Source organism: Cucumis melo, chromosome 1 (assembly GCF_025177605.1).
Source record: "Cucumis melo cultivar AY chromosome 1, USDA_Cmelo_AY_1.0, whole genome shotgun sequence".
Taxonomy (NCBI): Eukaryota; Viridiplantae; Streptophyta; class Magnoliopsida; order Cucurbitales; family Cucurbitaceae; genus Cucumis; species Cucumis melo.
The window spans coordinates 13,136,882-13,208,970 of NC_066857.1; the positions used below are offsets into that span (position 1 = coordinate 13,136,882).

The following is a 72,089-nucleotide window of genomic DNA, read 5'->3' on the forward strand; positions in this document are numbered from 1 at the left end:
AAAAAACTTAAGAATGGAAACATATGTACTGCAAGGGATCATGTTCCTTTTTATGCCCAACTCATGTCTTCTATGAGCTTCCGCATTTGTTCCACTTGTGAAGTTAACATCTCTAATGTCTTTCTTTATTCTTCAATCGCTCTTCATCAAGCTCGACCCATAATTGGAGCTCTGTCATAGATTGCGAACATGAGGTCGAGGAACTACTAGCACTGGTCGTCTTGCGGGACTTGGGCTTGGGTCCCCAACCAAGACCTTTTGAGTAGCTCGATCATCTACCCAAAACAGTCTCACATATCTCATCCTAGAGAGTGGCTGAGAACCCTCTAGGGTAAGCTGGGACAGAAGTTCCAGCATTTGATTCTGCAACAAATTTCATAATTAAGTTAATAAGACAAATAAAAATTAGGATATAATAAAAACAGAGTATTGCTTGAATAACTTATATGTGCATCCTTAGCAGCCTGCGATACGAACGTGCCAGCTCGAATGTGTATTTGCCTGAATAACTTCACATGGTCGACCGGCTCACCTCATTGCTCAGTGAGCTCGTGTTATCGTTGTAGAAACAACTTCGATCCATTGCAATGATTGTAAGGATGTTTTTGTCTAGCAACCTTGTTTGTTCGTGATTGCTCCTGCATGAAAACAATTGTTTATTTCTTACACATATAAAAAATTGAATGAAATAACCATTACAAAATATAAAAGCTCACCTGGAATGCACGACTCATTTAGTGATCGTAGAGGAAGTGTCAATCTTCCATAGGTCCCACCAATATGTGTGGTGGGTTGGCACGTGTCTCTTCAAGGTCATTGTACTTTTTGAAGTGTCTGTAACAGTCGCCCCTGAAATACTTCTTAAAAGAAGTGAGCATTTGATGCTCAACGAATCTATTCATTGCTTGATCGTTAAACTCAAGCAAGAAAAAGCGCTACACATTACAGAAAAACCATACATTAGCTTGGTTAACTTAAATATGTTTCAAATGAAAATAGAATTGTGTATTGCACGTTCCTATAGGTCACCCGTGATGACCTTAATGTATTCTCTTCCAACATCCACCCACCTAAGACATCGGACTGGAAATGTTTTCCTTACACACACGCCAATGGCTTGACTGAACCGAACAACATGTGGCGAAATAGGCTTTTCTGCGCCAAGGGCTATGTACATGGGAATCCTGCCATTGGTGTGGACGTACATCTCCAACTCCAAGAGTCGAGACGCGCACCTCTCCTAGGAGTCGGAGATGGTTAAGTAGTTTTTGTTGAATAAAATAACAAATTCATATAAGAAACAAGTTAAAATAATTATGAGCTAACGTACCGAGAGACTCACCCGAATTGTCGCTCACCGAGGACCCTCCTGTAGTATTATTTAGATCCTTGCTGAAATTGAGGAACATCTGATCTTTCTCCTCGAAACCACTCGAGAATGATGACATAGTACATGTGAACAGAGAAAACAAACATTCATTAAGCAAATACGAGTACCTACTCATCTTGGAAATATAAACTAATTAAGTATGTAGGTACGTGGTTTGTCACTATCATTCGTTGTCGCTTGATCCGCTTTGATGTGACAATTGTTCATCCCCATCGTCTATGAAGTCATTAGCGACATAACGCACAATCAATCTTTCAACGATTGTAGGATCAGTGTTAGTCTTGCATAGAGTGTCATCCTCAATGTGTCCATCCACTCAATGGCCAACTACAACTTCGAGTACATTCAATTGCCTCATTCTCAACATCGTCCACTTCGAGCACGTCCCATATACACTTATTCTGGACCACTTGGACAACTTTTCAATTACTACCACTTTTGGGTCTTCTAAGTAAAATACTTGATGTGTCTGCGTTGCAAGAATGTCTGGTTCCTCAGCGAACAAAAAATAGGACTTGTTAATAGCTTTGTATCCTAATTCCACACGTGTCCTTTGACTTTTGTTGTTGTCTGTCTCATACCACTAACACTTAAATAGTCAAATGCTTCTTCTTATCGGATATTGAACGTGTAACATTTCGTTCATAATACCGTAAAAATTGTTGTCGCCACTTCCATTGACATTGCTTTCACTGATTACCATCACTCCACTATTTTGTGTAGTACATCGGGAATCACGTTCTGACATTTGAAATCTCACTCTACCCATAATGCATCTACTATAACACTAAACGTCAAGTGATGGTCCTATTGCAAGTGAGAAGAAATCGTGAGATAGATTTTCAATCTCACGAAATTCTATAAACTGAAATCCATGTGAAAATGATTGTATAATTCACGTTCAAATACGTTAGTGCATACAAGTAAACTATCAAATGTGTGCACGCTATATATACCTGATTTCAGAACCATTCAGAAAATCTCTGTTGATATCTTTTGTACAAATCAGTGACGTTTTGAGCTTGCCGATGTATTAACCTTAAATATTTCCTGATCGGGATGATTATGAGTTTAATTTGTATAACAACAATGTATAACAAATACTCAACAACTATACCTAAGAAATATAAAGGTAAGAAATTCTTACTTGTGATACTCTGATATTTTGTCTACATTATTGAGGATGTACTAATGGAAAAGGCATTTCTCTTCCTATGATAGAGCTTGAAGACTTGACACACTTAATGGTCGTACTTTTTGCTTGAAAATTTTAAACTCACCAATCACCTCGTCATTTGGAATGGTATCATCATTTTGCTCATCTCTAGTAAATTGAGTCTCAATATCACTTAGGTAACGTGAACAAAAGGTGCCTGATTCGTTCATTACAAATGCTTCTGCAATAGAGCCCTCAGGACGTGCTTTGTTTTGAACATACTGTTTCAAAGTGCATAGACTTCTTTCAATGGGATACATCTAATTGTAAGAAACTGGACCAGCAACCTTGATTTCATATAGTAAGTGAACGACAAGATGTACCATAACACTGAGGAAGGCAGGTGGAAATATTATTTCCAACTTACAAAGTATGATTATGATATTTGCTTGCAATCTGTCCAAATCACTTACTCTTATCGTTCTGGCACACAAGTCAAGAAAAAAACTACATAGTTTCGTTATAATGGTGTATATGTTTTTCGATAAGAATGCTCGAATACCAATACACATTAGTCGATGTAATAAAACATGACAATCGTGCGTTTTGAGACCTAACATTTTCGTCTTTTTCACCCATACATCGTGAAATATTAGAAACAAATCCATCGAAAAACTTAACTGATTTCAGGAACTTGCAAAACTCAACTCGTTCGGTGCTAGTCAACGTGTAGCTCACGTGTGGCTTGATCAATCAGTTACTAACTTCTGTAAGATGTAAATCCTTTCTTGTCTTCAAATTTTGTAGGTTCAATCGAGCATTCATGGTATCCTTGGTTTTTCCTTCGATATTCAACAGGGTACCAACCAAATGGTCATAAACATTCTTCTCAATATGTATTACGTCAAATTTGTGACGTAACAGTAGTCTTGACCAGTAAGAAAGTTTGAAGAAAATACTTCTCTTTGCCCAATTAAGAGCTCTCTTTCTTTCTTATCTTTTACTGAAGGATCTTTACTCATAACTAAAAACTCTAATTGATCTAGTTGTTCCAATATTTCATGCTCATTCATCACCACTGGAAGAGCTCTACGCTCTACCTTTCCATCATGTAGCCTACTTCTACACCACACGTGATTCTCTAGAAGATAGTATCAACGTCCCATAAAAGATATTCTACCTTGTATTTCGAACGACGATCTATCACCCATGCATATGGAAAATGCTTGATACCTCTCCGTACTCTACCCTGATAGGTCACCAAACGCTTGGAAGTCATTAATTGTCCACAACAAGGCTGCATGTAGCTGAAAGAACTGACCAATAAGAGAATCATATGTACGTACCCCAAAATTCTATAACTATTTCAGTTCCTCAATCAATGGTTGGAGATAAACATCGATTTTTCTACTAGGAGATCTAAGACCGGGTATGAGCAATGACATGAATAAATTTGTCTCTTTCATGCATTTCCAAGGTGGAAAATTGTAAGGAATTAACACAACATGTCACATACTGTACGAGGTACTCATATGACCAAATGGATTAAACTCATCTGAAGCTAACCCCAAACGCACATTCCATGGATCGAAAGCAAAATCAGGAAATTCACAATCAAAGTGCTTCCATCCCTTCGCATCAGCTAGATGTATCAACACATCATCTGTTTCAACATGTTTATCCATATGCCCTCTCATGTCAGCGAACCCTTTTTGTGAGATAAACAAGCATTGTAATCTCGGTACCAACGGAAAGTGGTGCAATACCTTATGTGGAATTGTTTTCCTCTGTTATGATTAACTTTGTACCGAGCCTCACCACATGTAGGAAAATGTTACAAATCGACAAACTCTTTCCAGTACAATACACAGTCGTACTTGCACACGTCAATAGTGTTGTATGCTAAGCCCAAGTTACGAAGTTTTTGTTTGGCTTCATAAAATGAACTAGGGATAGTATTACTACACATTGAAAACGTTGCTTATAAGAGTTCTAACAACATGTCGAAGGCCTTGTTACTCCAATCGTTGAGAACCTTGACGTGCATCAACTTAACCAAAAAATTCAAGAAAAAAAATTTGAACAATTGGGGTACAGCTCATTACATGCTCCATTCAATAAGTCATGAAATATATTTGTTGTATCTTATTCTATATCTACCCCAATATTTCTTGGCATTTGATCCTTCAACAACCTTCCTCTGTTTTCTCTTTCTGTTCAATTAGAGCTTGTAAATCATTGAGCATACCAAACATATCATCTTCTTCATGAAAGTGGCTACTACTGGTTCCTTCATCAAAAGGGTTACTAATAGTTCCTTCATTAAAGTTTTCTGTACCTCTATTCAAGCTAATTGGCCCTCCATGATACACTCATTCTGTGTAATAAGAAGATATTCATACAGTAAGTAGATGTCGTTCCACACCCTTTAATGAGTTCTAATTTGAGTTCATACATCTCTTGCATAGACACCTTATTCGTCCATAATCATCGACGTAAAACTTGGTAACATCTAAAAATTGGGTCACTCCCTCTCTACTCAATGAAAAACTTATTCTTAAGTTTCATCCAACCTTTGTCTATCGTTAAAGCCCCTAAAACTTAAATAAGTTTAATTAGAAGTATATTCCTCCTCTCACACCCTAAACTTACTCCCTTGAATAAGCAATAACAATCTCTCAAACTTTTCACTAAAGCTAAGTTTAAACTACAGAGGCTACCATAATTGCAGGATAGCCACCACAAGCTAATTAACCACAAACAACTTCAATCTTCACATACTACCTACCTCTTCTGACAACGCTACTTTACAAGCTATCCTACCACATCTTCATACCCTCAGAAATACTAACATCACAAAAAAGACTATCATAACTGCAGGATAGCCGTCCCAAATCAACAACAAATGATTTCAAAACTACTAAGAAATAAACAATTAAATTTAAACTAAAGGCTACCATAATTGCAAGATAGTCAAAACAAATCTCAACCACAAATTACAGAACTTTTAAAACAATATTAGCCCTCGCCCTTATAAAGATCTTTCCCCTCAAATTTTCAACCCTAACCCCTTCACCCCCTTCTTACACCCAATTAAACCCCCATCACCCGTTCAAATTTTTAATTTGACCCCCTTCAAAATTTCTATTCAACCCCCCACCCACCTTTCATAATTTTCAACCCACCCTCTTCAAATATTCAATTAAACCCACCTCTCCCTCAAACTTTCAAATTTTCAACCCACACGTTCAAATTTTCAATTCCCCAACTCAATTTCTCAAATATCCCCCCCTCCCCTCAAATTTTCAACCTACATTCAAAATTTCAACTTAAAAAACCAAAATCTATTGTTAAACAATATCCTAAAACTAATTCACTATTAAAATCCTAAAACTAATTTTAAAAACAAAAAACTAAACTGATTAAACTAACCTAACCTAACCTAAACTAACATTTAAGAGTTTAGGGTTTTAAACTTACCTCAAATAGGGATAAGCAGCGATAGACGGCAGGGTCATAGCAGCGACGGTAAACTCTTCTCCTTCTCTTCATTTTTGCAAAATGAAGAATCTCTCTTTCTCCTCTCTTTGTTTTGGTTCTGTGTTTCAAAGATGCACATAACTGAAAAATCTTTTTTATAGGAAAACTCCTAACGCACCACGAAAATGTTGAAAGATCCCCCATGTTCCCAATGTCATTAGTGATTCGTCGGGAATAGCTAAAAACATTTTCAACAAATCACTAATGGTGTCTAAAAACCCTAAATATATTCCTGATGTCATGCATAAGGCGTCGAGAATAGTGTTCTGACATAATTAATGTTTGAACATTTTTTACGGCCCATGCACAACGTCGGGAACAAAGGTGACTATTCCCGATGCATGATGAGTGTCGTCGAAAACATGGGTGTCCATTCCCGAGCCATGTAATGGTCGTTGGGAGAAGATATATATTTTATTTAATTGACAACTATTCTCGACGCTCTACACCCATACGTCAGGAATGGGTTATTGTTTTACCGACAATCCATTCATGGCGTTGGGACAAGTTAATAATAAAATAATGTGTTCGTCTTTTCCTGACGTGTGCAAAACGACATCAGAGAAAAGTGTCTATCCCGATGTTTTTTCTTTCGACGTTGTTTTGTGCGTCAGGAACACCCCGATTTCTTATAGTGTACAACTTTCAAATATCTAATGGAATAAATTAATAAAATTTAGAGAAAATACCAATTTGCTATAAACTATAAGGGTTGTATCAATTTAGACTAAAGGTATATATAAGCAGAATTGGATCGGGTGGAGGAAAATTATGGACCAATCTAAAATATTCGTGTTGGCAAAAAATGAACCCATATGCAAGGGTCAACCAAACCCAAAAAAATTGGTTAGGTTTGGCGAGTTGTTTCTTTTTTCATCTCCCATAATTTAGACTAATTTTTATATTGTTTTTCAATATGTAAGGTGACCAAATTATCATTATATTCAAGGTGTAAGGTGTTATACATATGTTATAAATCCAAATTCCAAGTCTACAATATCATTTAAAAGGAGGTTTACTTCTAGGTTTTAGATTATATATATACACACATAATTGGGTTGGATCGGGTCAACCCAGTTCCTTACTTGCATGATCCGACTACTCGGCCTAACTTTTTTTTTTCAATTTTCTAATCCAACCTAACCCAACATAAAATTTAACTAATCCAAACCGTAATCTGGGTTGGTTGGATTATCAATTTTTTTTAACACCCTTAATTTAGACCATGAACTAACAATTATATCAATTTAAACTATGAACTTTATAAGTTGTATCAATTTAAACCTCAAACTAATAAATGCATAAATTTAAACACTGAACTTTTATAAGCGTGTCAATTTAAACTACGAATTTACATGATTGTATCAATTTAAACCATCAATTATGTTTTATTTGGATACACTTTATGAATGCTAAATAATTAAATGGACATATTTATGTAAGTTCAATGTTGTGAAAATTTGGAGTTTGAATTGATACAACTATTAGTTTGAGATTTAAATTGATACAACTGCAAAATTCAAAATTTAAATGGATATAATTATTAGTCCAAGGTCTAAATTCATATTTGCCATAAAATTTAGGGTTTTTTTTTCAAAAATAGAACAAAGCGCGAAAATATTTACACTATATAGAACAATTTTAAAAATCGAAAAAACCTATAAGCCCACTACGTTAAATAACAAAAATACCCTTACAAATAATCAATCACACACACGTGAAATAATGATTTTGTACCCAATTTAAATGATCTCGTACCCAGTCTAAATGATCTTTTAACAACGATCTCGTAGCAAGTCTAAACGATCTTGTACCCTTGTACCAAATTTAAACAATCTTGTACGTATCCTTCTACTTGGTCTAAACGATCTCGTAGCAAGTCTAAACAGTCTTGTACCCTTGTACCTAGTCTAAACGATCTAATCTTATACCAAGAAGAAAAAGAAAAGAAGAAGAAGATAGAAATTCTAGAAGAGGAAATAAAAAATTGGTAAATATTTACATAAATAACCATAATATTGTAAAATGAAGGAGAAGTAATAGTATGAAAAATTAATAATACGAAGAGGAGATGAATAAATAATAAAGAAAAAGAAGTGAAAAAATGGTTAGCATTATTCAAGGCCAAAGCTGTAATGTTTTAAAATATCATGGGTTTTTTTAATTTTATCCCACATACCATAAATAGTTCGGTATTTTGTAATATTTATAAACATTAACAAAAAAAAAAATTTAACTATTACTTAAATAAAATAATTTAAATTAATATCTGTCTGGAACCTTTTTTTTTTTCTTCGGTCAAAAACACCTTTTTCCTGTTTTATTTTAAAATAGACAGAAGATTAGAAACTTTTATTTTATAAAAATAGAAAAAGAAAAAAAAGAAAACAAATTGCATTTTAAATTTTTGTTTAGAATTTATTTTGTACTAATTTTCTTTGTTAATGTTAAATGAACCACAGAGTTGCTTCGTCATTTCAGTAGAACGCCGCTTTCTTCATCGACAAATTGCCAATTCTCCGTCCACACTTCGCCGCTAGAGTTCCCGCCGGCAGTGTAGTTTCACAGATTGTAATGGAAGCATCGCCCTTCTCTATCGCTGTTTCTTCTTCTTCTTCCTCCTCTTCTTCTCAGTCTGTATTTCGATCACTTTCGTCGTTGTCTCATTCCAGCTCTCTCATTTGTCTTCGCAAAAATCGTTGCAAAAGTCATAATCTCAAAGTCAAATCCTCCGGTAAGTTCGCAGTTCGTGCCTCATTTGGTAGCGACTCAGGTACTCCCTCTCTCTCTCTGCTACTGAATTTGCTGCTCATTTTGAATGCTTTCTTTTTCGTAATTTGGTCGTGCTTTTATTCTAGTTGTAACTTTGCTGGATTACGGTGCTGGTAATGTTCGTAGTGTGAGGAATGCAATTCGTTACCTTGGCTTCGAAATCAAAGATGTGAGATTCTTTTTTCATGTCCTGTTTTCTGCCTTTTGGCTTTGTATGGATTTCGCGCTGTAATAGAATACTGAGAGAGCTTTAGTTGAACTTTCTATGATTGTTCTTGTTATCTTAGAGTAGTAGTGACTTGAAGGATTGACGAATGCTTTTTGCCATTTGATCAAGATTTATGATTTTTTGACAACCTTACATTGATTATGTATTTCAGTGTCGTAAGTCCTAGTTTAGTCATTACGTAGTTACTATGCCTCATATGATTTCTTATAATGGTTTTTTTTTTTTTTTTTTTTTTTTTTTGGGTAACCATCTGGCAAAAACTTGACTTATGAAAGCTGTTTTTTAGGTACAAAATCCAGAAGACATTTTAAATGCTAAACGGCTGATATTTCCTGGAGTTGGGGCGTTTGCTCCAGCCATGGACGTGCTAAACAGTAAAGGGTACCTAATTTTTTGCCTTTCTTATTTTTAACGCACCAGCATAAGTAATGGGTTGAATGGTGTCAATCAAAAACTTTAAGCAGTACTTAATGTCTGGATGATGTGTGATATTTTGCAGCATGGCTGAAGCACTGTGCACTTATATTGAGAATGATCGCCCATTTTTAGGCATTTGTCTTGGGCTTCAACTACTCTTTGAGTCAAGCGAGGAAAATGGACCAGGTTTAAAACTGATGTTTTCATGTGTTTCTTGTATTCGTTGTCTCTTTTTCTGAATTGAGGCAGTCAACATTTCATATAAGAGGATAAGAGATTACAAAGAAGAGAGATGGCAATGGGAGTTTACCAAAAAGTACTTCAATTAAGAGAGATGACCATGGGAGTTTGCCGAGAAGTACTTCAATTACCATGAGAGTGGAGGAATAATCTTTGAACTCTTTTGAGAGGCTCCACCAATTTGAAGTAACATAAATGATTAAAACCTTATTAAAAAAAGTAACATAAATGATCAAGTCAAGAACTTCAAAATCCCTTCACACATTACTTGTCCTTCTATTCCACTTCTTTCAAAGTTCCTGTAACCTAATAATGAGGGCATTTTACCAAAGAAACACAAGCAAACCACTCTCTGGAAGGGTCTTTTCTTAATATTGACTTCTAATTACTCTTGTTATGTGTTTCAGTAAAAGGTCTTGGCTTAATACCGGGTGTGGTTGGGCGTTTTGACTCTTCCAATGGTTTTAGGGTACCCCATATTGGGTGGAATGCTTTGGAAATCTCGGAAGATTCTGAGATATTGGATGAAATTTCTAACCGCCACGTCTACTTTGTTCACTCTTACCGTGCTATGCCAGTAAGATATTGTCTTGTTGGAAATACTTCTTTAGATGCTGTCTCATTGGAAATAATTCTTTTTCTACATGATCTTAGATCTTCCCTTTCTCTCAACATTTTGTATATGGGTAAGGATAACCTTATTCTGTTCTCATATTGCAGTCAGATAAGAACAAGGACTGGATTTCTTCTACTTGCAGCTATGGTGACAAATTTATAGCTTCAGTTAGAAGGGGAAACGTTCATGCAGTTCAATTCCACCCAGAAAAAAGTGGAGGTAAGATATGCAGATTTCTGAATGATTTCTGAATTATTCAGAAATGTATGCCGTAAAAACATATCTTCTAACCCCCCTCCCCCACCCACACACACACATGTGCACACAAACAACAGAAAAAAGAAGAACATTAAGGTTGCAGTTGAGTTTAACTGTGTAAGATTAAAGGTTCAAGGTTGGTTTATTCCAATCTCTGTGTGCTCTTTGGACCTATATTATTCTTTGTATAATAAAATTTCAATATTGTTGCCTATATTTTGATGGTTATAACCATATATGTATGATTATCAGATGTAGGTCTGTCTGTCCTGAGAAGATTCTTGTTTCCAAAGTCAACCGTCACCAAGGTATGTTAACTTTCATCCTTGGATGTGAACATTGTATCAACTATCAACTTATGTCATGTTTCTTTCCGATCAACTAACGATTTAAAATGTTCATTTAAGACAGAAGCCTACTGAGGGAAAGGCATCAAGGCTTGCAAAAAGGGTAACAGTCCTAGCATTAACAACATAATTCTATGATTTTAGTATATATATATTTTCATTTCTATATTCTTATCCCTGGGGCAGATTCTGCTAAGTACGATAGTCCTAGCAGAAAGCTCTTGATTTCCTTATATAACTTCTGGTTTTATGTGAGTCCTATTGTCCTCTATAAATGTGATAGAGGAAATCGTCACCAAATTCTTTTAATTCTCTTAGGTAATTGCTTGTCTTGATGTGCGAGCAAATGACCAAGGGGATCTTGTTGTTACCAAAGGGGACCAATATGATGTGAGGGAGCAGACAGAAGAGAATGAGGTATACTAGTTTCTTAAGCTACATTAATCATTTTCATTCGGTTAGTAATTAGAGCTGAGGTAAATGATTAAGTTGGTTTGCATAGTCGCAATTGTAAATATATTATATATATACACATGTTTTTTTTTTTTTTGGATTTTTTTTGGAACAATTGTCCCATCTGGCAGTGTGTTTAATTTTTAAAGTCGTAGGAAGTTTTAAGCTTGCTCTTTTCAGCATATTTGGGTATAGTTGTGGTCTTTAAAGATTGAAGGATGATCTTTTGAGGTATCAAACATTTACAGTTCAGCATTTTCTTATGGGTGTTGATCGCATCTTCGAATAATCACAGGTGGGGTATAATTGCACTTGGTCTTTTTAGGTCAAGGCTTTCATTGAGCAAGTTATCTTCTTGGTTGCATATTAGTATAAAGTTGAAACATGGATCTATTTTCAGCAATGGCTCTCTAACATCTCTTCTATCCAATAAGAGAAATTTTTTGTCACGTCATTTAGATGGGATTTACATCAATTTTTTGTGTAATTTCATTTCATCAATGAAATTAATGTTTTGCCTTGTATTTCTCTTCATTCTAACAAACTATCTTGATTTCATTTCAAAGAAAATGGTAATACCAGCTAAATATCAGGTCATACAAGTTGCAATTTGTGACAGTTTTTTTCTATGTGATAATTCCCTAGTCAATTAAACTTAGTTGTTATTTTTCTTGTTTTTTTAATAATAAATTTGAATATAGAGCCATAGTTCATAACCTTCTTTTCCTTTTTGAAAAAAAGATTAAAGTAGTAGTTTATTTTAGTTCCCGTGGTTAAAATGACAATTTTAATGACTCTGAGGGGCTGATTGGTGTAATGATCCTTGTCCTGTTAACTTGCAAGGAATTATGGAAGTGATTCTATTATTTAATGTTTAGGTGAGGAACCTTGGCAAGCCAGTGGAGCTTGCTGGACAGTACTACAAGGATGGTGCTGATGAGGTATGTCTCACTACCTTTTTTCCTAAAAACTTTCATCCTTCCGGTGGTTATTATTTTAAAAGTGACGTTGTTCAGCTTTTCATCTTCTTGATGCCTTTATGATGATGTCAAATGCAGGTCAGTTTTTTGAATATAACTGGTTTTCGTGACTTCCCTCTTGGCGACTTGCCAATGTTGCAGGTTTGTTAAATCAGTTGCAGTTATTTTCCACTGTAACAATATCGTATGTACTTCCATTCCAGTTCTTTGTCTAATATAAATCCTCTTTGATACCCATCATAGGTGCTGAGATACACATCAGAAAATGTGTTTGTACCGTTAACTGTTGGGGGCGGGATTAGAGATTTTAAGGATGCGAATGGCAGGTGTGTTCTTTATATTACTTGGGTACTTATTGTTTTTAAATACTTTGTTCAACTTTACAGGTGGTATCAAGTATGTTATGCAGCTCTGCTGTTTTGATCTACTTCACGAACAATTTGTTATGCAAATCCTTTTCAGACACTATTCTAGCTTGGAAGTTGCTTCAGAATATTTTAGATCTGGAGCTGATAAAATATCTATTGGAAGTGATGCAGTTTATGCTGCCGAAGAATATTTAAGAACTGGTGTAAGTGCTATATCAATTGGTTGTTTTATTTGGCTTGTGTGCATGGTTGTTTCACTTATCCTTCTTGAACTGTTTGCTATCCAGGTAAAGACAGGAAATAGCAGCTTGGAGCAGATTTCTAAGGTTTATGGAAATCAGGTGACTAAAATCGATTGCACAACCTTAGTTCTCATCATTCATGTATTTCAACCTGGTATTGAATTATGAGGTCCAGATTCCAGAGGACTTGTTTATACTGCAGTGTCTGCGCTTTTCATTGTAACTTGGTTTTTCCAATAACTTTTTCTTTTTCCACTTTAGTAATTAGATAAGGGTCATCATTAGCAGGGTTACTATTACAAGCAATTGGCTTTAAATTTAAAAGCAAGAAAATTTTATCAGATACCAAGATGCAATACACATACAGTATCGTATGATTATCTTATATCCAATACCACAGAATTATTTTCAGCTGGTTAACTTCAATGCTTTGATACTATGTCTGCCCAAACTGTGTGATTGACATTTTCTTTTCCTTCTCATTTTATTTGGATGACGTCTATGTTCTTCATGCTTCTGGTGATGGGAATATGTAATGAATTACTCGTACACTTTTCCTCTCTTCTTTCTTAAAACTCTGTCAATGTTTAATTGACCACATCTATAATTTGTCGTTGTCTGGTTGAACAACTTGCTGAAAATGATCATATAATATGAAACTGTTTATTAATTTATTGTACATGTTTAATAATTGTTCTTAGAAATAAAAATAATTCCAATCTCAGTGAGTTTGTCGTTTTCCAAATTCTATGTTGCAGGCTGTTGTGGTAAGTATTGATCCTCGTAGAGTGTACCTTAAAAGTCCCAATGATGTGGAGTTTAAAGTCATACGAGTAACAAACCCAGGTAAAAAGGCTTCATTTCTATTGTTTCCTCAAAATCCCTCACCCCCGTTGTTGGTTATAGGTGTACACTAAGCGTGACTGTGTGAGTTCTGCCGTTGCAATGTTCTCTTGCTCTCTTGATGACTGCAATATGATATGAATAGGAACAATTAAGCTAGTGTTTATATAGATAGATCTACGTGTCTAATATGGGTGTATGTTTGAGGGTTCTATCCCCCCACCCAATAAGAAATTTTCAGCTGATACAGATGGAATTTATACAAATTAACTTTTTTTCATTTCAGGTCCTAATGGAGAGGAATATGCATGGTACCAGTGTACAGTAAGTACCTTTCCTTCGCTCACTCGTTTAATCTGCTCTAAATTGGTCTCAACGTAAATTTCTTTTCAACAAGCTGCTATTAATGTACTCCTAGTTATAATAATGAATATGATGTTGCCAATTTAATTCAAAATTATTATTTTTAAACCAACTTAAATTAAATCATAATGAATTTGACTAGTGTTACGAAAATCTAAAGTAAACACATAGAAATAGTACAAAAAGTTCTTTATGTGTGGGGTTGGATCAAATGTCTTTCTTTTTACTATTTCTAATAATTATTTTAACCAAACTTGCCTGTTCTCTCAACAGGTTAATGGAGGTCGAGAAGGCCGACCTATTGGAGCTTATGAGCTTGCAAAAGCAGTGGAGGAGCTTGGAGCTGGAGAAATTCTGCTGAACTGCATAGATTGTGATGGTAAGGATGACAATTTCTTCCAATAAAGTTTTATAATCACTTTCTCTAAGCATGGAAATATTATATTAGCCTTTTCCTTCGTGTTTGGTACAATGAAAAACTTCCTACATGTTTCAAGAACTACGGGGGTTGAGTGGATAGAAATTCCTCAAGGACTGTCCAGTGAGGAAGTTAACTAGAGGCCTGCCCTCTATTCGGTTATAGTTATAGAACCTGTATGTATGAACCAGGAGTAAAAAATTTGAAATGCATAAGCTCCCTTTTTCACACAGTATTACTCTCTCTCCCACTGTTCCAAACATTTCTAACCAAAATGAACCACCAGTGAAAAAATGCTTTTCCATATTTTTCCCCATCCTCTGTACACATAATAAACCTGCGAGGATTGAAATCTAGGTTGGGACTTCTTTGAACTCTGTCGGTTGTTTTAATTTTCTCAAAACTGGAGGTGGGGACATGGAATATAATTTTCCTCTTCGGAGTGGAGGCTATTGACTTTCTAATCTTGATCCTGTTAATAGAGATATAACACTCCCTATTGACACTTGCTCTGAACTCTGAAGCGCGAAGCCTCGTGGATTCAAAGCTTGACTTCACGGCTTCCATAATTAGAAGATAAGCCCATTCAAATGGTCAGATTTCCTCAATTGTTTGATGTTGACTAGAAGAAGGAATGACACAACTGCGGAAATTCAATATCTTGGGGGAAAAAAGAACTCCTGTCCATAAAGCAGCTTCACTGCGTATTAAGAGAAGTACGACTGTAATGAGAAAAGAATGGAGTGAATTTACCTTAAGAAGTATATAGGAGATATTTAAAAAGATAGAGAACTCTATCACATTGTCATATGAGCCATAGGTAGGCTTCGATCACAAAGGACCATTGGATGCCCTTTTCCTTCTTGAATGGATGGCTAATTAGCCTTTCTCCTTTTAACTATCAAAGTAGAATGATCAGAGCTTGTATTTTCCTGCATGACTCTAACTTTAATATTCACTTTCGTGCTCCATTTTATCTAAATCAAGATTCCTCTTTTAATTTGTTGCTGCCTTTTGGATGAAGTTGTTAGACCCTTTTGGATGGTATGCGGCCATTCCAGAAGATAGACTCTCCTTTCTTCTTACATCCTCACAAGAGAACACTTGGATCACTTGACAAATTTTTGTAGAAACACTTGGCCATTCAGAGGAACAATAAGATCCTTTAACAAGTTTTCATCAGAGCTTCTCTTTGGAGCATTTGGAAAGAAGAGAACACTTGGATTTTCCCGTAAAAGCACTACTCTATTTTCAACAATTTTAGAGCTTATCGCCTAATTAGCTCCTTTGTAGTGTAACTAATACACTGTAATTACAATCTTTCTTCCCCCTTACATCAGTGTAAGAGCTTTTTGTATTTCTCCTTGTCCTCTTACATAAGGCCTTTTGTAATCGTTTCATACTTTACATTTCCTTTTTTTGCTTTCTTTTTACGGAGATATCAAAGCTAGATAATTTCTGAATTGTTTGAGAAACATTATTATAAATGATTATATAGTTTGTAAGTAATGTATTACAGGTCAGGGAAAAGGATTTGATACAGATCTAGTAAAGTTGATATCAGATTGCGTGAGCATCCCCGTTATTGCGAGCAGTGGTGCTGGATCTCCTCACCATTTCTCTGAGGTGTTTAACAAAACCAATGCGTCTGCTGCCCTTGCTGCTGGCATTTTTCATCGCAAAGAGGTATTTCATTATGTTTCTTACATTTTTTGTGTGAAGGGAGAAAGCTCTTCCAATAAGCTCTGATTCAAATCGAATGATATGGAACTGTCTTTTTTTTTTTTCTTTTATATATATATATATATATACGAACAAAATTTGAATAGTTTTGGGGTTTAAAATGTTGTGGATGGGCAGGTGCCTATTCAGTCCGTAAAAGAGCATTTATTGAAGGAAGGCATAGAAGTCAGAATCTAATGAGACAATTTCAATCTCTTAAAAAGATTCTTCGCCCAGCAGAGCCGAAAAGTCAGTTAGAATGTTTCTTTATTTGCCTATTTAACAATATTCAAAATTAAAGCTTCTGATTTTGTACCAATCAGTTTTGGTTGCCTTTGTTTATTTATTTTTAATAATTCCCCACCTTAAGTTTCTAATCTATTGAATGAATACTTCAATGGACCCGCACGCTGCCTCGTTTTTGTTTTTATTGGGAGAACAAATGATCTGAATAATATTTTAGTTCGACGATGTCAAAAATTAGAACATTCCCTCAATTTTATTTTATTTTTATAATAGAAAAGATATTGTTTCTATTGTAATCTTTTTAAGAGAATGAAGATTAATTTTTGCGATGTCAATCCATTAAACTTCTTTAGCGAAAGTCAATGATGAGATGGATATGATTTGAGTTGGAACTGCTTTCAAATGGACTGATTTATGAAATATAACAATTTTCAAATTCATCAATTATGACACAAGTACTCATCATTTGTAGATTTTAAAATTTTGATATAGTTTTTAAATGCATTCAACAGTTCTACAATAGTTTTTCTTCAAATTACAGGCCTTTTAATTTAGCATATAAATATTTATGTCAAATTGAAGTAAAATAAATTTATTTTCACACTGAGGTTATTTCTTGGTTTTTTCTAGTCGTTAATAACTTTAATTTATTTTTGTGTAAGGGTAGATAAAAACAACGGTGGTTTAGGAGTCATATTGAAACCAAGAAATATGGGAGAAAGAATTACAGATCGGAAGGATTCAAAATTACACTTTTACAATAACTGATGTAATGTTGAGATTCACAATCCAACCGTGAGGAGCTTCAAAACCAAAACAAACATCATTTGAGGAAATTTTTATTATACCTCATGATCTCATAGTTGAATAATGAATACAGTACTTGCTTGGATCCAATAAGTCAGCATTGAACTCATATTTGCAAAATTTCAAACTTGGATCCAAGGCTTCTAGAAAATATGTCCTATCGTATCAGATGTCATAAAATTCATGATCTTTTTATATCCATATTTTTGTCACAAAATAATGAGAGCTATAATCAGTCAGCAAGCAGTCAGTCTTTTTGTTTTCTATTCTTCTCTTTTCTTCCCAAAGGCATAAGATTTTCTTTTGTTTTTTGTTTTTTTTTTTTGTTTTTTGAAACTAAAAGACACTTCAAAGGAAAGAAGAAAGGTTTTCATCTGCATCCTCCATAAGTCTATATAGTCTATATAGGTATGTCAAAAGCCAAATTACAGACCTCCATTGTAAATGTAATATTATTGGAAAAATAAACATATCTCAACAATAATACAAAGACTTATAAAGAAAGGAGATAGCAGGCTTTTAAATCGCAACCTTTGCCAAGGCTGAGTTGGGTCCGAACCATGAGAGGAAACCCCCTGTGAAACTACAAGCTTTAAACAGCACCATAAAAGAAACCAAGGCTTTTGGAAGGCTTTAAATATTTTCCAGTTTGGGTAAAAATAAAATAACTAAAACCCCATTATAATAGAGTATGGAAGGTGACGTGGCAATGGCAATGGCAATTCCCACCGCTTTAGAAAAAACATGCTTTCCCCAACACAACATCTCTCATTTCAGTATCAACAAATTATGAGACAAGCCGCAATTACTTATGCAAATAATATCCTACAAAACTTGAAATCTCAAGAAAAACGTATTTTTTTTTTATTATTTCTGAAATGATTTTTCTTTTTTTTCTTCAAGGATTTTGGAAGTTTTTCTTCATAAAGAGCTTACGGTTTAGGAGGCACACTTTTTATATGTCAAGGAGAAGTCTCCTTGGGTCTTCCACGACATCTTTGATGCGGCGCAAGAAGAATACTGCCTCTCTTCCATCAATGAGTCTATGGTCATATGTTAGAGCAATGTACATCATTGGCCTCGGGACAACATTGCCTCCAACCACCACTGGACGGGAGACGATAGAGTGCATTCCCAAGATTGCCGACTGCAAAGAAATCGAAGAAGAAGCTAACGGGGTCGTCCAGTTTCTAAAATGAATGAACCAGCAAACACATGGATACCAGATACAGAATGTACTAAAATATATGTTCTAGGAAGTAATAATGTGCGAGATTTTTCTCCCGCATAAAGGGCGGTGTTTTCTTGTGGAGGGAGGGAGTGGGGGAGAGGTTTTATTAGGACGAACCTGAGGAGGATTAATAATTGGGGTACTTAAAAGGCTTCCATAAACGCCACCGTTGGATACGGTGAAGGAACCTCCAGCCATCTCGTCAATTGAAATGGTACCATCATTTGCCTTCTTTGCAAGGGTGTTTATCTCCTTCTCTATCTCAGCAAAATTCATCTTATCAGCATTTCGAATGACTGGCACAACAAGACCCTGCAAGCAAAAATGATCAAACATGAGATTGTAACATTGTATCCCCCTTTACGATTTATGATCTACATCGTAAGCAGAAACTTAGGATTCTTAACATGGATTTTGGTCCGAGCTAATTTTATATTGGTATTATTATTGTGACAGCTAAACTCAATCTGATTCTGAAATCATATACTTAGAGACCAGGAATTCCTAAAACGCCCTTGAAACTTCATATGTGACTGACCATTATAAAATATGGGACATCTTAGAATAGGTGTGCTCATAATTTGTAGACCTTTCTTGGGTTGAAGAGAAAGGTCATTTTATGTGTTGGCATAAGAAATCCTAAAATATGGTAAGAAATCTATTAAAAGAACTAGGAGGAATAACGGGGCATTAAACAAGCAGGGACTTAATAAGAGAACTCTGCCCTTTTCCATTTGCAATTAACCAAGAGGTCTCTTTCACAAAAAACACAAAACTGAAAAGCTATAGAAATCTCGAGCAAACCTTAGGAGTGCCGACGGCTATGCTGATGTCTATGTAGTCTCTGTATATGATATCATCCCCATCAATCACAGCATTAATAATAGGTTGATTCTGAAGCCCACTGACAGCAGCCTGCAACATGAACAGAAGAAAATGAATTAGCAATACACTCATAACTTGCAATCGCATCAGGAGAAAAGAAAAAAAAACGTATCCACAAAGTTAATGGATACATACTTTGATAAATCCAGACATAAGACCCAACTTGACTCCGTGCTTTTCTACGAAAGCATCCTTGTAATCAGAACGAAGCTTCATCAAATTAGTCCTGTGTAGAAGCAATTTATAAGTAAAAAATGAAGCAACAAAGAGAGTTGAAAATGCGAGGATTAGATTAACTAATGCAGGGAGATGTGAGGATAAAGCCAACCAATACGCAACTGAGAATCCCCGACATATCCATAAATTCCCTAAAGATAACTCCAGCCTAAGTGAATTGACATATAAAATGGGAGGAATAGATTGATTGACAAATAACAAAATCAGTCTTTCACTTCTATAGAAACCAAAGTAAGTAGTATCCAGGTGTGACATGACAGACTTGAAGTTGAAACCAACAATATTCGAGGAAAAATAGGAGGCTGCAACGCTACTTTCTAGTTTCTACATATGCAGAGGAAAACCAATGCAAAAAAACACCTGCAGGAAGTCAAATAATACAATAGTATAAACCTACATGTCAACTTCATTGAACGTAGTCAACATAGCAAATGTGTTCTGAGAATCTTTCAATCGTGTAGCAACCCTCTTTCGGAGCCTTGTCATTGGAACCTAAAGTCATAACAATTACAAGGAGTAAAAACATGAAGGATAAGTCCACAAAAGTACTTGGTCATTACAAACTTAAAGAAAAAAAGTGAATACATATTAGATCCTTGCAGATTTAAAATAATTATGCTCTTACTCGTCTTTCTCTATCCTTTGGTGGAAGCTGGGGTTCTGTAGCTGACCGTTTTGGAGGTGGTGGAGATGGTGGCTTGGGCTTCTGGCTGACTGTAGTTTCAGCAGGCTTTTCAATTTTTTCAGCTGGGGCAGCCTGAGGTGTAGCTTGCTCTGATGTTTTCTCAGAAGGAGCAACATGAGTTACACCCTCACCAGTTTTTGAAATAATAGCGACCTTGGTACCTGGTTCCACCGTATCTCCTTCCTTGGCAACAAACTGCCAGCATTTTTATTAGTTAGCCTTCAACTTACAAGAAGTCTAGATAAAGAAATTAACTAACAGGGGCCCGGAAATAGTCACCTTCTGAATAATACCAGCTCCTGGACTAGTGACATCAATTGTAACCTGATAGAGAATTAGCAGCACAGATGAAACGTCTATCATTTTCATAGGGAAAGGGAAAGAAAATCAATTTTCAACTATAAATCTATTGATTAACACCTTATCTGTTTCAATTTGAGCAATTGCTTCATCCAATTCTACTCTATCACCCGGATCTGACCTCGACGTATCAGAATAACTTTTAATAAGTAACCAAAAAAGACTTGTGTCATGTAGCAACAATCAATATAGTTAAAAAAAATAAAGGACATACTCTTCAAGAATTTTGCCAGTGTTCCATCAGTAATAGATTCAGCCAATGGAGGGACAACAACATCAAGCAGGTCCCCTTTGATACCAAACATGACAATAAGTTAATTACAAAAGAGAGAAAAAAGGGTAACAAATACAACTAAAGAAAAAAAAATTGTGCAGCTAGTGAGCTTGCAATATACTCTTCATTGAATAAATAAACCCACTAACAACGTGAAAATGAATATTGCTTTAAGCTTCATACAACAGCACGTGGCAAAGAAATTCTAGCAAGTGAACTAAGGGCAAAACTTAATGGATGAGTAAATAAATCATTCCAATTCTTCTAAGTGATATCAGCATACAATGTTAAAAATGCATCAGCAATTTTTACCTTCGTGCAGACATAGATCTACACATTTAAAACTCACAACTGAGATAGACATCCTTATTATTAAAGCATCACAGTTATTAGATTTTACCACGAAATTCTGTTTATCATCCCCCTCCATTTTTTTTATTTTGACAAGAATGTTGATGGAAGAAAGATGGCATTTTTCCACTCTTTTTACGTGACAAGGAACTAAAGTTTTCATTGATGACATTGATTGCAGAAAAGGGAACCAATGGACAATTAGTGTCAGTTTGAGAATCCTATTCTAATGTTGCAAGCATGATAACAGAAAGGAGCTAACAGCACTCCAACTCGAGTTCCGATGATAATTGGGATGATTGATTCAAGTTAAAACACAAGCAAAAATACATTCCAACTAATGCCCAGGAAATGTTCATGTTGAAACACAAGCAAAAATAATTAAGAAAAGACAGCACGCACCACTATCTGAAGAGAAATTCCGACCATTCATTTGTATCATAGGTCTTTGCTGCATACTTGCAAATGCTAACCTGATCACCAAATACAAATTAAAAACCAAAGGGGACAATAGCAAATTAACTAAACTGGGCAACATTAGAAAAGAAAAAAGAAGAGTACATTTTTTTTAACCAAACCGCTTTCATTGAGAAAGAATGAAATGATACAAGGGCATACAAAAAAAATCAGCCTACCAAAACACACCACCTAACAGAAGGGGGACCAACTTAGAAAAATGTACATATGTGAAAAAGAAAAGTACATATGTGCCCCACATTTGGTGAAAAATTGTTTCAATAAGAAATCCAACATTGGAATGATTATTATAACATGTAACAAAAGACTTATCTACGAGTCAAGTGACCAACTCCAATAAAAGGAATATAATGTCTTGATGCTCAAATTGAATATGAAAAAACTGCTCATTCCAAACTAATCCAACACCTATAATAGATATATAATGTCTTTCGGCTGTTTCTTCCTCTAGATGGAAGTCAAGTGTCAGGTTGAATTGGACATCACAATGCTCATAAAAAATTAAAAATTAAAGAGGGAAAATTGGATTCGCAATGGTAGTGAGAATCTCGAACCAAATCCAGAATCAATGTAAACTTCATAGCCCCAAAGAAAGATCAAAATAGAGGATGGACTATCAAGACTACCAGGCACCAGCCATGAGAACAGAAGAGTAGCACCTGAGCCTTGGCAATGGATTTTAATTGCTTCCCATACAAGAAGGAACCAAACTAGGCAAGGGGGTCATAAATTTTTAGAAGCTTCAAGTTTCTATCAAGTCCTTCATGACAAACCTAAAAAATGGAAAGTTTTATCTGAGTTGAGTTTTTAGGTAACGGTCATTTGCCGTTAACCCTGAGAATAGTGACTTCAGAAATAAATCACTCGATGACTAATTGTCCAACCCCAGTTTATTTCCTCGCTTACTAAAAGACTCCATTCAGCACTCTCTGAGGGCCAAGTCCAAATTCATCATTTCTCTGGGTTAGGACTTGGTTTGCCCCTCCCGGACCTCACAAAATAATTTCTCCTGCTTAATCAATTGTTGCCCTACCACATCTGACTTTTGAAACACGGGTTTTATTACGATTAACCATCCCAATACAAAACTGTTAGAAAGCCTTAATGCTAAATGGTCATGGCAATTCCCATTTTCTATTGAAACAACTGCTTTCATTGAGCAAAGACGAAGGAATAAAAGGCATAACAATTCCTGTTGGAGTCCAATGTCTTAGTTGGTGACTGCTCCAATAATTATTTTTCGACAGTAGTGTGTGAACGATAGACCCCAAATCTTCTACCTCCTTGCAAATGTCACCTATTCTCCATGAGGTTTCACCACATGGTCCACATGTCTTCTATAATTTCTTCCCTCGCTAATTCCTCTTTATTCAACTCTAGTTTGATCGACCTTTGTCTCATAGATAGACCTTAGACACTTTTGCTTTAATTTCTTTGTTCAGTAACACCCATTTTCAGCTGGGTTAGGACATTTAGTTTTGATCACTTGATCCTTTCAAAGAACTATCTTACAAGTTTTTCTCCATAAATTTGCATATCACTTGTCCCTTTTCATCCCCCGTTATACTCCATTTTAAATAGGTATTCCCAAGAATGTCAAATTCTTTACATGAAACATTCTACACTGGGAGATAGCACATGCACAATGGACCAGATTTGAAGTCTCTCTTCCATCATGCTGGGCTATAATGGTGCATTCTTAGTAATAACGCACAAGAGGAATTGAGCCATATTCTTTTAGTTCAATTCAGCCATTCAAACTTGGACTATTTTCTCCAAGTTTTGTGGGTCAGACTACTCATAATAGATAGTTCATGGTTGTCATAATAGAAGTCAGCAATACTAAATCAAGTAGAGGCAACAGGGAGTGGGTGGGGGGAGATGGTCCTGATGACTATCAGGAGGGGAAATTCCTTTGGGACAAATTATATTCCTTGTTTTGCTACTACGAAGATCCTTGGTGTCTTGGTGGAAACTTCAATATCACTGTGAGAACGACAAATATTGAACATGTTGGGCTTCTGGAATTGCCACTGTCTAATGGTCAGCATACTTGGTCAAGCTTAAGTAATGAACATTCACTTTCCATTACTCCCTGAACCAGGTAATTTTAATTGAGGTACTTAAACTTTTCACTTCTTTAATAGCCAGCTGCATATTCAGATGTCAAATAACACATGATCTTTTAGATTTGGAAAACTTGTGCTCAAGCTAGATAGATAAAAGATTGTGTGAAGGCTATAGAAAATTTTCTATGACAAGATCATTCATATAGGTGGGTATGATTTATGATCAATTCTAAATTGTGCAATCTAAGAACAGTTATTAAATCTTCGTACACTGACTTTGAAGAAAATAGGAAGCACAAGGACAAAATCTTCTTCCAAAACTAGTTTTCTAACAATAAATTTGAATCTAATTATCCTCATTTTTCTTATCTATGAGTGTTCACACCAACTTGCGCACACTTCAACTAATACTTATCCCATTCTTATAAATTAGCAATCAGAACTAGAACTAAAGGTGAATTGATGGAATTATATTGGTTAAATTGAAATTTTGGTCTTCATGGTTTGGACAAAGTCAGAATTTGGTCCCTCTGGTTTACAAGTCAAATTTAGTCTCTACAAATTGACAAAACCCTCATAAATAGTCTTTATGGTAGGAATGTGCTTGGAGATTTAAACAGACCTCAAAAACCTAACGATCTAGCACAAATTTTATGGATTCCATTCTTCCTTAGAAAGGTTCTAGAGAAAGTAGAGATAGCCAAGGTATACTTTCCTTTCAATTGACGATTCTGTACTCCTATTACAAGGATACTATGAAGGAAGACTTGTGCTACCAGAGACTCATCATAACAAGAGTCTCTATCACCAATTCTCTCTCCATTTTGTTGAGAATGAATGAAAGAATACATGACAGAGCAAAACAGCTCAAGCCAAAAGGAACAAACAAACAGAACAAAAAACCCAAGGGTCCCTTTCCCATGAGTAGTTATGTGGATGTTCCAAGAAAAGTTCTTGATTGAGCAATGAACAACAATATCCAAAATATGCTTATTATTCACCTGTCTTTGTCACCAAAACTCTATATTGCATTTATAAAAAAATTTACGAGGTTTAAAGAGACTTGTGTTTTTAAGCCAGATATGTTGGGTCTGGGAATCAAGTTATAAATTAGTGTTCTTTTAAATTTACATCCTACAAAATCTAACTAGTTTAGACTGGAATGTTTCTCTTTCTTGTGTATGAGATATATATCAACCACAGTTGCAGTCATTTTGCTTTCAAATTCATTTATTTTAAATGATAAAAAATAGAGGAATTTGCATCAAGTCTATTAGTTTTAAAATCCTTTACAATCATGTGGAAAAGAAACAAACAAACCATATTTAATGGTTTTCGTTGACAGAATTGTTTCTAATTTTACTAATATAACTCGAAAGTCATTTCTGATCATGACATGGGACCAACATGCCAAAGAGTAGTAAAGTGGTCCGTAAATACACCAACCAAATGTAGAATACACAATCACAAATGATAGCAAACACCTCTCACCAAGAAATAGGAGGAAAAGAAAAATAATATTTTGCCTAAGATCAAAATTAAACATGAGCCATATATGTGAAATTTGTATATTGGCAACTGACCTTAGAGATTGAGAACTTGCAAGGCCACCTGCAGCATACGGAATCAATCAATCAAGGAAAACAGATACTTGAGCTAGTTCCACGAGGTAGTAGCTTAAAAACAATATACAGAGAAGTTATAATCCAAATTACCAGGTGAAAGTAGGTGAGAAAAATTTCTGACATGTCCGAAGCTTCTAAACTGGTGCAAAATCTAACCGTGTAAGAGGAAAAAAAAGCATGTAAGATTTCATGAATAAATCATTGCACAAAACAACCAAATAACATCCCAGTTAATTTTCATTACAGTAGATAGAGAGAGTTATATGAAGACCGAAATATACATAGCAAATACTTATGGCGTATAAGAGATCAATCGTGCATTGTCAAACATATGGAGACAAAGTTAAAAACCATCTCCAGACAAAGCACAGAAGGAGAGCAAAACTTCAGAAAAAGCAACTACCTCTTTCTCAGCAACAGAACGAACTCTTCCTGCAGAAATGGAAGGTCGAATTCCCTGTAAATACTGCGCAGAAAACTGAAATGAAAGCATTACAAAAATCAGACGAGTTCCACATAACGATACATACATCATATTCGCCAAAAGCAAACGAATAGAGTCCTCTGAACCTTACCAGATTAGAGCCTCCAGACGCAATCCGTCGCCTTACGACTCCAAAACTCATTTTCTCAACTTTTGTTCAAGCAATAAACTGAAAATCAAAGCGCGGATCAAAATCCACATAAGTGCAATCATTGACGATTTAGAACACATCGAGAGAGAAAAACACAAAGAAACTTCTTATAAATGAAATGCGCATATCAGGAGACGCCAAAATGAACCAAAGAGAAACACAGAAACAGAAGAAGAAAGAGAACATAGAATCAAAACAAGATCACAGAAAATCGATATTCCTAAACAAAAATCACAGCAGCAAAATGAGAACGCAAATCAAACAAACAAGAACAAAAAAAAAAAAAGAAAGAAAGAAAGAAAGAAGCGTATCGATTGAAGGCAGTTACCTGAAGGACAGAGACCGGAGGAACTAGGGGAAGGAAGAGATTGAAAGAGAGACAGCGAGAGGAGGAGGAGGAGAAGGGGGGGAAAAGGGAAGAGGAAGGAAAAGGAATGTAGTAACAGGTTTCGATTTGCTTCCTTTACGCCATGATTTGGAAGGCTCGAGGTTTTAACTGGGTGTGGGCCAGTTCAAATGAGCTTGGACAGGTGTCCTGGGGTGATTGGCAGAGAGTAGAAAAGTCAGAGGAGTTATAGAAAGTGCTGGTGGGGTTGGGTTGGACCGATATTTTTGTTTAATTTTACTCATCCCCTCGCTTCTTGGGGTAAATCGTTTTCGTATTTTTCCTTTTCTTTTTCTTTTTGTGGTTTGACATATTTGCCCTTCTTATAATTGTTGTATTTTGAATTCAACCTTTGACCTAATTTTATATGTAATAAATTGGTAGAAAATTTTAATTTTCAAATGGAAACAAATTATTCCCCAACTTTCCTTCAAAATCTACCCCTAATTTTCCACACAATTGTACCTTTTTTTTTTTTTTGAAAAAGAATAAAAATATTCTTGTCCTGGATTTCAAAGAGCTACATTTTATCCCTAAATTTTGATTTTTTTTTAAATGCCTCTAATTTTGAATTATATATACTTTCTTTTCCAAAATACTATATTATATCCTTTGATTTTGAGTTTTGTTTTTATTTAATCCCTTCGTTATAATTTTTGTAATTGATTTAGTATTTGGTATTAATTTTTTATTGATTAATTTATTAATCAACTAAAATTAATTTAAAAGAATTAAATTCAAACCTAGGAATGAAAGTGATAGTTTGAACCCTAAAAATCAAATAATACTTGGATTCATAACTTAGTGACCAAAAAAGACATTTTTTCCTATCATATTATTATTATTATTATTTGGTTTAATGATTGTTAAAACAGGATTCAAGTCGATGATTTTTGGTATGGTAATTGCTGCCTTGTCTATTGATTACTAGATAGGCAAATTTTAGGGTAGTTTTTACCTTGTGAAAGGCCGTTTGCTGTAGTTTTGTGCTATTCTAAAAGCAATTAATTAAGGTTTACATTGGATTTGGATAAGAATACTCCTTTTGGACATTCTCTCAGTGTTGATTAAGATTTTCAAACTGAGTCTAAGAACATTGTGTTTACGATGTACTCAAAAAAAAAAAAAAAAGAAAGAAAGAAAGAAAGAAACACATTGCGTTTACTATATAGGTTTTCTTAAAAGTTATAATAATATAATAACAGGGAGGGCAAACTTCCCAAGAACTAAACTTCCAAATTCAAATAAGAGGATGATCATCCCTGGGAATGAGCGAGAGACTTCTACTGATACAAAGACAGAATCCATTGCTGTTAATTGCACAAGAAAAATGTACTACTGTTCTTCACTCTAACCTACAAGGACAGAAATTATCTTCAGAACATCAGCTCAACTATCTATTATCAAGGATCTTTGCTACAACAGCAAACTGAATTTTGAAAATATTCATGTTACAGCAACTTGACATGCTTGATTTTGTGAAAAAAACGTACGTCCATGGTCCCCAAAATTTTCTGATGTTCTTAAACAACAATCTTCACAGGGGGAAAACAAAAATTATGTTCATATAATCAATGGAAATTGCAGCTTTGCAATAGAGGATGAGTATAATCAACATATTTCTCCCATAGGGGCTTGTACTTCTCTATCCCAATCTTAAGCCATGGCTTTGAGTTACCATTAAAGTGAAGAACAGCTCCCTTCTCAATCAACTGAGAATCAACATTTGTGTAGCCCAATCCCAACACATGCCACGAAGGATCCAATGGTTCTGTCAACCCATAGAATGTAAGCAGTCCGGGTGGCAATGTACCAAGTTTCCATAGTGTCCGGTCGACATTCTTTTCCTGCCAATAATGATAAATGCCGGTGACATTTCTCTTCCTCCACTCAACCAAGTCAAAAACATTCATCCCGAATGCCCATCCACAAGCATCGGGATCAAAATGTTCCCTGATAAGGGGGTGGGAGTAGTTCAAATACTTATGATATCTGTGAAAGGTTTCCATGCACGTTTCCACAGCTCCATTTACATTACCATTCAAATCAATGCTGAAAAGACCAGAAACATCTCTCTGGACCACAACATCATCATCAAGAAATACAACTTTCTTAAGCGCAGGAAACACTTCAGGAATGTAGAATCTGAGATGGTTGAGCATTGAAAGATACTTGGGATTCCGAAACTTGATGGGAGTCCGACTGTCTCCACCATTACCTGAAAAATAATAGTTCTGAGTATCCGAGTCTTGGAGTTGCTTGAGTACTGGGACATAGGAAGCATTCAACCAGCTAAAATCCTCAAACATTTGAACATCCACAGTCACCCTTCTAAAATTGTTCATTGAAAACCAGGCCTTCATTGCTGCATAATTGACCTCATCCGTTACAAGATGAAAAACAATCCTATCAGGATTTTTTGAATTCAAAGCAGTCGAGTTGACAACAACTGAAGTGGCCAGGATGTTGTCAGAGAATACACAGAAATGGTAGAGATCATTATCCTTAAGTTTCATATCTATTTGCTTCTCTTCACTCAGCTTCTTCTGTAGATTTAAGTTTTTAAACCATTCAGTGGTCAGGCGAACGCCAAGGCAGTAAAGACTTTTTGGAACTTCTTCAGCGGCAATTTGCCCATATTTTGAACTTTTGTCACTGACTGAGCTCATTTGCTCATCAAGAGTCTGGATTTTAGCTTTCAGCCTCATGATCATGGTTGCACTATCGTAATGAAGTTGCTGGGCTTGGTAGAGCAATAGTGCCATGTCACGTATTGCCGTTTCTGCTTCTGTAATCTGAAGAGGTGCTCTCCTCGTTGCTGCACTTGAGAGGAGTATCTGTGAATTCCGGATTTGGGCACTTAATTCCCAAGCGAACTGAAGATTGCTGCTCTCTTTTGCAATCACAACGAAAGCCTTTGCTAGAGAAATTTGGTCACTGAGTTGACGAGCAATAGAGCTAGGGTTCAACATTTCTTCAGTAATATTGAGGCCTTCCATAATTCCTTCATGTCTATATGATCTCTGCATAATGGTGAAGAAAGCATTACAAATTAGCTAATAGTTGACGCCTGTTGCATTGCAGCAACAATTCAAGAGGCTAACTTAACCAATATCTTAAATCAATAACATCTAACACTCTCCCTCACTACTGATCTTGAAATATGAAAAAGGCCTAACAAGTGGAAATCAATATTAAATAGGGAGCAAATAAGTTGCAAGGGCTTGAACACAAGACCTTCTTGAACCACCTACTCTAATACCAACTTAAATCACCGATTCAACTTAAACGCTTAAGCTAGTAGGTGGGGATAAATTCAATATAATATCTAACATACCTAATGGGAAAATAAGTCATTTCTCAATAAAGAAAGCAAATTATGTTAACAAATACAAACGAGATGCCACATGGAAGTGTGGAACATGTAAGTTTTGAAAGCAAGCAAGTTTGTTAGAAGGAAATTGGTGGAAGTAAAGAGGTTGGGGTACAAAGAAGTAAAGTAATTACGAGGGTTTTCGTTTTGCTTCGACTTGTTTAAGTGGAAGGCACAAGGCACATAAGTTCAGTTCATCAAATTACTTGAAATCCTATTTGACTGTTCTTTTAAGGCAATATCAAATTCTTAAGTTTCTTAAATTGGTTCCTGTCACAAAGTCCCAAATTTCACCTGCCATTTTCTCAATGTCCCAAATACAACGAGACAAAATAGATTCAAAGCCAGATGAACAGAGACATGAGATCGAATATGAAGTTAATTAAAACAGATTACAAACACAAAGCATCAAGATGTAGCACGACGCAAAGTTAGATCGTAGATGGCACTTCCATTTGTCAGAGTAGTACGGCATAAATCAACAAAAAAATCCATAACCTACACAAGATAGCTGGAAAGAAATGAATTTGATAGCACTTGGGAGCGTATTTCAGTATATAGCAATGCATACGCAATTCTGAAAAAAAGAGAAGCAGCAATCGACATTCTAATTGAACCCAATCCCAGAGTTTCCTCAAGATATACAACCCAAGTTGGAGGAGATAAAAAGAAAAGAAAAGGGATCTTTACCCTAGCTAAGACGGGCCTGGTGGACTCAATCTGAGGCCCTTTGGTGAGAATGAAAACGAAGAGCAAAACGGCAACAAAACATAGAGTCCACCAAAAGGCGTTGGATAATCTTCTCCTGGCAGGCCTTCGGAAATCCGGGGGCCTCCGCCTCATGCTGTGAATGGCTGGATTTCCGATTACAGTTTTTGATTGTTGAATGAAGTGAATCTGATCAGAAGGTGGTAGAGGATGTTTCAGATCCCGAAGTGGAAGTGGGGAATGTATGAAATAGGGAGATGGGTGATAGGGTTCAAGCTTTGTGGCAGAAATACTTGGTTAGAAAAACTCCATCTTTGCTCCGATCGATCACTGGGAAACCAAGAAGGAAGCGAAGCTGTGGTATGTGGTCTGTGGTCTTTGGGGGGACGCAAACACAGTTGAAATTTTAATTGCCACCAACTTTGGTTTGGGTTCCCCGACCGTGAATCTGTTGTCTCATCCCCCACACCCCCACCCAGCCAGTCTACCACTCCCATCCAATAATAATAATAATAATAATTAGTAAGTTTTAGAACGTTTTTTAATATAATAAAATAAATTAAAATATTTTCGATATATAACCAAATTTTGGATTATATCAATCATAAACACCGATAGACTTATATTACTTTCTATTCATATAATTATATAAATATACCAATGTGTCTATCATTGATATAATTTGAAATTTTTCTATACTTCGTAAATATTTTGTTAAATTTACCATTTTAATAATAATTCCCCTAAAATTTACGTCTTTAATTTTTAACTTTAGATGATATAATATGTGATTAGTACCTGCATTTTAAAAATTTACACTTTTAACCTCTAAATTTATAAGAATAGATCCCGGTCTTCGATTTTTTAAAATGTACTTTTTTTTAGTTCGATTATGACATTTTAAAGTTAAAAGAATAATTTGATATTAAAATCAAATCCTCTCTAAAACCATTTTTTATTTTAAATATCACATAATTACTTGAAAAAATATCGAACTAAACTACTTAGACTAAAAAAATACATTTCTAAAACTCGAACGACAAACGTACATATTCATCAAAACTTTGGGACTATAAATTTAATTTTTCTTAAAATGAATAATAATTACTGATCTACCTATATCAATAGAGAATTTTCATTGAAAAACAGGCCTTCATTGCTTCATAATTGATCGCATCCGTTACAAGATAGAAAACAATCCTATCATGATTTTTTTAATTCAAAGCAGTCAAGTTGACAACAATTGAAATGGCCAGGATGTTGTAAGAGAACACACATAAATGGTAAAGATCGTGATCCATAAGTTTCATATCTATTTGCTTCTCTTCACTGAGTTTCACTAAGATCACTACTAGAATTTGATTAATTTAGAAGTATGTTTTGTATCGTTTGAAACTATATTTTTATGATTTAATTGTTGTTCAATTAAAAAGCATATGTTATCTGTAATTTGAAGATCGATTGAAACTGTATAATACATTTTAAGTTGATTTCGCCAAATGAAAGTATGTGATTGCTTCGATTGACAGTTTTAACCTGATTTTTTAATTAAACGTTCTACTAATTGGGTTTAAATTGCTTTTGACAATTTCTGACATGTATGATTGTTGGCTTTGAAGGATTCTTTTCTTGAAATTTGTATTTGAAACTACATGTTCTATTTTAATTTTTTTTGAACGATTCAATGGGGATTTTCGAATATGCTAATATTTATGTTTTAGAGATTATATGTTATCCTACCCTACCCATATTTAGGAATTGATGCATGGTATATGAGATGGTTGAAGTTTAATTGTTAGAAGGCGTATTCTTGTGGTTTGACATTTTTTTAATGAAGATTTATGTGTGTGTTACACTCATATGACCTCACACTTAAGTACTTGATTTTTATTATATCGATGGTTAATCAACATCTCTGACTAACTAAAAATTGATTAAGGTTATCGACAGGTAACCACGTCTGTTGGACTACTTCAGCCATGCATCGTTCATATTCTGTATTTGAAATTACTAAATGATTGGAAGCTCTATTGTATGAAAGTATTGACTGATACAATAAAAGTGTTGTTTGTTTGAAAGTATTTCTCAATTGAAAGTTTTATCTTTCAAAGTATTGAAAGTTATGCATATCGGTGGTGAAACTCTATTAGAAAGGTTTAGCTTAGAACACTTAGTTTTGAAAGTTTATTTGCTCGAAAGAATTTGATTTGAAAGTACCATTTGCAGCAAGGTTTTTGTTGAGTTTTAGAATGATTTATTTTTATTTACCCAAGTTTCAAAAGAAATAAAATTCAAAGTCGAATTACTTATTTGATTATTTCTTTACTCGGCTTCTTTTCAAAATGTTTTCAAATGACAAATCAAGTGATAGTTCTTAGCAATTGTGAAGTTTAGTCAATGTTTATCTTAGAACCAGGTTGTGGGATCTGATAGGTGAAGGAAATTAAGAGAGATGGAAAATTAGAGATGGATGAGTTTAGTGTTTGAAATTTGGGAGAGAAATAGATTTAAGTTAATTTTGTAATTAGAAAAATTATCAAAAATTTTTGCTTAATTTGAAAAGAAACCTATTTATAACCTAATTGCATATAATTAGTTGACTAAATTCCAACACCTAACATTTCATTAACCATTAGTAGAACTTAGTGGGCTAGGTGTCTACATCTCATGTGCCACTTATCCCACTAAGTGTTAGTAAGATTATATAATAAAATGTTGGATTTTCCCACTAACTTTAGTTCAAGGGCAATTTGGTCATTTGACTATTCAAGTCAACGTAAACTTTGATTTTTTTAAGACAAAAATCAACATTTTGACTTTTAACCATTTTGTCCGTCTTGACTAACTTTGACCTCTCGAGCATAAATCCTCATTCATTTTTCTGAAATTCAAATCACTTTTGAATATAAAGCCGGTTAAAGCTTGACTTTTCAAAATCAAAACGTTTTGACTTTTTACAACTTTAAACATTTCCATCAATTCTGAGCTTTCAAATATGAATCTACATTTATATTTTTAATATTTAAATCACATTTAAACATAAAGCTCTATATCAAACGGATAATTAACATCCATATCACGTATATTTGCTTGTTTCTCACTATTTACCTAATTCGAAGAATTTGAATTATTCCAACATATTGTTCTAAGTTAATTCCATATGAGCTAGAAGGAGAACCTAATGGTCCTATAGATCATGGGCTCCGACGATACAAGATTAACTGGCTAAACTCTTTTAGACCGAACTAATCAACATTCGTTAACTAACGACACTACAAGAAGAAGTGTGTCAGCATAATCCAAAAATGCATCATGAGAGGCTACCCAACCGTCGACAAGGACGTTGTGAGAAAAACATCGACGTCGCCTCTCCCGACGTGAGAACAGGACGACATCGGCTAAGCTTACTACTGATGCACTCTTCGTCGACATGGTCAACACGTCGGCAATGCGAAACTACCGATGCATGTTAACAGCGTCGCAAATACCTCACTACCGATGTCGCTATGTGCGTCAGTGTTGTCTATTACGCGGTGTCGACAGTGCTATCAGATTTAATTTTTTATTAATTAACGTAAATTTTATTAAAAAAATTAACATAATTCTAACTTTTATTAATTAATTTAAACTTAATTAAAAAATTATTAAAATTCTAAATTGAATTAGAATTAACATAAAATAAAATAAAAATTACTAAAATACCAAATCAAATTTATTATTAATTGAAATGTTAACAAAGTACACGTTCGTAGTTAATTTAAATATAATATACATGAATAATACAAAGTAAAAATGAAAACTTAAACATAATTCAAAGCGCCGAGGCCAATTTCTCAACTTCTGCACATTGCCTCAACATCACTATAGCTAGTATGATCATAAGAACATAGGCAGGATGTGCAAAGAGAAAAGTCGAATATTATTACGAGTTGCATCGAGAAAAACATAAGGTTGCTTGAAACAGAAAGAATCGTTACTCTGGTGGTTCTAGAAAATTGATTAAGAAGAAAGGAGCAGAAAATGACAAGATCGAGAATCGAATGGGTAAGTCATAGAAAGTTTCTCACTTGCATATTACTGTTTCTCGACATATGTGACATGTCATCGAGACTAGCAGTTTTTTTCGACGTTGTGTCTTCCAACGCCGATTTGTGCGTCAGGAACCTCCCGATTTTTTATAGTACGGATCATTCCACTAAAGTCCCGTAGTTACACATCCCTCACTATAGATATATTCTTATCCATCTAATATAACCATGATCAGTAAGTTAATCCTTCACAAGTTGTTCGCAACCTCGGTTAGATCAAAATATCATTTTATCCCAAAAACTACATATTACTCTTTAAGTCCCACAGATCCACTATTAAACAATTAGTTTAAAGTCCAACTTATAAATTAAATTCCTCTTAGGCCAATGAGAGGGTGAGACTCCTTGTTCAAGACTTGGATTCAGCCCTTAAGAGAACAACCTATCTACTAACCCTAAAGCGAGTAAAAGTGAATTTCGTTTTGCACTTTATGTCTTTAGTCATCCACCTGTCTTACCCCTAAAATGAGAGGCTTATTGGATCAACACTGTTGAGCCATCCTCACCTATGTAGATCTAAGGATAATTCCGTTTGAACAGTAGTTCATAATTAGCTCAGGATTAAGATTGAGTTACCTAGGTCATCATAATCGACATAGTCAATTTTATATAGTCAACAATGTTAGAACTTAAAAGTGATTATTTCATGGTTCAAGTCTTATGTATCTAGTCTTATGTAAACTCTTTACATAGGATGCCCCAACTTCCATATCTCTACATGAACAATTCAGGATCACATTGTTTGTACTAACTATAAAAAGGGTCGTATTCATAGTGTCCCCAGAATAAGGTGTCCAACCTTATTCATACACCATTAAGGCCATATACTTGAACTTTATCCACGTTCATGTCTCCACATAAAGTTTAAGTCTACACTAGCTAGATAGCCTTGAGACTTTAGTTTATTGGATTCAAGATTATAGTATTCAATTTTCACTAATAAGTTCTCAATAACAACTTTATTGAATAGAATATAATTTAAACTACAAATTACAAGTTTTAAGACATAAATTCCAATAAAATAGAAGGTAATAAAGGACATTGAGCAATGTAAATGACATATTTTATAGACATAGAAGTAGGTAATAAGAGAGGAACATGAGAAGAAAGATTTTTAGGAGGAGATTGAGATGTGGAAATAACAAAAGGGAAAGAAATTTCATTAAAAATAAAATACTTAGAAACATAGATGTGACCGGTAAAAATATCAAAACACATGTGATATTTGCGAGATGAGCCAATTGGTCATTATTAATAAAGTGTTATTATTATAATTTCAATAAGTGTTATTGATTTTATTATTATTTTTGTCTCAATAACCTAAATCCAATAAACGAACATCCTAAGTTGTTCGATGAGTCTTAAACAATATGCAGAGACATACAGGGATCAATGTTCGAGATCAACTTAAAGAGTTTATAGTATAAGGATAAGACTAAGTACCTTATCCAGGTAACACTATGGATACGACTCACTTTGTATTTGATACAAACGTAATGATCCAACGCATTTGTGTAGGTAACATGCAAGTGAGGGTATCCTATGCAATGAGTTTGCATAAGATCAGACCGTGAAATAGATCACGTAATAAGCCCAATTAAATAAAATAACCCAATATGATAAATTATTAATTTACATATATAGTCCACACTTTAATTATACATATTATTTAAATACGTCTAACAATCTCCCACTTAGGCTACGTTTTTTCCTTATATAATTAAATCACATAAGCACGTACAAAAAGGTTATTTCAATAATAAAATTCCTCTTTAGTTCAATCTGGTTTATCTCCTGTACCGACATGGAACCAAGGCGACTTTTGTCATTATCCTTGTAATTAAACCTTCCTTGACCACCAATTCCAACACATTCAATGGCATAGATCAAGCATGGACAGAGAGCATGGAAACTACATGCAAAGTGATATAGATCATGCCTGTTTCCAACTGATCCAAATTCTTTCCAAGTGGAAGTTCAACTTCAGCTTTAAAAGACTTGAAAACATCCAAAGATTAAGACTTCTTATGAATTAAATATAGGTACTCATATCTTGAATAATCGTCTATGATGTAATAAAGTATTATTGTCAATTCCAAGAAGACGTAGGGAATGAGCCACAAATGTCTGTATGTATTAGTTCTAAGACGTCTAAACATCTGTTGGCATCTAAATTTCTTATGTTTGTTTGTTTTCCCTTAATACATTTCACACAAACTTCAAATTTAATTAAATCAAGAATTCCATCTGACAAAAATCTCTGAATTCTCTGTTTAGAGATGTGACCTAAACACTTGTGCCACAACATAACAAGAATTCTCATTTAATTTACGCTTTGTACCACATGATTTAGACGGTAGGACCTTGTTAGATGAAGCATAAGAATCAAGCATATATAGGTTATCAATTAAAAAACTGGTACCAATAAGCTTGGAGTTTTGAAAAATACTAACTTTATTATTTCTAAAAGAACAAGAAAAACCAAATTTGTCCAAACTGAAAATAGAAACTAAGTTTCGTCTACATAATGGTACAATAAAAGTCTTATTCAAATCCAAAAATAACCAGTTTTTAAAAGTAATCTAAAATTGCCAATAGCTTCAACCTCAACTGCTTTTCCCTCGCCCACATAGATGAATCTTTCAGCATCATTTGGCGGTCGGCTCCACATGCAATCCTGCATGGATATACTTATGTGAGTAGTAGCACCAGAATCTACCCACCAAGTATCATTAGGTACAGAAGCTAAATTAACTTCAGAACAAGCCAAAGTAAGAAGCTTACCCTTCTTTACATGTCATTTGGTGTACTTGGGACAATCTTTCTTGAGATGACCTTTCTTTTTGCAGAAGAGACATGGATTCTATGTAGCTTGTTTCTTATTTTGCTGAGATGTCCCTTTTACAACATTCATAGGTTTCCTTTTCTTCTTACAATGAAAGTTAATTGCCAAGTGAGCATGTTTTATCATGTCTCTCTTAATTCTCTCTTCTTCTTGCACACATTGTGAGATAAGCTCATTAATACTCCATTTATGCTTTTGAGTATTATAACTTATCTTAAGCTGAGTGAATTGTGCAGGAAGAAAGATAAGTACCAAATGTAGGAGTAAATTTTTATTTATCTCGATATCAACTGTCTTTAGTTTACCAGTGAGATTGGACATTTCCATAATATACTCCCTAATGTTTCCATTATCCTTATACCTCATGAAAGTTAAAGTAGTCAAGTGATTACTTGCTTCCTCTTTTCATTTTTAGCAAAATATTTTTCAATTTCAGCAAGAAACTTTTTGGCATTTTCACTTTCAGTGATAGAACCTCGAAAAGACTCTAGAATAGAGTGCCTAATAATCATCAGACATATGAAATTTGACCGTTCCTACTTCTCAATATTTGTCGTATTCGACTATTCCTTAGTAGAAGTAGGTTTATTGATCTTTAATGCAAGGTCCAGATTCATACACCCGAGAAGTATCTCCAGGCTTTCCTTCCAAATCTTGAAATTCAATCCATTCAACTTAGGAATTGAACTCAGATTATCAGATATTTGAATAATACCAACTGAACAAAGAATAAGCAAATAAATTATATACTCATAATTAATAGGTGTCATAAAATAAAATATGACAATAATTTAACATATATGGTGAGCCCCTTTTACAAGATACCTAACAGAACATTGATGTTCAACCTTTGGGTAGAGATATCAACTATAAACAGTACTCTCAACGTAGTAGTCAAAGTATTGACGGTAAACTCTGTCAAAAAAATTAGCCTTTCTTTGGATCGACTATTTTTCACATGAGCAATCCTTATAACTGTCACTTACTCATTACCACACAAATACTCATAATTTGACCAAATAATTATCTTCCTTTGGGCTGATAATTATTCACATAAATCAATGAATATGCACATCCTATATTTTAGAATTAAACTAATCTAGATAACAGCGGCTACTTTAGCAACATGTTCTTTTGACCAATTCAATTTAAAATGTAAGACACAATAATAATAATTATATTATTGCAAAAAAATAACAAAGGAAGAACATCAAATAATCTTTACCAAAGTTCACCCAGTGATTGGGTACATTAAAATACAATTACTGCAACATAAACATGTGAATATCCCGAAAAAATCATCATTCAAGTTTAATCCATAGGATGATCAATTAATCTTGAATTAACAACATTATCAATTAAACTTGTATTCACAACATGATGATAATTAATCAAATCTTGAATCTACAACATGATCGATTAAACTTAAATTCACAACATGATTAATTAATCAAATCTTTCAATCTAGAATAAATAAAGAGGTCTTTTCAAAAATATAAAAAAATGGCAAAATATTTACACCCTATAGAACAATTCTAAAAATGGAAAAAGACCAGAGGCCCATCGTGTAAAATATCAAAAATACCCCGTCAACCACACCGTCAACAATGCGCGCCTAATATATCTGTGGTCGTTTAGATTTGGTTATTGTTTGATACACGATCGTTTAGATATGGTTATAATTTATACGCGATCATTCAGATTTGGCTACAACGCGATCGTTTAAATATGACTACAACACGATCGTTTAGATATGGCTACAATTTATACGTGATCGTTTAGATAAGACTACAATTTATGTTTTCAATTCCATCGTTTAATTTTGTTACACGATCGTTTAAATTTTTTAGACGATCATTTACTTTTTTTATACGGTCGTTTACATTTAGCTAATCCAATCAAATGATTTTTTTTCAAGATTTTTTATACACTATCTTTTTTTTTTACAATCGTTTATATTTTTTAAACGATCGTTTACATTTGACTACTACAATCTAAATGATTTTTTTTTTCAAGATTCTTTATACATAATCTTTTAGATTTTGCTATTTTATTGTAAGCAATCATTTAGATTTGGTTACCCAAATGTAAACGACATAAAAAAAAAGAAAAAGAAGAAAGACGAGAAATCGCAAAAAAATAGGAAAAGTAGAAAGACGATGGGAAGAAATCGAAGCGAAAAAAAAGAGTAAAAAGAAGAAAAACGATGGAAAGATTAAACGACGTAAATAAAGAAATGAAAAATAAGAAAGATGATGGAAATAAATCACAGAAAAAAAAAGGAAAGAAGAAAGACAAAATCGCAGAAAAGACGGAGAAGACAAATAATAAGAGGAAGATGAATAGAAAAGAAAGATGGAAGCAAACTTGGAATATTTAAAAAAATGACTAATTTTATGGGCTTTGTTACACAAGTCGTAAATACTTTAGTCTTTTGTTACATTTACACAAGTTTCCCATAAATAAACTTTTAAAAAAACCAATATAATTAATCAAATCCTAAATCTAGAATGATTAAGCTTAAAATCACGATATGATTAATCAAATTTTGAAAACCACAATATGTTAATTAAATCTTGAATCTAGAATAATTAAACTTAAAATCATAATACGATTAATTCAATCTTTAAAACCACAATATGTTAATCATATCTTGAATCTATAATAATTAAACTTAAAATCACAATATGATTAATCAAATCTTGAAACTACAACATGATCACAACACGATTAATCAAGATCAATTAAACTTAAAACCACAATATGTTTAATCTAATCTTGAATCAAGAACTCAATAGAAAACAAACAAATTTCAACAATTTAACATGAAATTCATATTCTGATACCACTTTGTTAGAATAAAATACTTTAAATCTATATAATAGATTAACCCAAGATCATTCATCTTAAATTGTCAAGAATAAGTAACATACCAGATTCTATTGTCAAGAATAAATTACATACAAAAATACATCTCCTTGAATTGATAATGGCTATAAATTGATGGTTGTAAAATGGTTATTGTCTTCCTCAACCAAAACTCTGAATGCCCTTAGTGGGATATTTCTCTTGATGCAATAAAAGAAAGACTTAGTGCTTGTTATTTTGGTATATTGAGGATCATAGCCCTAAGGTTCTTTGTATGCTAATTTAATTAGAATTTTCGTTAAATCCTAATAGTAAAATTACTATTTATTAATATATATATATATATATATATATATATATATATATATATTTTAAAAAAATGTTAGTTAAACCAATAATTCAGGTAAGAATGAAATATATGGAATGCATCATTAATAATATTAAATTTTTGCCGACATTTTTATGTGTTCCACGTCAACATGAAAGACAAATACATTAACTATAAATAATAAATTTGCTAACTTCAAAATGACACATTTAATTAATATTTTCAATTTTGATGGATATTTTTGTAAAACTTAGACGTAAGTATTTTTTTAACCTTGGATATATCAACCATTTAACTTAAATCATTAACAATAATCAGGTTTTCAGGTTTTGATTTTATTTAATAACATACTTTGGATAAGAAAATTGTTCAAACTGCTCTCTGTCTTCTTCTTCTTCTTTTTTCCATTCTAAAGATGTGAAGCCACTTAGTTCTTGGTTCTTAATGAATCACTTCCAACGTATACTTTAGGTTTTTTGTTTTCTCCCAAACCCTACAATGGTAAAAAGATCAACGATGACTCAATACTAAAAAGTATATCTATTGATCGGTTAAACTAGATGACTATGATTATTAACATATTGTTGAGCCTTGTTAAAGTGAAATACGCACATCTAACACAATAGACACATCTATATGGAAAGGTGTTTAAATAACTCCAACCCAAACAACCACGACTATCAATCTAAATTATAAGGATTGGGCTGGATTAATAGTTTAGTTTATTATTATTTTTTTGAAATATTTAGAAGAATGACATAATCTAACTCATATTATTTCACAAATATCTTAAATTCTCAATTATTTACATTAATAAAATTTAACTTATTTTTAGAACAAATTTGACCTTATCATTAATTAAAAATAAAACATTTACATGAAATTTTATTTACTTACCATAAATATATTGTATTGCATTTTATTATTGATATTAACTAAGGATTCATATTTGAACTATTAATTATGTAATTTTTTTTTATTTATTTTACTTGATTGTATTTATTATTGATCTTAACTAATCAGAGATACAATTCCACTTCTTTACACAGTCAATTTCTTGTTATTTTTCCTCCCATTTTCTTTTATCGTTCATCTCTTGCATTTTTTTCGGAGTATATAATTTTTTCATGTTATATATTCTGCCCAATTTCGAGAGTTACACAATAGTTCAACAGCTGAATATAATATATATATTATGAAAAGGTATTGTAATACAACTTTGGGTGGGAAGATTTGAACTTGAAACCTCTTGTCTTTGAGTATATTATATTCATGAGATTGTATTATTTTTATATTTAAAGTTTTATTTCTAAATTATCAGTCAATCTAAAACTTCACATTCAATATACGTTGACATTTGAAAAACTCAAAACATACAATAGAAACGAATATATTACAATCATTAATAACTAATTTTATTATATGATATATTAATAGATCAGATTAATTTGGTATTTAGGATATACCAAATTTTATATAAAATATTATTACGGTTGATTATTATATAATATGAGGTACATATATGTGAAATAATTAAATACACATGTGTATATATGATAAAGTACGTAAAATATGGCGACATTGTTAAATATAGTAAAATAAACTAAAATATTTACAAAATATAATAAAATTTTAAATTCTATCAATAGTAAAAGATGATAAACTTCTATCGGTGTCTACAATGTACATTGATAAAAGCATATTAGTATCTATCAATATCTATTATTGATTGAATGTGAAATTTTGCTATATTTTGTAAATAATTGGTCAAATTTGTCATTTTTTATAATTCATCTAAAATATATATCCTACTATTGTGTAACTTACTAAAAATCTATAATTGTTATAATTAAATGTGATATAAACATGATATATATTTGAAATTAATAATTAAACCAAACACCTGCATGGATATAACAATTTTACAATATACTATCTTATATACCATAATATATGAGATGTATATTTCTTTTTTCAATATGTTTATCGGCATAAAAAATAAATCATGGTATATTTTTGAAAAATTATAGAATTTGTAGAATAAAAAATAAAAATGGAAAAAATGTACATGCATTTGTACAAAACTCGAGCAACATCAACACATAGAGATGAAAAAAAATGAAAAAAATAATGTAAAAATCCATATAACAATGACAATAGAAAATAAAAGTAAATGAAATTCATATGAAAAAGAAAAAATAAACCAAATATTTATAATTAAAAAAATAAATATGTATTAGCTCACGTCAAATAAACCAAATCTCATGCAATTATATGTATTATCTCACATTAAATGCTCAAAACTAAAATGGGCAAATTTGAAATTAAATTAATAAGAAAACTATTTTAATATTTTTCCATATTTGTGTCATTACGAATTCGTTCCATTTTTTTCATTTTTTAAATAATATTAATCATAATAATGGGTTTTGAAGCTCAATGTGCCTTTTAGGTAAAAAAAAATGACAATTTTAAGCTTTGTATGTAATTGGACCAATATATTTATGCTATATGAGTTAAAACCCTCTTATTTCCTTTTGTAGAGTTGGATTGGGTCTTAAGTTGATTAATTTTTCCTTTTTCTTCCAAGTTGGTCCAACCTAGACGAAATAATATAATAAATTTCTGTTTTTTAGTGTTTAGATTTAGGTTTAATTAATGTTTTTTCCTTAGATTGTTTCAACGTTTTGTCTATAAGACTTTTCTTATATTAGTCAATGTGTTGTAGACAAATTTAAGTATTTTAAACTAATAAGAAAAACAAAAGCAACAACCTTATACCCAAATTGAATTTTAAGTGCTGGTTTGGTTTCGAGCCTATATAAGTTTTTAGGTAGCTAACCAACTAACCTGAATTTTCGCGATGGTTATAAAATTCTTCTAGCTCAACCCAACCCAATCTATGTACTCAACTCAACCTAACTCATGTACACCACCCCTATATGCGAATATAAAATTTATTACGATAGTTATGAAGAAAAAAAAGTACAGTTTGAAATTTAAGAAAAGAAGGTGGAATGCATTTTACTTCCACACCTCATACATACAACTATTGTACAAAAATTGCAGTCAAAAAGGGGTTCAACATATGAGATCTTCACATGCAATAATCATATACGGAAATCTGAAAGAAAACAAAAAACTGCACATGATTTTGCTCAATACATCTAGCATGAACATCATCACATAGATGATGGTCTAAAGATCTAACCTCCACTGCAGATTTGAGCTAAGAATACCTCATTAAAGAAGAGAGTTCTATTCCTACCGTCAACTCCAACATCTTCTTGAAGCTATCCTCACTGCAACCATTGCTGCGTGTGATTTGCAGGTGAGAACAGAGAGCCAAAACACGGTATGGATGCAAGCACTTGAATATCATAGGATCCCGATCATAATCCTGAGAGTAAATTGTTCAACACAAATTTCACTCTAGCCAAAGGCCAATTCCGGGAGACGACAAGGTTTCTTCTAAGATTAGATTTTGATTTCCAAGGGATTGAACACAAAACCTTGAGAGATATCTCTAAACACAAGTCATTGCTACAAGGAAGTGCGGTATAAATATTTACCAATTTTTTCAAATGTATATCTGAATATATTTGTAGATTGTTTGAGCATAATGAGAAAAACTTAATTTTTCAGCCAAGTAGGGAAAATAGTGGCATGACAGCATTCATCACAATCATGCACCATTTATTTAGGTCCCTTTTGATAACCATTTGATTTGTTTTCAAAATTTTGAAAATTAATCCTATAGACTTCAATTCCACCTCCAAATTTATTCCCTTGTTATATACTTTCTACCAATGTTTTCAGAAACCAAGTCAAACTTTGAAAAATAAAGAAAAATCATTTTTAAGAACTTGTTTTTGTTTTTGAAATTTGGTAAGAATTCTACTATTTTGCTTAAGAAAGAGAACTTTGGTAAAAAAATCAGAGGAAATAAGCTTAATTTTAGAAAATCTGTTAAATTATTGATTGATCCGAAAATAGAGGTTAATGGGGGGAAAGATAAATTTAGCATTATATCATTTGACAAAAACTAAATAGTTACCAAATAGGACCTTATTTATTTATTTTTAACAACTTTCACTGGGAAAAAAATTGAATACAAAAGCATATAAAAAGCCAAGCCCGCAAGAAGGGAGAACAAGTAAAAGAACAGTCTAGCTATACAAGATAGACCCTATATAGAGTAATTATAAAAGGTCTTCAGAATCGAACCCCATAGAAGAAAAATAAAATATAAGGGGGATCATTCAACAAATTAGCAAGGTATACATTGTTTGTGCTCACCTTTTCCGTAACAACAACGACGGGCTTGGAAGCAAATTTCTTCTCCAATTCCTCAAGCTTCACTTTGATCAGTGCCATATCCTGTATGATTCGAAAATAGACAGTTAAGGCAGCAAAAATGGGAATGAAAGATAGCACTGTCAACAATGAAGTGGTTGAAAGAAATAATTTGAACCAAGCTGGAAATATAATGGCATTAACCACTTTGTTAACTCATAATGAATGTGATATGTAGTGTAGAAGCTAGATGGTTTGTGGAAAAACCACATGTACAATGTTTTCAACAGAGTATATGTAATCTGACAGACTTGCAGTAGAAGAATAATTACCCTGTCTTGAAAGACGTGATGGTCACTGAAGTCGAGTCGATCAACATGATATGCTCCAATCTGCAGCAAATTACTTTCTAATTACAAATAAAAACATTGATGTACAAAATGGATAAGAATAAGATGACAGAAATGCTAATGCAAACAACAGAAAACATTGATCAAGCTACTGCCTTCTTGAAGCGTGTTTTAAAACACAGCTGAAAGTAATGAGAACACAAAAAAGGAGATGAAAAGAATCGTTATCTTACCTTTTGCATTGTCTGCACAAAAGCATCAGCAGAGCCAATGGCGGAAACACATACTACTACATTCTTAGACAATGTTTCCAATGATATTTTGGAGTTGATAGTTGTCACTTCAAAGAAATATGCAGGACACATTTCAGTAAACACTACAGTAAGCGAATCCTTAATTTTCCGCAACCTTGTCACAATATCTTCAATATTTTGTGCTGAAACCTGTGATTTCAAGGACAAATTTTAAGTTTTTAAAGTTAATAACAAGTAATTAGGTCTTACTGAGGAAGCTCCTACCAGTTATACATGTTAAAAATTATTTTGAAGCCAAAAAAAGGTCTGATCCACATTCTTTACCAGATTAGCATGATGAATAATGGCAACGTCGGCCCTCTTGAGTGCATCTAATGTTTCTCTTAAAGGTCCAAGTGGTAATAATTGCCCATTTCCCAACAATGTTATCCCATTGAACATAACAATCTCCAAGTCATGGTGCAAACTCCAGTGCTAAGTTCCATGAAAATATAAAGCTATCACAGTCAAACCATCTGTAGCAAAAAGTCACTTTCAAACAATCTCAACAACAAAACGTAATCAAGTATCAAAATCCATCTTATTAGCGCCTGATAACCTGTCCATAGGACTAATTCTATCAGTCAACTTTTCTACAAAAGCTCGGGCAATAGGGCCCTACAGTAAAAGTGAATTAACAACTAAGAGTCGGAAGATGATGTACCTGCATCCCATCATCAAGAATAACAGCACCAATTTTTTCAGATTTAGGAAGATTTCCCATTTGTTTTAAGCAATATTTCTCAGCCAACGTGCTGCTTTGAGATTCAACATAACCATATTTGTTAAAAAACCAAGCAGCAGTAGCTCTCCTATCTGCTCCAACACCTACTTTAACGGAACTCCCAGCAAGATGCCTCCTAAGCATTTTAGCTTCATCTCCACCAGCATAGCCCTGGCAGAATATCAATCCAAGAGTACCACAAAGTTATGGACAATTATCAAACAAATAGCTCTTGAAGCATCACCAAAACTAAATCAGCTGCTTACATCACTTTAGAACTCACGGACACAATTGTACAACCTATAGAACAATTTTTTTTAAAGTAAGGTTGTAAGCTACTTACATCACTACGTCCATGCTAGAAGTCATTAATCGTTATGTAAAAATAGGACGCCCACTCAAGATCTCAGAATAGATTACCACCCCCACCCCCCACCACAAAAAATACGTCTAAAGAGAACCACTCCATGTTAAGCATAAAAAATTGAATTGTAGAACGTGGAAAAGAAAACCGTGCTACTGCTATCTTGAAATTCAGTTACCCTATTAAGAATTAGAGGTGAAATCCCAGAGGCCGCAAGCCATAAGGCAATGAACTCGACCATTGGTGTTTTCCCATTGCCTCCCCAAGTCAAATTCCCAACACTAATAACTGGCACTGGCAACCTTCATATCAACATACAGAAAATATAAAATGTCAATACGAACGACAACAATACAAGAAACATCAACGTATCTCTGGCCATTGCAGTTCAATTACCAACAAATAGACATTAATTCAATCCAGTGCATTAATCTCGAGCTATCCTTCCCCATTACGGTGCAAAATCATTCAAAAAAACAAACTAACTAGAGCTCAAGTAACTCAATCATGCCCCCAAATTGCCACTAAGAAACCCAACAGAAAACAACATCCAGACTAGGAATTGGCAGAATCGACCGAGCAAGCCTACTCCTAACGTCGAACAGTAATAAGAATAAGAAGTGATAATCAAACAGTTCAAAATAAATCCCATTCTTACCGATGCTTGCGGAGTATGCCGTAGAGGTAGAAACGGTGACGAAGGGAGAGAGCGAGCTTGTAGAGAGAAGACGCCATGTAGAGGAAGGGGATGAAAGAGCGATGCAAATGAGAGAGGTCAGTATGGTCTCTGCTGTAAGCGATTTTGATCACCGACTTCTTCAGGTTCTCCATGAGTGGATGAAGACTTGGAAGCTTATGGAAAGAGAGAGGGAAAATGAGAATTTTGGTTTGATGGCCGTAAGAGGAAAGACCACGCGAACCAAGTGAAGGCCGAGCAAACCAACCGGACCCACTTTGGCCTAGTCTTGCTTGCCGACCCAACCGAACCAAATCGGTTCTGATTTGGTTTGAATCAATTGCACTTATCTGAGGAAGTTAACCTTACGTTCTGAATAACCATTGTATCCTATTTAGTTATCACAAGAAACAAGATAAAAAAGTTTTTAAGTACATTTTCTCTTTGCATCTTTAAATGGTTCGCAAGACGAGGATTTTTAAGCTCAAATATATGAATAATACTAGTTCAACGAGTCTGTAACATGATGCTCAGAATGGTCATAGTTTGGAAGATGAAATGGATGCCAAAAAAAAAAAAAAGCCTATTCATAAATTACAAAGGAATTGTTGTCATCCGTATGCTACCTCAAAAATCTACGATGTCAAACCTTGTCAAACATATACACTAAATTTGCTACTTTCTAAAAAAGTCGTTATCATTCCTTTCTTTAATGATACCAACTGACCTTTAATTCGCTTTTAACGGTCAATAAACACAAAATTAAGATCCAACCCATTAAATAAAACAATTTTATGACTTTAGTATTTATATAGAAATATTTAGCAATGGAAAACTGTATAATTAACCCAAAATAACTTTTTATATCTTAATAATTCCTTTAACATTTATCTTGTTTTCGCCTGGCAATAGTAAGTCTAGCACTCCAGACAACACAATCTATACTTGAAAAGAGGAAAAACATTTTGAAAAACTAAGTCGAGAGACTTAATGAGTGACAATTTTAATAAATATGTTTTCATAATAAGTTTAGTATAAACCTTGCCTTAAGAGACATTTAACATTGAAATATCATTTCAAAACATAGCATTTGTAAACATTTATTCTTGGTAACATTCCATGGATATTTGGTAAGACATGATCCATAGCCATAAGCAGTATTTAAACCTCTTCGTCCTAAAATAGTACAGTCGATAGGATACAATTTTCACTATTATCTTTCTCCTTTAAGACACGATAATTTATGAAAGATTTAGACAAAAAAACTAATTTAACTATGAAATTTCACAAATATCATAAAATAACATTTTTTACTTAATTAAAATTTACATATTTTTAGGACAATTCCATCATTATGATTAACATTAATTATATAGGTATTTGTAATTAATAAGTATTTTTTATCTTATTTACATTATATTTATTATTATTGTCTAAAATATAACTTCCTTAATTATGTTTTTAATTAATGTAAAATATTTATTATCCCACCAAAAACGTTGTCTTATATAATTGATTTTAAATTATAATCAAATCATATATTTTATTATTTTATAATATATCTTTGAATATGGAAATATTTTTCAAAAATCTATTTCTTAATCAAATCATCTCCACTAAATTTCTTGTCTTCGCCATCCACTGCTTGCATCCGCCGCCTGCACGTTATCCAATTTCTCCACCAATTTTGTTACATCTTCCGCCAGAAATCAATAAAATTTCTTCACCAATTCCATCTAGTTTCGTTATTTCGTTCGTTCGCCTGCACATTATCTCAACAATTTCACCAATTCCATCCGTCAGAAATCAATTGAATTTCTTCACCAAATCCATCCGTCTGCACATTATCTCTCAATTTTTTTCATCCTTTCGTTCACCTCATACATCTGATTAGTTGTATTCCTCAATTCGTTATATTTTTCTGTACTCCATCAAATCATAGTATTCCTAGAATGTTTAATGTTTTATTCCTAAAGAATTATTTTAAACATATACCACTTCATATATATAACAATTCATATGTAACATTATAGATTTCCTAGAACGTTTTAAACTTTGATTCCGTAATATTGCATTTAGATATATACCACTCGATATATACAATTTATGTAAATATATATTGACATACAGTTTCCAAAAAATATATATATCGGTTATGTTATTTAGTGTATATATACCCCTTCATATATGCAATAATACATATAAATTGACTTACATTTGCCGAAAAATAAGATATGTTAAATTGATTTATGAATAGTATATATGAAATAATACATTGTATATTTTATGAATGAAAGGTTGTGTTTTCAATTTGTTAAGTTGATTTATGTATTTTATTTCAAATATTTATATTATATGTAAAAAATAATAAGTTAGGTTTGAAACAATAGTGATTATGTGTGAAAAAAGGTATATTAAATATATTAAATTGAGGAATTTGATTAGTACGCTGAAAATTTATGGAAAATGTGGAAATAAAATAATTGAACTAAAAATTGGAATATGAATATTTCAAATAAAATTATGAAACAACATACTAAAAGTCTAATAATAAGAAGGAAAACTAATTCAATAAGAAAAACTTGTATCTCTTTCGGTTATGGTCAACACGTCCATAACGACCATATTTAACGCGTCTCTTAAACTCTGTTTTAGAAGGAATTATAATATTATTTGGTCGACCAACTGAACGTTTTACATTTGGTGGGAGGATGACAACTTTAATTTCTGTATTTATTGAATATATGTAGTAGTATATTTGTAACAAATCACAGAACATAAACGTATTATGCAGTAGTATATATGTACGAATTCAAACAAAATACTAATCAAATCGAGAAAAAAATAAAAAAAATAATACGAAACATGAAGGCAAAAGAACTGAACTATATGTGTCACTAAATAACTGTTATTGTATATATACATATGTATATACTGATAACATTATTTGTGTATGTAGTGATGTATAATGAAATTCAACTACAATTTATGTATTATTGAATATATGCAGTAATATATATGTAACAAATCATAAAACATAAATATGAATAAGATGTATATATGTGATAAAACACATAATAGAAGTAAATTAAACAATAGTATATAAATGTATATATTGTTCATGATAACTTTACTAAACAAAAACATGAATAAGATGATCGGAACATGCGGTAATTATTGAATATATGCAGTAGTATATAAATTGAGTAAGAAAAAATTACAAAACATGAGAAAAAATCTGTATATGTATTATTAAATATATGCAGTAGTATATATGTAACAAATCACAAAACATAAATGTATTATTCAGTAGCATAAGTGAAAAATCAAATAGAAGAAACATTACTGGAATATATGTTATGAAACGGAGGAAGAAATAACAAATTTCTTAAGAAAAAAGATATGCATTAATAATTAGGGGTCTTTTAAAAAATATAAAAAAAACGGCAAAATATTTATACTATATGGAACAATTCTGAAAATGGAAAAAGTCCACAGGTCCACCGTGTAAAATATCAAAAATGTCCCGTCAACAACGCGTACGTAATACATTTGGTACAGGATCGTTTAGATTTGATTACAATTTATTTTTTCAATTGTATCGTTTAATTTTGTTACACGATCGTTTAGATTTGGCTATTGTTTGGTACACGATTGTTTAAATTTGGTTACAATTTATTTTTTCAATTCCATCGTTTAATTTTGTTATACGATTGTTTAATTTGGTTATGTTTAAATTTGGTTATACGATCGTTTAGATTTGGACCAAATCTAAACTTTTTTTTTCTTCAAAATATGGTAAATGATCGTTTAGATTTAACTTAAAATCTGGTACACGATCGTTTAGATTTGGTTACAATTTATTTTTTTCAATTCTATCGTTTAATTTGGTTACGTTTAAATTTGGTTACATGATCGTTTAGATTTGAGGATCTAAATCTAAACAATTTTTTTTTCAAATCTCGGTACACGATCGTTAAGATTTGGCTAAACGATTTTTTTAATTTTGTTGGTACACGATCTTTTAGATTTGTCTAGCGTTGATTTATTTTTTTACACGATCGTTTACATTTGACTATTCCAATCTAAATGATTTTTTAAACACTATTTTCGGGATTTTGCTATTTTTTTTACACGATCATTTAGATTTGGTTATCCAAATTTAAACGACGTAAAAAAAGAAAGAGGAAAAGAATAAAGACGATGGAAAGAAATCATAGAGAAAAAAAAGGAAAAGAAGAAAGACGATAGAAAGATTAAACGACGTAGAAAAGAATCAGATAAGAAGAAAGACGATGAAATATTAAACGACGTAAACAAGAATAAAAAAAAAAGACAATTAAAAAAAATCGCAAAATCAGAAAAAAAGAAATACGATGGAAAGAAATCACAGTGAAAAAAAAAAAAGAAAATAAGAAATACGATGGAAAGATTTAACGACGTAAAAAAACAATTGGAAAATACGAAAGATGATAGAAAGAAATCACAGAGAAAAAGAAGAGGAAAAGAAGAAATACGATAAGAGGAAGACGATGAAAGAAATCGTAGAAGGAAGACAATTTCATTGCGAGGAAGAGAAGAAAGATGAAAGAACAAACTTGGAAATATTTAAAAAATGACTAACTTTATGGGCTTTGTTACGCGGGCCGTAAATAGTTTGGTGGTTTGTTACATTTATGTAAGTTTCCCTAATAATTAAGGAAGTTACGATTGATATAATAAATATGGTTGTTGATAATTAAGGAAAATATTATTCAAGATGAATGAAATTTGGGTAATAATATAAATTCGCTCATTCTTTTGTGAAAAAATGTTGGTTCATTTAGGACTTTTATGTAATATATTAGAAAGAAAGGCTCATTGTATAATATCATGTAGCAATTTAGATTATTCTAGTTAAAACCGCATAATTTATACATTTCTAATGTCCCATAGTTAAGGATAGGTTCGTCAACCCTTCCATCAGCACGGAGTCAACCACATTGGCACAATATGTCTCATATAATATTCGAGCTAAGATAAAACATATTTGAAAATTTTGAAACATTTTTTTGTTTTCATAATCATAATATTCAATCATAAATAACTCTAAGAAATTATTTGTAAATCATTTAAGTAATAGAAAACAGTAACTTAAACATTTATCTTAAAACATATCTTGAACAATAGTTTTAAAAATCGTGCTTAATAAACATTTAAAGAAAACATTTAGAATCACTCACAAACTTGGTGAGATTTCCTTCGCAAATCCTTTCCCATCTTTCTCAGTAGCCTTACTTTAAGAAATGACCCACTTCTATTTTTCTGAGTGATTTGAATCGTGAGAAACCTTAATGTGAGGTTGTCTATATATACTAATACTAATTCTTGCATGAAAATAAATCGACACATTTAGCTTACTTGATCTGTCGTTTAATTTCCTTAACATGGCTTCTGCTTTCCAATCCACGTCCTTCTTGGCCACAAAGTGCACAAAATTTACTTAAGACACCTAGATTAAATCCAACAGAATATTTAATCTTCAGTGCACTGGGTCGAAATTAGCCCGAGATCAATTCGAGATCACCAATTAAATCCTTCTTTTCTCCAATCTGGGTTGAAATACAACCTAATATAGCCCCAAGATCCTTTAAATTCTTATCTTGGTCTTCAATCTCGAGTGTACTCGTGTCCAAGATTGACTGAGATTCTCCTTAATTTTCTTTTTTTGCTTCCAGTCCCCACCGAGTAATACCTTGAGATAGCCTGAGACCCATTTCTAAAACCCTTTTGTTTTTCATCTTGGTAGTCCTACATCGAGATGCCCCTGTTCACCATGATTTTCTCTCTGCTTTCCATATTTCCCAAGATTACTCAAAGTTTTCCTGAAATTCCTATTTTTTTTAGGCTTGGACCTCACACTATTATAACCTAAACTAAAACGATTTATATATCAAGTACAAATTAAATTAACGTAACTCAATTATAATATAGTCTATAACTATAGTAACCAATTCCTTACCCTATCAATTTGATTTTTATTATATAAGAGTATCGATTGGTTAACAACCTTAGTCAAATTATACTACCATAAAATAAAATAGAAAATAAAGAGTCCTTAATAAGAAAAAAAATTGTAATTCTTTCCAAAAGATAAAAAAACAAAAATTTATTTTGTTAGTTCATTAGGGGGTCCCACATGCAGAAACGAATCAATTTTTAGTCGAATTTATTGCACCACTGATCACGCGTGGATTCATCCGAGCCGTTCGCGACACAGAAAACATCCCCAAGTGTTAGAAAGAACGGCAAGCAAAATGCCACGTGGCAGATGGAGTAAAACAGAATCCAAAAGGTTACAGAATGACGGAAATGCCCTTGTTTAGCAGACGCACAAAATAATATATTCAGTGGTGGTTTGGTCAAAGTGCTACGTTGGTGTGGGACCCACTATCGCTTTCATTTCTTTTGTCAAACAACATCTAAAAATTAGCTTTCACTCGCCTTGCTGGCGCGCGTCTATTTCACGCACAAAACGATAGTATTGATACAACGAAAGATTTATATAAATGGGAAGGAATTTTTTTTAAAAAAAAAACATTTATTTTAATTTTAACCGTTTTCAGTAATTAATCACTTTCTTGTATTGGATATATCAAAGTTATTCGTTACAAGAAGAAAAGGAAATAAAAAAGTTATATATTCTAACTGTTTTCCCTCCAAATATAGTTGCAGTTTAAATTTTGATATGGGTTTTCTATTGATTAATAGTTGATTAATCTTAGAGTAATTTGACTAATTAAAGCACCATATACTATAGAGGTAACAAATTTAAGTCTCTAATTTATCTGTTGTCCAATTATTTATTATTGCTATTTAATCAAATTCATTATTAAACTGAATAAAGGTCAGAAATCACACACTTAATCATTATTATTTTTGTCTACCTAATATTTGGGATCTTTTATGATTCTAATTTGTTTTTTAATTGAACTTAAAAAAAGGAGGTTTGGTCACGGATTTCAAGTTAGAGTTTAAGTTTGAAATTTGTTAATCATTGAGTAACTCTTGAAATACTATTTTAGTCTTTACATTTTCAAAATTGTTTGATTTTAGTTATTCTATTTTTAATTGTCTAATTTTGGTCTTTATATTCTCAACGAACCTTATATTTATTTCTCATAGTTAATTTATTAAATTAAAATAGCTTTTTTTTTTTTGCAATAAAATATAGTGTTTTAATATATTTTTAAAACTTTATAACAAAGACGATGCATATAAAAAAAGTTCCGTTGTTTTTTCTTTCAAATTTATCCTAAAAATGATAGTCACAACAAGTTTTTTTTTTAGAAAAAACAATAAACTTAACTAGTATTGAGACTAAATTCAAAGTTTTGTGAAGTATATGAATTAAAATTGAGCACTTGAAATATAAAAATAAAATTGAACATATTTCAAACAATATAGATCGAAATAGTATCTTAACTATATATATATATATTGGATCGTAGTTAAGTAGATAAAATACTAATTATCACATCAAAGATTGATAGTTATATTTCACATCTATAACCATTAAACGTAAGTAAATAATATTGAGTTGAATCGAGTCAATCTAAACATAGTTCAAACCCTAACAGACTTTAACCAACAAATTTTCTATTTTCTATATGTATATATGTATATATTTTTGATATTGAAGCCTTAATTGGCCCAACTAGAAATTGAAGTTGGAAAGTAAATATTCAACGTTGATAATATTTACTATGTTTGGACCAATTTATTATATTTTGATTGGAGAAAACAATAATACCACAATAAAATAAGAGACAGAAAATAAAAGTTTATAATTCATACTAAAAAAGCAAGCTCATAATTGCAAAACACACTACACACTGCCATTCAAAAGCAGTGCACAGAAAAAAAATCTGCATAACAAATTATTACAATTGGGCCACATGCAATATCACCACTGGCCCATTAAAGCCCAATTATAATTCCCCTCCCAACCGAACAACCTTTTTTTTCTTCTTAAAAAACAGAAATCATCCCTAACCCAAAACAACTTTCCATAATATTATATATTGTTTCATTTTAGATGTGATAGTCCAGAATTATCTCAAACTTATGTGAAATATTGATGTCAATAGCTATTTTTTTAAAATATATAAAATTAAAAATTCACACAAATTATGTTTAAATAAGTTAAATTGGTTATTAGTTGTTGAGTTAACATTAGCTGGAGCTTGTTTTAAAAAGTTTTGACATCAATATTTGCAATTCAATTCCTTTATGATATATATATATATATATATATGTATATAAATATAAAAAATGTCAAATTAAAGGTAAAAAATATAGGTGGATGAAAATTGAATACGGCTGGATGAGTGAATTTAATAATGAGTAGAAAAATTAAAAAGAATCGCCAGATTTTATTTGTTAATATTTTGATGGCTTAATTGGGCGTCAGCATATGTTAGTCTTAGGAGTCTAAAATATCAGGTCGTGTACAACACGCACTAAAACCATATAGTTAATAAAAGAAGTAAAAGAAAGAAAGAAAGAAAGAAAGAAAGAGAGAGAAAAAGAGAAATGACGTTAGAACCACGGGCAGAAGCAAAAGCAACACGGAAGCTAAGGGGGGCAGAGAGTGGGGCAACGGGCAGCACAATACGCTGTCTTTAGAAGAGCACCGTTTTTACGCTTGAAAGGTGGAAATGAAAAAATTGGTAGAGAAGGAAGGACAACAGCTTAGGTGTGGAACCGAGGCTGAGGTTAGGTTTAGGCTCGGACCTCTCAGATGCCTCACGAAAAAGCCAAACCAGCATCGAAAATAATGTACCAAAGCAAGAGAGAGAGAGAGAGAGATAAGAGAGAGTGAATTCTAGAGAGAGAATTTTGTAGTGTGAGAGAGAGGGAGAGAGAGGGAAAGGGATGGGTCAGATCGTGAAGAGGAAGAAGAAAGGTAGACCATCGAAGGCAGATCTGGCACGGCGGTCCGGTGGAGGACTAACATCGTCGGAATCTGAACCACGTCGGAGTCTCCGTCGCCGTAATGTGAGGTACAACATCGATTACGACGACTTTCTTGAAGAAGACGATGAGGATGAGGAAGAGGACGAGAGGAGGAGAGAGAAGAAGCTTAAGCTTGTTGTCAAGCTGAACCAAGGAAGAGATGGAACGCATCTATCTCCAGTGGATGGAGTCTCTAGGTTAGAGGCGCGTGATGTACACGCGCCTGAGTATGGTTCTTCGGCGTCGGAAGGTGAAGAAGATGAACCAGAGAGGAAGCCATTGAAGAAGAGGAGGATTGGTGGTGGTGAAGAAGAGGATGAAGATGATGAGTACGACGATCAAATTCGTGGAGATGAAAATGAAGACGATGACATTGATGAGGTACTTAACAGGAATTCTACTGTGGATTGATCTATTGGAAGAAGGGAATATGGAAAATGAGTGAGTGAGTGAGTGAGACTGAGTAGGGATTCGGGGGAAATGTATGGTTTATTAACAGAGAGGAGTGTCCAGCTCAGCTGAGATCACTGAGATTTTTATGCAATTGGTCCAGACTTCAAAATTACTCTTACCCGTTTCCCATTTCTCGAATTTCCGTTTCACTTTCTCTCACTAGGTTTTTGGAATGTGTCGGGGATTTGAGAGGTATTATGGATTTTGAGGTCAACTGTCAAAAACTAACACCCCTAAAGAATCTGATCACACTCTCCCACCTTTCTCTCTCCACCATTCACTCAATCACTCATATTTCTCTCTCTCTCTGTCTCTCTCTTTCTATCTTTCCATGTTGTCTGCCTTATCTGTCTCTGTCTCTGTCTCTTTCTATACTTGTTTATCACTCGTGTTGTATGAGAATTTATGAATTTGTTTAATGCCTTTTTGTTTGATACAATGGATTTTGACAGGAAAGGGGGGGAAGGAAGGTGGGCTCAAAAGGGTCCGACTCTGTTCCAGGTTTGTGTTCTTTTTTCAATTGAAATTTGTGATTCTAGTTTGTGGGTTTTATTCTTAATTTGTCTTTTTTGATCTATCAGCTTTGTATTTGAATTGGGTTTGTTTAATGTGTGATGTTTCTTTGATCAGGGACTCCATCAGATCGATCATCTGGGTTACCATTACCTGATAAGAAGACATTGGAGTTGATTCTCGACAAACTTCAGAAGTATGGGGGGAATTGTATCTCTTTTCTCTTTTGTATTTTGTTCTTGTGTGAATGAAATTCCAATTTTTCCTAGAATTAACATCTGAAATGGTGGCAGGAAGGATACCTATGGTGTCTATGCGGAACCAGTTGATCCTGAAGAGGTCTGTGATTTTCATCTTCGTATGTGGTTGTTTCAGCGTTTCTCAACATCCAAATTTGAAATGATGTCTGTTGTTGTGTAGCTGCCTGACTATCACGATGTCATTGATCATCCTATGGACTTTGCTACCGTAAGGAATAAGTTGACCAACGGATCATATTCAACTTTGGAACAGTTTCAGGTGGGTGTACTATTCTTTGGTTGGAGAGTTTTCTTCCACATGCACGTGCCTTTAAGGTTTTCCGTTTGCTGTGTTTTGGAAACCATACCTTGTCTTGGCTTTTTCCAGTCTTTGACGATTTAATGGTCAATTGGTTCTGGAATGCCGCCAATTGGGGGGCTGACTTAGCGACAAACATGGTGCCATGAAAGATTCATCCCTTAATTGGATGTGTTAATGTGCCTGACAGTACTATGTTTCTTTGTCCCCTTTGGGTTGGGGTTGGAACGGTTGTCAGAGCATCATAGCTTTTTACATTAACGGCTGATTTTTTTTCTATTTTCTTTCTTTACCCTTTTCTTCTTTTTTTCTTTTTTTTTTTTTCTTGGGGGGGGGGGGGGGGGGGGTTCTGCCTTTTAGCTCCCCAGGTCAACATGTACAACCACCATTGGTTGCAGAATGAATTTTCGGTTTTCAAAGGTCGTTTTGCTAACATGGCTTCTCATCTTCAAAACCAACTGACATTCGCCCAATTTTTAATGCTGATATAGATCTCTATACTGAATGTTTTCATGTTTTTGGTTATTCAGTGTAGCTTAGAAATCCAATTGGGTGGAATTTCATTTGGTTTGTACTCTTTCCTAGTAGGCCTATTGAAGTCTCCATACTCCTAGGATCTCCCCCCACCCCGGCTGAAGTTTATCAATCTCCTTTGTCTTTGTAGTTTGGTTTCAAATACAAAATGTGTCTCAACATTTCAACATTTTTATCCAAGTTTGAAAGTGGTGTCTTCCATTCATGAAGAAAACTCCAAATGATCATGCTATGTTTCACTTTTTCAAGATGTTGAAACTTGCAATGGAAGACTTTTGACAAAAGGAAGAGAGTGGACGATGAAACTTTGGATTTAGTTTGTTTCATGGGTAGTTGGCTAGTCATTTTGGAAATCTTTGTAGCCTCTTTCTCTCACTCTCTTATTTAAATTAATTGGAGATTTTTTTTAATCTTATGGCATGCTGGTTTCAGTTGGGCCTTTTATCCTTTCTCTTTGCGTTTATATATTGGCCATCAAATTCTCAGTGCTCTGCTTCTATGTCGTGACTTGCATTTTGTTCTGAATTTAATTCTGTAATGCTATTTTGGGTCAATGGAGGTTCTTTTCTTTGACGCAGTAATTTTATCTTCTTTTCTAAGGGAGGGGCGGATGTTTCAGTCTAAACTTTTTCCACAGCGTTGTTTATGGTGACTATGTAGTTGGCCATTGCCTATTACTTAAGTCATATATATTTCAAGAAATAATGCTTGAGGTAGGGCTTACTATATTTTGTTAATTATCGAGCTTCTTTGATGCAGAGTGATGTTTTCTTGATATGCTCCAATGCAATGCAATACAATTCACCAGAAACCATTTACCACAAACAGGTATAATGATTGAGTTTTCAAATTTCTTTGTTCCTGTCTTCTCAGTTAGCTAACGTACTTTTTTTTTTTTTGTATAGGCACGTTCCATTCAAGAGCTAGCCAAGAAGAAATTTGAGAGAGTAAGAAATGAAATTGAACGCTCTGAGAAAGAGTTGAAGTTGGAGCAGAGTGCGAAATCCAATTCTTACATCAAGAAGCAACCACCAAAGAAACCCTTCTTCAGGACTTTGCAGGAACCTATTGGATCAGATTTTTCCTCAGGTGCGACCCTTGCTGCGACTGGAGATGTACAGAATAGTTCTAATCCAATCCAAGGTGTCAACTACGAGTTGCCTAGCAATATTGATGGGCAAGTAGAGGGTAGCTCCTCGCTCTTCGATACTACCATTCAGGACAAGGCTGAAGAGCTCTTCTCAGGTATTGTTCAATAAAAACCGATGCTGTCTAGTTTCAAACTACTCGTGTACATCCCTGAGATAGCTCTGAGACATAATTTTTAAGTTAGGATTCAGGATTAAAATTTTCTCTCTTATTAATTTTCCTTTTATACCCAATAAATCTGCTTGATTGATTGTTATTTCCACTCTGCAAGTAAATAAATTTTTGTTTACTGTAATTCTTTTAGGAAGGGGCCTTCTGGGTAAATTGGGGAGGAAGTCATCTGTGCTTGATGACAACCGCCGTGCTACTTACAACATTTCTATTTCACCAGCACCAAGATCAGAGTCAATATTTTCAACCTTTGAGGACGAAATAAGACAGTTTGTTGCGGTATTGTCACAAAGAAACTGGTCTCTACTGTCCCTTGTGGGTGGCATTGTTCTACATTTCTCATGATTTTTTTGTTTGTATTTTGGAATTCAGGTGGGGCTTCATGCAGAGTATTCATATGCTAGGAGTCTGGCTCGATTTGCTGCAACACTAGGTCCAATTGCTTGGAAAGTTGCCTCCCAGAGGATTGAGCAGGCTGTACCTGTTGGATGTAAATTTGGCCGTGGTTGGGTTGGCGAATATGAGCCACTTCCGACTCCTGTATTAATATTTGAGAACCAAAACCAGAAGGAACCTGGATTGAATGGTAACTTGCATTCTACCAGCGCATTAAGAAAGGATGCAAAGCCTTCAGATATTCCTTTGCCGAAGCAGGAACATTCTCTTAGTGCACCAAGTACAGAAGTGAGTGGAATTGCTAGAGGATCCACCTTGGATGGGAAATCATCTTTCCTTAAGTCGTCTTCGCCAAATCCCGGTCCTCCACAAAACCTGCAGACCAAGCATTTTACTGAGGTAGAGAAGGTTAAAAAGCAAGTAGAGTTAAATTCCTTGCCCTCACCAAAACAAAACAAAATAGATCTTGGTATGGAGAAGCAGGCGAATTCAAATGCGACCACTTCGAGGTCTAGAGATATGTCATCGGTAAACTTAAATCTTGTTCAATCTGTGCCTTATAAACTGCCTGGTGTTAATGGCGTTGTAACTGGAGGATTGCCTAATGGAAAATTCCCAAGCAGTTGTTTAAATAGTCCACGGGCCGCATTATCATCTTCTAGCTTGCCTTCTCAAACAGCCCCGGTGGCAACTTCTCATGGACAGGACCTGGGTCCCAGTAAGCCAGTACAATTGATGAGAATGATGTCTGAGAGAGCCCCAAAACAAGAGAACTCATCCAATCAATCTTCATCTGATTCTCCGTCAGCTTTGTCATCAGTTCCTTCTGCAATGAGAGACGATTCTAATAATGCTGCAGCATTAGCTTCTCGTGCATGGATGTCAATTGGGGCTGGAGGGTTTAAACAAGTCAGAGAAAATTCCACACCTAAAAGTCAAATCTCTGCAGATTCATTGTATAATCCAGCTCGGGAATTTCATCCGCAGATGACACGAGCGTGGGGGGAGTTTCGTGCTGGAGGCAATCAGCCCCAATTTGAGAGGAGCAATTTCCCTATGCAGGCATTTGTTTCACAAGCCACTCTTGTGCCAAATGAACAACAGCTGCAAAATCGGTCCATGATTTACCCTCAGCTAGTCCAGGCTGACATGTCTAAGTTCCAATTGCAGTCGACTTGGCGAGCTCTCAGCCCACATAACCAACCTAGGAAGAAACAGGAAATGCTTCCTCCTGACTTGAATATCGGGTTTCAGTCTCCTGGGTCTCCTGTGAAACAATCCTCTAGCGTTTTGGTTGACTCCCAACAGCCAGACCTAGCCTTGCAACTATAAGTGAAGGCTAGTTATGTGAAGAAGATTCTTACTAGGAACTTGCAACCTTTGGCAACTGAGATAACCTTTCTTCTATGTTGCACCAAATATGAGAACAAACAGATTATCGGTACGGCAGAGATGATTTGCATTCTGAACAAACTTGAAAACCTTACCAGTCTTCAGTCCTGTATTTATAGGTCGGAGGATTCATCCCGATTTATACATTAAAAATGAGCAATATCCACAGCAAGCATTATCTATCTGGTTGTGGGATCCTGTTTTCGTAGCAGCTGAGGAACGAATTTTAGCAGGCGACATTATTTTTTTCTTCCAGATTTTCAATTGCTGCTGCAGAAAGTGCCGGTATGGTCCCAAATATCAGGTATGTCCTCCGCCATTGACAACGAAAGGAAGGAAAAAAATGATTTGCTTGTGTCATTTGTTTTGATGTGCTGAAAAAGTTTCTATCTGAGAAGTTGAGGATACAAGTTTAGTTTTGCCTTGTAGAGTAGTCACAGGTGGATGGATGAATTAGATCTTTGTAATTACTTTGATAAATCCCACTTCCATGTAGTTCTGCTGCTTTAATACATGCAAGATTTACCCACCAATGCCATGATGTTGTAACTATTTTATGCCAGTTCTGTTTTTGCCAATTAATTTTGATTGTTGATTGGCTCACCATTGTCATCTCTGATTTTGGTATGTGTGAGTTTTAGTTGTTGGTGTGTGTGTGTAAGTTTTAGCAAGATTGGAGAAAGTAGACATTTAGCATGATTTGATTGATGACCATTCTTAGTTACAGGACAAATCTAAACTGGGTTTGACATAGGAAACTTGGTGCATGGTTTGGACTGATTTTTAAAATTGTTGAAATATATATATTTTTTAATTTTTATGTTCATAATCATTCAATGTTTTTAATCCTCAAAATTAATTTTATAGGTAATTTTACACTTTTAAATGTTATTTTGAATTAACACGTTTTAAGGTGATTTTGAAAATGTCAAAGTGAGTTAAACAATTTTAGAATCATTTTCGGACGTGTTTTTATTATCATTTGGTTAAAAGGGTGTTGATTTCTGATGAAATTTTTTTCTCGACTTCAACAAAAAGCATGAAACTTGAATAGTTTGTTATGCTGATGCTTTGGCACACTTGATTTTGTTGTGTTTTTCTTTTTCGAAAGGTTGTTAGTTTTATTTTTTCAATGTGATTTATTTTTAATTTTTGTTATTTTAAATTTTTGTTATTTTAAATTTCTAATGTTACATAATGTGGCGAATTGGATTTGTTTGTAACGAGCTTGGTGTTACTTTTCTTCCACCTAGAAACTTTTTATCTCCCACATTTTTCTTTTTCTCACCCATTTGTCTTCTTATTCTTCTTTTTCGATACAGTTAGAGTCATCTTAGTCGTGAACATATCTTTACACTAATTAGACCATGTTTGGTTTGATATTGTTGGGTGTTCTATTACTTAAAGGTAATTGACATAACCTTTCATCTTAGAGGTGAAAGCTTTGATCTTCATCTTTGACAATTATTATGCTAAAAAAGTAACAAAAATAAGATTTCTATCATTGATAGAATTTGAAAATTTTGCTACATTTTGATTTATTTTTTTATATTTCAAAATGTCTCTAATTTTTATTCCATTATTTTTTTCAAGTAGAATTGCGATATTTACGATTGAACTTCTAACTTGAAAAGGAGCGAGTGCAGCTCATATACTATCGAGCTAAGCTTACCTTAGGAAAAAAAAAACTATTCAATTTTACATTAGCGTAAACTTGTTAAAATACTTTTAATTAAAAAAAAAAGCATACTAAAAGACTTTGGATTAATCTTGAAATTTTAATATTTAATTTAACAAGTTATAATTTTACTTTAAGAAAATTAAAATTGTCTATTAACTTGGTCGTATTAATACTGATCTCACCAAACATTTAAACTTGTTTGGAATTAGTCTTTCACATAATTTTTAAGGCATATAACTAAGAGGTTTCATGTAGTTCTTACTTGAATGTTTGGTGGTTCAAAAATTTCCCCTCTTATTTATTTATTGTACTATAAAAAGAGTTCATACTTTACATCATTGTACACATTTTTATAAGTTAAAAGGCTATATAAATATGAAGTTTGTATATATATGATTGTGAAACTTCAACCATATATTTTGAAAACTTAATAAATTGGACCATGAATATGACTCGGTGAGACAACATATTTTTTTTCTTGAGGTTGGAAGTTGAAAATCCTTGTACTTTGCATTTGTTGTTCTTAAAAAATTCTACATACTATGAGATTCAAGCTTATAATTTAGAAAAATTTTGATCAATTACAAGTTGTCATATTATACAACAAAATAAAATTTATTAAACTTAAGACAAATTAAGAATTATTGTGTCCTTAGATTAAAATTTAGAGACAAATGACAAACTAAAAAATGCAACATCTTTTTGGTCCTATTTGGCCATCCATCGCAACGATAGACTTATCGTACTCTATGTTGATTAAGCCAAAGGTGTCATTTTTGGCCATCCAATTACAGTAATAGACTTATTATATTCTATGTTTTATTAAGTTTAGACCGCGATTGAATTGGGATTGAAATTATAAATTAGATTGAGACAAAGCTATCAAAGTCGCTTGGGTTCAAAGCAATCAAAACTAAACCCTAATTTTGGGCTCAAAAGCTATTGGACTCAAGCCTATGTAATACCCATGGGAACTTTATAAATATATGCCCTACCATTCCTTTTGAAAGGATATGGTGGAGAATTGAAGTCTTAAAGCTCCCTAAGCTCGAAAATTTTGAAGATCGAAGCACTCAACCTTAAAAGTTTTGAAGACTGAAACTTTGAAGACTAAAACTTGTTCACTGACCTAATCATTTTTTTTGTTGACTAACATTAATTTTTCTTGGAAGAACAAGTTAAATGAGGAATATTATTGAGTGTCATAGATTGAAACAAGGACTTATTGAAACTCCCAAGGGTAGGTTAGCTCATTTTCAAAAACTTATTTCTCCACTTTTTTCAAATGTTTTGTTTGAATGGGTAATGAATATGCATTTGGAAAGAAGAAAAAAGGAACACACTTTTTTCATTACATTGGGGGACTTTAGAAGATGAGCAACCATCGGTCAAGAGGCTGTGAGATAGTTATACTAAATAGGTTTGCTTGATGATAGAAACATAGAATTTGTTACTAACCCCTCATACAACATATACTAAGGAGCTTCTTTATGTTGGAATTATAAGGTTGTTTTGAGAAAAAAAAAATTCTCAATTAGATATGGTTTATGAACATTTTAGTTGGTTTTGAGATTCAAGGAACTCGTTAGGCTGTGTTGAGTGTTAAAATGTCATTTGGATACTTTTTAGGATGTGTTGGGTGTCAATGTGTCAATTAGACATTTTTCTAGATGCATTTTAGTTTGGGTTTAAAAGTGAAAGTGCCATTAGAAAGTTCATAGGTTATGTCTAGAGTGAAAATGCCATTTAGACACTTTTTATGAATCTCTTAGTTGGTTTTGAGATTGAAAGTAACTTTTAAGAATTTGTTAGGTTATGTTTGGTGTCTAAATGTCATTTAGATACTTTTTAGGCCTATTTTAGTTTTGGCTTGAAAGTGAAAGTGAAAGTGATAATTAAGAACTTTTAAGTTGTGACTGAAAGGTTTAGAGCTCTTACGTAACGGAAGAATTTAACAATCTTTTTCTCAAATTAAACTGTTAATGAAATACCAGTACATTGACAAAAATACATAAGCAAATTTACTGTAAAGTGCTAAGCATGCTTTAATAAATAAATTAGAATTATATAGGAAAGGAAACTTTCGTAAGTTTGTTGTCGTCTCTGAATTCTATAAAACTCCAAATTGAAAAACATCAACACTTTAGAGCCTTTCCAATTTTCTGAGTAATTCGAGATTTTGGTTTGTATGAACCAAAATTGGAATGAAAAGAATAGGGAGAATATTTTTTTTAGAGATCATGGAGAGAACTCTATTCGTTTACTCGTGAGAGCGTCTTGCGTTACATTCTTTCTTTTACTTCATCTTAAAGAAAGAAATGAGAGAATGGAATACCCCAGCATACCATGTTCGCTCAATAACTCCGACGGAGTTATTAATTTAATTGAATTTAAATTAAATTAGATTAATACTAATATTAAAATAATTAATTAACTAATTAAATTAGTAGTTAATTAAATTATATTTAAATGAATATTTCTCTTATTAACCTATAGTCTTAATTTAATTAATTTAATTAAATAATATTAAACTAAACTATTAATTAATTATTAAATTAAATATCTTATATTTAATTTCATCCATATTTGAATGATATTCGTATATAAATCTCTCTTATAAACTATAGTTTTAATATGAATCATATGCATATCGATGAAATTGCATAATTCATGGAGGTGGCAAAATGTCAGAAAAATAGAGAGGGAAAAACAAGATGCGTGTTTAAAAATTTTCAGAATTGTATGACTCAACTATTAGATGAATTACAACAACATTTATTTGCTAATGGAATATCTTATTCATATGACTAATAGATTTATCATGGAGAATCGACAAATTCAGCTCAATTTCAAAGAGTCACGACTCTTTAGCTTCTTTAGCAGACGATGGATTATGGAAACAACCTATTGGTCATAATGATGACAATGGGTTGTTCGATCTTTTAAATGATTTGCAAGGATCGATGAAATAAGGGACATATGGTGAAGATGAAGAAAACTTTGGAGATGAGATGCATGAGAACATTGAACAAAGGTATACTATGAACTTCTTTAGAAGTTGATGGATGAAGCACATAATCCTTTGTTTACCTTGGTTGTCAAAATTTTTCTCATTGAACTCCTTAAAGAAATCGATGAATATTAAGGTTCTTAATAATTGGAGTAACAAACCCTTAGCTATGTTAATAAATTTGTTGAAAGCTCTTCTGATTGGTGCATATATACCTAGTTCTTCCTATGAAGCTAAGAGAAAACTACGTAACTTAGAACTAGGATATGATTCTATTCATGCTTGCAAGTATGACTGTGTTTTATCTTGGAAAAGATATTCTAATTGTCAAAGTTGTCCAATGTGCGGCGAGTCTCGATACAAAGTGAAGGATAGAAAGGGTACAAGAAGATTCTAAATAAAATTTTATGTCACTTTCCATTAATACTAAGGTTGTAGCAATTGTTTTTTGTTAAAACACATTACTTTTCAAATGCGATGTCATACGAATAAACGAGTTGCAACAAATGGTGTGTTGTAACATCAAACAGATGCTGAAGGGTGGAAATGTTTTAATAGAGAGTTTCCTCAATTTGCTTATGACCCAAGGAATGTTCAATTAGCTTTAGCTTTTGATGAATTTAATCAATTTGCAAATATGAGTACTGTGTGTACAACATGTGGCTCATCGTGGTTATTCATTACAATTTGCCACTATGAAAAAAAAAAGGAATCTAATTTTTTTCATCTTTTTACTTATACCAGGACCAAAGTCGCATGAAAAAGAAATTGATGTGTATTTACAACCGTTGATTGAAGAGTTAACGAAGTTGTGGAATAATGGTGTACACACATACAATTGTATAATTGAGAGTATTGTCACGCCCCGCCCCAAATGCCACTTTATGCAACCAAGTGGAGGCTGTCGCCTAGACCTTCAACGCATAGTGATAGACGCTGAACGCCTAGTAAGCGGAAAACTTCACAATGCAGCAGAAAAATAACTCAAGCAACATCTTAATTCCCTTATTTTTGACTTTATTGTCTAGTCTTCAACACTTAAGCTCTTAAGCTTTTAAGCGTTAATCACAATACAATACAATAAAATACAAAGTAAAAAACTTCAAGTAACTGATAAACACGATATCTTTTATTACTCGAACCAATGCTTTAGAATTACACTTTCCTTAATTAGTACAGAGATAAATCTTAGGCTTGAATGCATTGCCTAGCTCTCACAAAACTGAGATGCAGCTCCTTGCCCACAAGACTTTCTATACATATAATAAATTTTCAATTACAAGAAAATACAATATAAGAGGACCATGGCAAACGATCATGAAATTGAGCTTCAAATTTAAATGATCGTGTTGATCATGAAAAACGATCTGTTGATTATGGCAAGCAATTGTGTAGTCCAATGTAAATGACCATTAAGAACTTCAAATCTAACAATCATGTTAACCATGGTAAGAGATTGTGTAACTATGGTAAACGATCGTTTAGATCTGTTAACACGATTTAGATACGTCAACATGATCGTTTAGATCTGTCAACATGAATGTTTAGATCAGTTTAAACGATGAAAAAAAGGCTTCAATTTTAAACGATCGTGTTGACCATGGTAGACAATCGTGTTGACAAAGGTAAACAATCGTGTTGGTAATGGTAAACGATTGTTTAGATCATGTCAAAATAATATTTAGACGATCTTGATATTCTTAAATATGAGGAGGATGAAGTAGTTTCAAAGAATCTTGCCGAAAATGGTGAAGATGAAATAGGAGATTTAAAGAGAAGAATAAATTGTTTTAAAATAGAAGAAAATCTGAAATAGGAGATGAAGAAATCTGGAAGAAAAAACGAATAAACCGCAAATAAGAAGAAGAAAAAGAAGTGACGAATCGTCCACAATATTCAAGTGCAAATCTAGAATTTATGAAAATATTATACTGATTTCATGGGCTTTTGCTTTTTGTTACACGAGCAGTAAATAATTTTGTGTTTTGTTACATTTATGAAAATTAATCTTTATATTTTTGTGTTTTCTTTATAAAAGCCAATAATAAAAAAGAAAAAGAAAAAGAAAAAACAAAAGCCACATTGCTCATGGCTTTCTCTCATTGGTTCAATTTGATTATTTAGCTGCCACGTCACCATCTCGAGTATTTTTTTTGTTAAGCTTTTTTTTAGTAATATTTTCTTCGTTTGAACTCCGATTTGGGTGATTCAAGAGGCGTTAAAATCATTGATATAAGCTACATGTTATGAACTATTCAAAACAATCCAATTGTCAATAAAAAAATTAAGATTGTTATCATGAAAAATTAATTAATTAATTAAAACTAATTAATATGAGATTAAGGGCCAAAAAGCAAACAAAACCATCCAAATTCACATAACGTGTATTTAATAACGCAATAAAGAATTTTTAAAAAATTTACTATTCATATAAATCATACGTAATAAGTTAGAGATCAACCACATTTCCAAATTACAAAGAGTTCCTGGAGGCTGAAAATCATAATTTAAAACACTTATAACACATGGTTTCATGAAATGTATCATAGTAAATTTCACAAATTAGAGCATACTAAAATTTGATATGGCAGTCAAAAGCTCGATCTCCTAAGACTATAAGCTTTCTGTACTTTAGTTTCACTTAAAAAAATGGTTTATAAGGCCAACAAGTTAACTTTCTATATGTCAGATAACCCAACCATCCATAACTCACTTCATAAGGTAAACTCAAGTTGATTATACTTCTAAAGACCCTAATTCCTCCCTCCTTAATCCTAAATTACATCCTTCGCAACATGCCTTAAATTAGTCTAATAGTACTCAAAGGTAGCTTGTTCCAATATCACTTCAAAGTTTCAACCAAACATCCTTGCCCATGTAATTAAAATTCAATAATATGGGTCAGAAGGACTCCAACAATTTCAACGACAAATATTGAATCAGTGAATTCCACAATTTGAACATTTACCGAAACGTGCTAAAGAGCTTTTAATATTGTTGAATTGCTACTTAATAACCTCAATCTCTCAATCCCAATAACATTCAATCCCAATAACATTCAAGGGTTATGGGTAAATTAAGTATCAATATCACACTTAATGGGTATTTTAAAAATAACAAAAATAAGCATCGAAACTTACCAAATGAATTCCTAAATAGTCTTTTATTGGAATTTATATCATGAAATTCAGTTTGTAGTTAAAATTATATTCTATTCAATAAAGTGGTTATTGAGAACTTATTAGTGAAAATAGAATACAATAATCTCGAATCCAATAAACTTAGTTCCCGAGGTTATCTATTGTAGACTTGAATTTTATGTAAAGACATAAACGTGGATCAAGTTCGAGTATATAGCCAAACATTTTATAGTGTATGAATAAGGTTGGGCGCCTTAATCTTGGAACACTATGGATGCTACTCGCTTTGTAGTTATTACAAACGATGTGATCCTGAATCGTTCATGTAGAGACATGGAAGTGGGGGATCCTATGTAAAGAGTTTACATAAGACTAGAACCATGAAATAGTCATTTTTAAATTATAACACCATTGACTATATAAAACTGACTATTTCAATTATGATGGCCGAGGTAATTTAATCTTAATTTTGAGCTAACTATGAACTTCTACTCAAATGGAATTATCCTTAGATTTGCATAGGTGAGGGCAACTAAATGGCATTAGGCCAATAACCTCCCATTTCAGGGGTAAGAATGAGTGGATGACTAGGGACATAGAGTGTAAATCAGAATTCACTCCTACCTGCTTTAGGGTTAGTAGATAGGTCGTTTCCTTAAGGACTGAATCCAAGTCTTGAATAAGGAACCCCACCCTCTCATTGGCTCGAAAGGGATTTGGTTTATAGGTTGGACCTTAAACCAATTGTTTAATAATGGATCAGTGGGACTTAAGGAATAAGATGTAGTCTTGGGGATAAAATGATATTTTGACCTAGCCGAGATTACGAACAACCTATGAAGGATTAACTTACTGATCATGGTTATATTAAATAGACACAAATATATCTATAGTGAGGGAAATGCAACTACGAGATTTTAGTGGAATGACCCGTTAGTTAAAGAATGCTAATTAGCTCGGTCTTAAAGGATTTAGCCAGTTAATCTCGGATCGTTGGAGCCTATGATCTATAGGTCCATTAGGCTCCTCTACTAGCTCATATGGAATTAACTTAGAATAATATGTTGGAATAATTTAAATTGTTCGAATTAAGTAGAGAGAGAAATCGACGAACATATGTGATATAGCCATTAATTATAGAGATTTATGTTTAAATATGAATTAAATATTAAAAATATGAATACAAATCCATATTCAGAAGCTCGAAATTGATGTAAATGGTCAAAGTTGTGAAAAGTCAAAATGTTGATTTTTGACTTTGAAAAATCAAACTTTGACCGGCTTTATATTCAAATATGATTTGAATTTCCAAAAAAATAAATACGGATTCATACTCGGGAGGTCAAAAATTAGTCAAAACGGACAAAATGACAAAAAGTCAAAATGTTGGCTTTTGAATTGAAAAAGTCAAAGTTTGACTTTGACTAGAATGGTCAAATGATCATATTGCCCTTGGACTAAAGTTAGTGGAAAAATCCAACATTTTGTTGGATAATCCTACTAATACTTAGTGAGGTGACTACATAAGATGTAAACACCTAGCCCACTAAGATTAAGTGGAATGAGAGCAGTAATTCAAAGATGAAATTTTTACATACATTTACATGTTAGTTTTTTATAAAATGTTTTGAAAAATCTTTTTCAAAAAGAAACTTTTGAATATTTTTGGAAATTATTCATTTTTTATAATATATCCCACCTCTTTTCCTAACCAAGTTATTGGTTCCTTCCTCCAAATTCCTTCTGTCTTTCCCTTATTTCCTTCACTTAATAGGTTCTACAACCCGGTTCTAAGTCTAAAAAATAGTAGGTCAACTCTAGTGGTGGTCTCGAGTTCGTGTTCCTGAGGAGATTTCGAAGAATGGGAAGCTTCAAAGGTAAGTATTTTTCTCAACCCTAATTTAGTTTAATTAGGGTAAAATTAAGCATGTTAATATCTAATTAGTTAGATGCATCTAGAGTAATTTTTGATATGTATTTGTGCTGCGCATGTCTTGCTTTCTATCATTTTTAACTCTGTTGGACAGTCACTTTCGACCTTTACGATTTGAATCAATAAACCAAATATCATATGTAGATTAATTTAAACAACAAAACTTAGTGGGTAATCAAGAGCCAGTTAAGGAAAATCAAGATCCTAAATTCAAACTCCTCATCGGCTGGACAACCGCTAAATTCTCCCAAGAATTTAAATCTAACATTGAAACATGATGGGCATTGATAAATTCAAGCCTAAATTTAGTGGATATTCGAAAATCTTTAAGAAACCCAATTAAAACAATAAAACTTTACACAAATATACTCCAATAACATAGATCTAGCTTCATCGATGGTAGATCACAACACGAGAGAAAGATCCAATGTTGAGACTGAAAGTTAAATAACATGCTAGCATAAGAGATTCGAACTAAATCATACTAGATTTCATGAATTTTGAGAATTAAGCATGTTAAGAAAATTGGAGAAAATTAGGATCTTTGAACAGTTACCTTTGAAGCTCAAAATTTTCCCTCAATTCTTGATGAAATTAGATGAAATCAAGTTGTGAACAATCACAAGGG

The 72,089-nt window shown here is 33.2% G+C and overlaps 5 protein-coding genes across 5 annotated transcripts; 2 read left to right on the forward strand and 3 right to left on the reverse strand.

The window, feature by feature from the left end:
* Positions 1-8,520: 8,520 nt before the first annotated feature.
* On the forward strand, positions 8,521-16,888 carry LOC103490133 (imidazole glycerol phosphate synthase hisHF, chloroplastic). The gene is made up of 19 exons (XM_008449507.3): positions 8,521-8,859; positions 8,945-9,027; positions 9,374-9,468; positions 9,587-9,690; positions 10,152-10,321; positions 10,465-10,579; positions 10,871-10,926; positions 11,030-11,068; positions 11,284-11,382; positions 12,297-12,359; positions 12,477-12,539; positions 12,642-12,724; positions 12,861-12,969; positions 13,054-13,107; positions 13,767-13,854; positions 14,138-14,175; positions 14,488-14,593; positions 16,152-16,318; positions 16,493-16,888. The coding sequence occupies exons 1-19, from the start codon at positions 8,661-8,663 to the stop codon at positions 16,550-16,552; spliced, it is 1,791 nt and encodes a 596-aa protein (XP_008447729.1). The 5' UTR covers positions 8,521-8,660; the 3' UTR covers positions 16,553-16,888.
* Positions 16,889-17,761: 873 nt separating this feature from the next.
* LOC103490134 (dihydrolipoyllysine-residue succinyltransferase component of 2-oxoglutarate dehydrogenase complex 1, mitochondrial) lies at positions 17,762-26,721 on the reverse strand. Its single transcript, XM_008449509.3, has 15 exons — positions 26,565-26,721; positions 26,177-26,254; positions 26,005-26,079; positions 25,692-25,752; positions 25,560-25,587; positions 21,833-21,903; positions 21,020-21,094; positions 20,866-20,921; positions 20,725-20,769; positions 20,386-20,640; positions 20,158-20,252; positions 19,659-19,749; positions 19,443-19,553; positions 18,756-18,950; positions 17,762-18,554 (listed from the first exon to the last, which is right to left on the reverse strand). Exons 2-15 carry the CDS (start codon positions 26,225-26,227, stop codon positions 18,363-18,365), a joined length of 1,401 nt encoding a protein of 466 aa, XP_008447731.1. The 5' UTR covers positions 26,228-26,254; positions 26,565-26,721; the 3' UTR covers positions 17,762-18,362.
* Positions 26,722-27,760: 1,039 nt separating this feature from the next.
* Positions 27,761-31,207, reverse strand: LOC103490136 (probable galacturonosyltransferase 10). The gene is made up of 2 exons (XM_008449511.3): positions 30,685-31,207; positions 27,761-29,644 (listed from the first exon to the last, which is right to left on the reverse strand). Exons 1-2 carry the CDS (start codon positions 30,835-30,837, stop codon positions 28,193-28,195), a joined length of 1,605 nt encoding a protein of 534 aa, XP_008447733.1. The 5' UTR covers positions 30,838-31,207; the 3' UTR covers positions 27,761-28,192.
* Positions 31,208-43,772: 12,565 nt separating this feature from the next.
* LOC103490135 (probable tetraacyldisaccharide 4'-kinase, mitochondrial) lies at positions 43,773-47,761 on the reverse strand. Its single transcript, XM_008449510.2, has 8 exons — positions 47,517-47,761; positions 47,037-47,160; positions 46,435-46,665; positions 46,056-46,205; positions 45,711-45,920; positions 45,460-45,519; positions 45,131-45,211; positions 43,773-44,231 (listed from the first exon to the last, which is right to left on the reverse strand). Exons 1-8 carry the CDS (start codon positions 47,687-47,689, stop codon positions 44,061-44,063), a joined length of 1,200 nt encoding a protein of 399 aa, XP_008447732.1. The 5' UTR covers positions 47,690-47,761; the 3' UTR covers positions 43,773-44,060.
* Positions 47,762-56,088: 8,327 nt separating this feature from the next.
* LOC103503278 (uncharacterized) lies at positions 56,089-62,230 on the forward strand. The gene is made up of 9 exons (XM_051079283.1): positions 56,089-56,912; positions 57,437-57,485; positions 57,615-57,693; positions 57,791-57,836; positions 57,918-58,016; positions 59,349-59,417; positions 59,495-59,834; positions 60,043-60,188; positions 60,282-62,230. Exons 1-9 carry the CDS (start codon positions 56,451-56,453, stop codon positions 61,635-61,637), a joined length of 2,646 nt encoding a protein of 881 aa, XP_050935240.1. The 5' UTR covers positions 56,089-56,450; the 3' UTR covers positions 61,638-62,230.
* Positions 62,231-72,089: the final 9,859 nt, after the last annotated feature.

Excerpts from the sequence above, each read along its gene's own strand:
- LOC103490133 (XM_008449507.3), top strand. The coding sequence starts at position 8,661 with ATGGAAGCATCGCCCTTCTCTATCGCTGTTTCTTCTTCTTCTTCCTCC. Across the intron at positions 12,360-12,476 it reads ACAAGGATGGTGCTGATGAG|GTCAGTTTTTTGAATATAAC; the intron begins GTATGTCTCACT and ends TGTCAAATGCAG. Across the intron at positions 12,970-13,053 it reads AAGAATATTTAAGAACTGGT|GTAAAGACAGGAAATAGCAG; the intron begins GTAAGTGCTATA and ends TTTGCTATCCAG.
- LOC103490134 (XM_008449509.3), bottom strand. The coding sequence starts at position 26,227 with ATGAGTTTTGGAGTCGTAAGGCGACGGATTGCGTCTGGAGGCTCTAAT. Across the intron at positions 21,904-25,559 it reads GCAAGTTCTCAATCTCTAAG|GTTAGCATTTGCAAGTATGC; the intron begins GTCAGTTGCCAA and ends TTTGGTGATCAG. Across the intron at positions 20,253-20,385 it reads CAAAGGATAGAGAAAGACGA|GTTCCAATGACAAGGCTCCG; the intron begins GTAAGAGCATAA and ends TTATGACTTTAG.
- LOC103490136 (XM_008449511.3), bottom strand. The coding sequence starts at position 30,837 with ATGAGGCGGAGGCCCCCGGATTTCCGAAGGCCTGCCAGGAGAAGATTA. Across the intron at positions 29,645-30,684 it reads CCAGGCCCGTCTTAGCTAGG|AGATCATATAGACATGAAGG; the intron begins GTAAAGATCCCT and ends ACCATTATGCAG.
- LOC103490135 (XM_008449510.2), bottom strand. The coding sequence starts at position 47,689 with ATGGAGAACCTGAAGAAGTCGGTGATCAAAATCGCTTACAGCAGAGAC. Across the intron at positions 46,206-46,434 it reads TTCTTGATGATGGGATGCAG|CACTGGAGTTTGCACCATGA; the intron begins GTACATCATCTT and ends CATGGAACTTAG. Across the intron at positions 45,520-45,710 it reads TTGTGCAGACAATGCAAAAG|ATTGGAGCATATCATGTTGA; the intron begins GTAAGATAACGA and ends AATTTGCTGCAG.
- LOC103503278 (XM_051079283.1), top strand. The coding sequence starts at position 56,451 with ATGGGTCAGATCGTGAAGAGGAAGAAGAAAGGTAGACCATCGAAGGCA. Across the intron at positions 57,486-57,614 it reads AGGGTCCGACTCTGTTCCAG|GGACTCCATCAGATCGATCA; the intron begins GTTTGTGTTCTT and ends TTCTTTGATCAG. Across the intron at positions 59,418-59,494 it reads AAACCATTTACCACAAACAG|GCACGTTCCATTCAAGAGCT; the intron begins GTATAATGATTG and ends TTTTTTGTATAG.